Genomic DNA, 72,089 nt, shown 5'->3' with positions numbered 1-72,089 from the left:
CGGGTGCTCAGAGAAGGGTGCTAGATGCCAGTGATGCTACTTAGGGAGCTCCGGCTTATCAACCACAGTGTCAGTTTTCAAAAGCCAGGATGCCTCAGTGTTTGCTGACAGGCTCACAAGTAACCGCCGAGTCATCCCCCTTGTGCACCTGAGGCCCTTTCCACCAAGAGATCTACACGTTCCTAACTCTCCTCTCTACTGTCCCCTACCTCACCCTCACAAAGCCTTGGCCACATCACTGATGTTACCAAAAACATCAAATCTGAAAGGAAATGCAAAAGAGGATAATCTCTCAAACTGCCCTACCTCCCTTTGGGCCTTCTGCCTGATATAAGTCCAGCTCTGGCCTTGTGGACCCAGCCTACTTTTTATGACTAGTTTTTACCTAAAATGGACTCTCTTGAGTGTCTACTCTGAAGTATTCAGTGTTGCTGCTCTTTCCATGAGTCTTCCAGGAATAGAAGAATCGAGCACTCACCTCCTTCTTCCCCTCCTTCTTCCCCTCCTTCTCCTGCACAAGTTTTCCATCATGTTTCATAATCATCATCATAGCCACACTGGTCACAGTCAACAAAGCCCTTTCACAGCCCTTATGTCATTTCACCCTGCATCTTCTCTCTGCTGTCAGTGGAGAACCAAGATTCCCAGTGGTCCTGCTCCCCGACTGCAACATCCATTCCCAGACTGCCACCTGATTTCTATGGACAGAGTGGCTCATTGATGTGGTAAAGGAAAGTGTCCCAGACAGATGAAGAGTGGCAGGAGCCAGGAAAGGTGATAGAGAAGGGCCATGACAGGAGGATGGGCGGAAAGCTAAAATCCAAAGATCAGAGTGAATGGTTGGTGTAGATAATAGGACCCACCTAGAAACCTGTATCTACCTCTTTGGGTATCATTTCCAGCTGGGGCTTTTCTTGGTGTCATGATAAGGCCAAGTCTTAGAATAAATGTTGAGAGCAGCACTTCCGTTCCCCCCAGACACCAGATGGTGCCAGATACAGATTTCTGTTGGCCACAAGTCAGTCTAGTGACTTAGAGAAGCACTCCAGCAAAACTCCAGCAGGTAGGCAGCCCCCACCTACAAAGGGAGAGTGCCCCATTTGTGTCTAAGTCAGTTTTTGTGAACTGAAAAGGCATTTCCCCATAGAATTCTTTTTATAAAAGATGGCTAGGTTCCAAAACCACCTACAAAAACTTATTTCCACCCCCTCAAAGTAGCTGAAATGGTACGCATCTGCAAAAAAGAAAAATCACTTGTGGGGAAGTGGTGAGTGTGATATAGGAAATGAATACCCAAAAATGATTTTAAATAATGAGTAAAATTAGACTGAGAGTTCCTTAAGGGCATAAACTTTTCTTATTTAGTTATCTTTCAGCTTTCCAGGTCTTAGCTCACAGCCCACCATTGAACGTTTTTGCTCATTGAATTCCTGTGCTTGAGAATAAAGCAGGTGGGTAAGGAGGAATCTGAAGAGTTTTGTGGATTTTCAAAACTGACTTCCAGGACTTTACATCCTGGCTGTCCCAGTTGTCTAATATCACTTCAGATCTAGAACTTTTCTTTCCTCTACACAGATTCATTGGTGGCAATATTTGTGCATTTATTAACGATTCCTCTTTTTTTTTTTTTTTTTTGTCCAGAAATCAACTAAGCAAATTAAAAGTGAACATGGAGGAGACAAAAAAAAGAAAGTTAGTGAATGAGGGTAATTTTCCTAAAGTATCTGGGCAAAAGTAGGGAAAGAAAAGGAATATTCTTAAGCTAGAAAAAGAAGACAAGAAAAAGAAAAAAAGAGACAGGAAGGGAAGAGGAGGGGAGAGGAGAGGAGAGGAGAGAAAAATTGAGACAAGATAGAAAAAGGGAGCAGGCACCACGCTGCATGTTCTTCCTGAGATGGGGAAAGAAAGGCCGTGGCCAGGAAGAGACATAAGAGGGGACACTCCCAGCCTCCAGCTCTCATGTAGCACCCTCACCAGGGCAGCTTATCCATGTCTGCTGTGACTTGAGTGCACCTGTGTGGCTGGGCCAAGGCCAAGATTATGTTGGTTTCACTGTTTAGAAGTTCCTTTACTTTAAAAGTGCACATTTTTGTCTAATGAAGTAAGTCAGAGAAGACCAAGCACCAGGCTAAGGATCTTCTCTTGGCATTTTGCAAAGGTAAATATGGAAGATCCCTTCACCTTTGGTTTTCTACCTACATGATGGGAGAAGAGAGTAAAGACTCAGTGTCCAACAAAGGCTTATAAATCCCAGCTCCAAACCACCTCACTCAATGACCTTAGGAAAGTTACTTAATATTCACCAGCCTCAGTTTCCCCACTTATAAACTGGAGAAACAATAACTTCCTCAAGGATGTGAGGATTAAAAAATATCACATGTAAATGGCCAGGCCCAGTGCTTGGTATCCGGTGCATTCTCAGACACAGTAGCAATCATTTTTGTTAAGATTATAGGATGACCACTGTCAGTGTTACAAGACCATTAAGGTTACAGGGAGAACCAAGTCACCTCACGCCAGCTCTCAACTGTGGTCCATGAAGAGACACACTGCACATCACCCAGCAGGATGGCTGGCAGAAGAAGAAATCGCAAAAGGAGAGGCTGCTGGCTGGGGACTGAGCACAAATTCGCATCGTGACCCAGGTCTGCAGGGCAAGCCTGTCTTCCCAGCACAGAGCTCATTAGGAAGATGCACATTCAGCAGGTGGGGACAGGAGACATTTGCCACACTGCCCAGCAACCAACCCACTCCCTGCTTGGGAGAATTTCCTCTTCCGTGAGTCTTCATAAGAGGCAGCCCACCCCATTCACACTACAGAGGTCACTGAACCATATCACCCAAGATTATGACGAAAGCACCTTCTGCTGCCTGCCTCATAACCTGCCAGGGCCAACCTGGTCCCCACGTGTTTGTCAAGCCTGCTTCTCCCACTTGCCCATGAGCTGCAAGCCCCAGAGTCTGTTTCTGTTATTTACACACAAAGGATCCCTGCCTGGCACCAGAGTCAGCGATGATCTTTGTTCTTTTATCAGGTCACTTCCCCACTCAGAAGCTACAGACCCACCATCCCACCCTAAGCAGAGATACTTCGTACCCCACCCCCAAACCAAGAACCACCAGCCCCTCCCTCAGCATTTTGGGTGCCTGATCCATTACCTCCCAGACAGCTTTTGCCATCTTGAAGCGCTTTGATTTTCGATAAGTTCCCACTTAACAACAAAATACCATCTGGCTGCTTGAAACGTCGACCCATTAAACCTATTGGCTCATCAAATTTTTAGAGAGCACCTACTTTGTCATAAGATTGAAACAAAATGGAGTTCCTGATTTTATGGAGGTTTGCGTTTTAATGTGGTATTAATAAAAAAACAAAAACAGAGAACAGTTATGGAGTATGTAGGCAGGTATGCTTCTACGCTCACTGCAGGAAAACGTTCACTTAATGCTTACAACTACCCTTGAAACAGGTACAGTCATTATCCCCATTTTATAGATGAGGTGATGGAGTTCAGAAAGGATGTTTCAGAAACATCCCTAAAGTTAGATGCTCAGAAAGAAACAGGATTGGGAGTCAGACTCTACCGCCCAGCATCATACACCTAGGCATACCGCCTCTCCAGAACGGCCAGAAACAAGTACACACGCTAATCCGTTGCTAACATGTGCTCTGAAGAAAAACAAAGTAGCGAGAGGAGTAAGAAAAAAAGATGATGGGCTGATATTTGCCAGGTGCTAAGGGAAGGCTTGTTAGAGTGGACTTGCTGGGAACCAAGAGGGTGAAGAAGGGATTGGAGCAGGTTTAGAGAACTCGTTCTGGCATGTGATACCACCTAAAACTAGTCAGTCACACTTCTATATAAAATCTCTTTCAAGATTTAAAAGTGACTCTCATGTTCCCCTTTATGCTTCACTCTTTCTTAAAACACTGCTGTTTTTGTGTTTTGTCTTGTTTTGTTTTGTTGCTCTCCAGTCTCCTAACCCTCCTGGGCGCCTGCTCTGACCACACTGCTAACTCTGAGTCTCTCCCTCAGATGGCAAGTCCGCAGGGGACCCCAGGCCAGGCATCCACAGACCACATCCAAAGGTCTCCACGTTTATCTAGATCCTGCGTCTCTGAATCCCCATGATCTCTTCAGCTGCCACATCTCGTTACTCCCAGATCTTTCCCAGGAACAGTTCTCGTTCTATATTTGAAAAATTGCTCTTTAAAAATATATGGAGTTTTCAACTTCATCTTGTTAGTTTCAGTTTCAGCCTAACTCCAGGCCACTAAAATTATTTTCAAATCTCCGTCCCACCATCATCGTTACTAGGCTCCTCTGAGCTTTGTCACGTCTGCTGGATTATAAATGCTTCTTTCCTCAATCCAGTCATGTACTTGAACAGGACAAAGCCAAGGTCCAGGACAGAGCCCTCTGCCTCAACCAGAAACAGTCTCACAGGCTGAAAAGGGGTACTATTTGTTCCAACGGGTCTGGGTACATCTGACAACAATAGCATCCAGTCAAATAGTGTATCCTCTTCTCCACCTAGACAGCACAGAGCACACTTTCCTAAATGCCAGCAGAAATGGCCATACACTGTATCCACAGCTTTTCCTGAGCTTGCAAATTAATTGCCCTGTTTTGAAAAGTAGAATGATGTTCATTTCTTATATTTTCTTCCTGTAGGAAGTGATCACTGCATTCATTTCAAAATACAGACAAAGCTCACAAATATTAAAGGTTTGGTTCTAGACCACTGCAATAAAGTGAATATTGCAATAAAGCTAGTCACGTAATTTTTTTTGGTTTCCCAGTGCATATAAAAAATTGTATTTACATTATACTGAAGTCTATTAAGTGTGCAATAGCACTATGTATTAAAAAAACAATGTACATACCTTAGCTCCTACAGAGCACAGGAAACTATACTCAATATCTTGTAATAACCTATAATGGAAAAGAAGCTGAAAAAGAATATGTACATATGTATAATTGAATCACTTTGCTGTACACTTGAAACTAACACAGCATTGTAAATTAACTACACTTCAGTTTAAAAAATAAAAATTTTAAAAAGAACTAAAAAATGTATATACCTTAATTTTAAAATAGTTTATTGCTAAAAAAAAAAATGCTAACCATCATCTGGCAATGCAGAGATGGTTACCTTCAATTTGTAAAAACTGCAATATTTGCAAAGCACAATAAAGTCAAGCACAACACAGTGAGGTATGCTTGTGTTCAGAATCTCTTCAAGAAATGGGTTTTTTAATATGATCTGTGTCAATAGCTTGCTTATCTGCCTGCAGCTCTCTGTGATTTTTCATTGTTATCTGTAGTGGCTCTGAATTCATCTCCCTGTATCTCTTCAGCAGAGCTCCCCACTGCCTTGCCTGGGTTGAGAGTAGCCTGACTCTTTTTTAATTTTCCATTCTCCCTCTGGAGAAATGGAAACGTGCATCAGACCCTTTTTGAAACACACTGGGGATAAATATGCATGAATAAATGCAATAAGAGGATCACAAGATCCTCTTTTTTAATTTTGAATCAACTGCTCTACAGAGTGAGGATTTCTGGATCCAAACTAGATTTCAAAAGCCTTTTCTATTAAGCTCAGCAATTTTCAGAAGGTCACCCTGCCTATCATGCTTTTTTCTAGCTATTGAATATAATATTCTTTCCATGTCTTTCAAATTTCTTACTGCAGGCAGCACCCTGAGTGGGAGGACCAGTGGGGGAAGCCCCCACACCAGGTGCCAGACCTGGCCTCTCCCTGAGTTGGTGCTGGTCTGTTTTGAGTCACTGGGCAAGTTCATGTCACCACCCCCAGCTCACCCCTCCCTTCATATGGTCTGTCTTCAAGGAACTTGCTGGACGTGTTAAAGCACAAGGCTGATACAAATCTGAGTCAATGCTGAACACTTCCCCTCAACTGAAAATACTGCAGTGAAAGAAATAAAAAATAGCATAGTTACTGATTAAGACCTCACTGACATCATGTAAGCATGACCGGAAAAGAGACAACTTCAGGAGAGTAAACTCTGCTTTCTCCTGATCATTTTAGAGTTTTCTAGAAAATGATGCCTTTAGAAAAACAGTAAAAAATGATATTACTTAATGCTAGTGGGCATAGGGCATAATTAGTGTACTCGTGTACTGCTTGTCACAAGACATACTGGTTCAATCAGTTTGGATTGTTAATGCAAAGCACTGGTCAGAAAAAATTCACAGCTTTCAGCCCAGTCATCCCATCCCACTGTAAAGAAACAAAAAGAAGGAAAAAACATATAAGCACAAAGCTGTTCATTACAACATAAAAATGTCGGCCTTGCACCCTCCCAGGTATATATTATGCACAGAAAATATTTGTGGAAAAGTTTAATACATTCAACAGTCTGATAATGATTTAATAAATTTTGATACATAAACAAGATGAATATTACACAGAAATTATCATTATAATAGAAGGTGTATAAAAATATGGGGAATTGTGACTTTCTAGGTGGCACAGTGGTTAAGAATCCACCTGCCAATGCAGGGTAAAATGGGTTCGATGCCTGGTCCAGGAAGATTCCACATGCCAAGGAGCAATGAAGCCCATCCACCACAACTATTAAGCCCGTGTGCCACAACTACTGACACCCACATGCCTAGAGCCCATGCTCCGCAACAAGAGAAGCTATGGCAATGAGGAGCCCATACACCACAATAAAGATTAGCCCCTGCTCACTGCAACTAAATAAAGCCTGTGTGCAGCAATGAAGACCCAACACAGCCAATAAATAAATAAATTTATTTTTAAAAATATGGGGAATGTTGCACAGCATAAAATTAAATTAATATATACTACATTTCAAAATAATATTCAAACCAATTGCAATTAAATAGATACGTGTATGCATAAGGAGGATAATATGGAAAAACAAAAATAGCTGAGCAAAGTGAGAGGATTGAAAGCAATTTTTATAATTTTACTAAATTTTCTCTAATATTGTATTTTCTTTGCCCCTTCAGAAGTGCTTCTTACAGAAGGAAACCTACACCACCTATAAAGACAAGAGATGGCAAAGCTCTTTGGGATTAAATTTAAACAATCATTTTTAAAGTCATTTTGTATGACTCTTGGAGGGTTAACCCACCTGTGCAGGGGTGGGGGCTGCCCTGGTGGGAGACATCATAGCATCACTTAGACCTGCCCAAATTAGATTCCTCCTTCTTGAAACGTAGACTTACTTGACTTAATCTCTCAGTAAAAATGGAGGTTGAATAGCTCCTTTGCCCCTGGATTCTCACACTGTTTCTGAAAATAAAATTACCCTCTTTTTTTCTTCTGTTTTGTTTTTTAAAGTTTTTTTTTTTAATTTAATTTTTATTGGGGTATAATTGATTTACAAAGTTGTGTCCGTTTCAGATGTACAGAAAAGTGAATCTCTTATACAAATACATATGTCTACATATATCTACTCTTTTTTAGATTCTTTCCCCTATAGGCCATGACAGAGTATTGAGTAGCGTTCCCGGTGCTATACAGTAGGTCCTTGTTTTTCTAATGCTGTCACCTCACCTTCCTGGGCTAGTTTTGCAAGTGTTTAACAAGACTCTTCTTCCCTTCCAGAAGGTCACAAAAAAGAGTAGCCCCTGTTTAACACATCACAACAGAGCAATGTGTAGGGCAGGGGGCATTGAGATCAGGTATCTCTTGGGCTTAGGGAGCTGGGAGAATCTACTGTGGCTCAGATGCCTTCTCCCAAAGACACATGCAAAAACCACGTTTTTAAACAGGCAATAACCAAGGTTAGGTAAACATGGAGGATACCATGTCCAAAGGGAAAAATAGCTACAAATCTTGGAGCCCAGGAGGAGAGTGTGGAAGGGAGAAGGGAACTCTTCCCAGCTCAGCCTCAGCATTGCTGGCAGGACAGGTAATGAAGTGATTGCATATATGTGAGCCTCACGTAGAGGAGGAGACAGAACTCTCCTGACCAAGCACCAAGGAGTTCTGATTGAAGGAGGGCAGTGATTCTCCGGAAGGTTCTCAGGGCCAAATGACTGTATAATATCCTAGCGCCTACTTCAATATTAGGCAGGAGATTGGGTCCACTTGCTTCTGTTTTAGAGCCACTACCTGCAAAGTGCCAGGCATTTGACAAGTATCATCTCCCTTTAATCTCACAATAGCCCTGCAATTTAAGTATTATTATCCTCTACTCTATAAATGAGGAGGCAAAGGTTCAGCAAGCTTTAAAAAGTATGCCAAGTTGCTCACCATAGCAACAGTTTCAAACTAGGTCTGCCCTGCTCCCAGTATGGCAGTGCCTTTTGCACTCCCCCACACTGTTTTACAAGATCCAGCAAAGGAAGAACTGGGCGTAGAAGAAGGGTTTGGTCCTTAGCAGCACTCAGCAGTTTGCTCAGAGCTCCCAAAATACAAAACACGCTGCACTGGCTTGTGCCCAATCTCCTCTTTTTCCAGTCTTCCTGGTCACTTTCACTGAATCTTTTGAATTTGGAAAGCATTTATATGCCTTTTCATAAATAAGATTCTCTTTTTTTTCTATAATAAGCATACTAAGATTGATATTCAGGGAAAAAATTAATAAAACTATGTTTAAAAGTCAGGAAAGAGAGGAGACAGTGAGGGAAAACATGGCAAATTAATCAACAGACAGCTCCATTTTCAATCTGGTTTTTACCTACCTTACCATAGCTCACAACATCTCCATCCATTATAGTCATGAATGTGTATCCAGGACCTAATGGTGGTAAACTTGGAGCAGTTTAAGCCACCCAGTCAAGGCTTGGACTTCAGTGACCAAGGAATTGTAATTAGGTAGATGCTTTATTCACGCAAGAGTCCACCCCTAAAACATGGCTCTTCCCCACCCTTACCCTCTTCCGCATCCCTGGCTCCCCTGACCTGAGCTGTAGGCACATGTCCAGTACACATCCCTTCTGAAGACCTCGGCCAGCCTGGTTCTTCCAGGTCCCTGCGCGAAAACCTGCCTATCTCCCAGAGTAGAAGGAGCCCAGCACCAGCAAATTGCTCTGAGGCAGCAGCTACAAAGTGGCAACAGTCGGACCGCATTTGTAGTTGACGCATGATGTGACCCGAGGCTGCTCCGCAACCAGGGCACCCAGGAGAGTCTTATGAGAGGATGCCCGGGCCATCCCGCCAGTCCCACCTGAGCAAGGCAGTCAAGTCTCTTTAGCTCTACTTTTAAGGCAAATTTGCACCATTGGGTAGGTCACAGCTTGGTATTAGGCAGATGCCCTGTTCTCCTAAGAACCCACACCTTTGACCTGCTGTCTCCGAACCCCTGCCCTGTGCCGGACCCCTGTTACTCCAAACTTGGCTGAATGCGCATGTGCAGTACGCACGGCTTCGCAAGCCTTCGGCAGCGGTGGCTCTCCAGGTCTGTCTGTGGCGCTATCGCCCCGCCCCGACATTTCCACAGCCTCCAGGATGGAGGGAGCAAACTCCCTGCAAATCACTCCCAGGGGGGAGCTGGATATGGACAACACATAGGCCCTATTCGGATTTGCTGCCTGATGGGACCCGGGTCTCTCCAACAACCCAACAGGGCTCCCAGGGGGCTATTATGGGAGGTTAACCTGGCTAGCTGGCCAGGCAGTCAATTTCCCTCCAGCTCTGCCTTAACGGGGAATATTCCTCAATGAGTAAGTTAGGGCTTGGAATAAGGCAGAAACCTGGTTGCTCTAAGGACCAGATACCACTCCCAAGATTCTCTGTACCATTGGCCGGTCCCAGACCTCTGGCTCCCCCGAACCAAGCTGCACGCACATGCACAGTACAAACCCTTTCAGTGAGCCTTGGGCTACTAAGTTCCTCAGGTGTGTGGATCTAGGACGCAGCCCCAAGAACCTGCATAGCCTACATTGTGGAGGAAGTCCAACCGCCCAACCCCCCAAAACATATGGAAGCGATGGCTTAAAATGCGCAACAGTCAGTCCCCAACTGGACAGGCTGCCTGATGGGATGCAGGGGTTCTCCAGCACCCAGGCCTTCCATATGGCTCTTACTGAGGGATACGCATGCCAGCCTGCCCAGATCTGCCCTGGCAAGACTGCAGTTTCCTACAGCTCTGCCTTCGGGGGAACGTTTACATGAGTATTAGGATTCGGGATTAAGCAGATGCCTTGTGCCCCAATAGCTCCTTCTGTAACAAGTCCTCTCCAGACCCCTGCCCTGTGCCAGACCCCTGGGTCCCCTGAGCTGTGCTTGCTCAGGCCTGCACAGTACCACCCCCCCATCAGGCACTAGGCAGCTGGGGCCCTCTGGGTCTTAGAACGACAGCTGACCCTAAGCTCTTGCCTAGCCTCCGGAGGAAGGGAGCCTATCCCTGGACAACACTCTAAGGAGGCAGCAGCAAAAGTCCCCATTTGGACTTGTTGTCTGATGGGGTCCCAGGCTTCTCTAGCAACCAGGACTTCTAGGTGTCTCTTACAGAGGGATATCCTGGCCATTGCCCCTGGTTCCACCCCAGTAGGGGAACCAGTTTTCTCCTGCTCTGCCTTCAGTGGGCATATGCCCATTTGGATAAGTTAGGGCTTGGATTTAGGTAGATACCTTGTTCCCCCAAGAGCCTACTCCTGTGACTTGGCCCCTCCTGTGACCTGACCACTCCCACCCAACCCTTGCCTTGTTCCAGCTCTCTGGCTCCCTCGAACTGTGCTATGCACACCTGCAAAACACACACCCCTTAGGCAGGCCTTGGGCAGCTGGGGCTGTCAAGGTCTGTGGAGCTCGGGCCCACTCCAGTCACTTGCATAGCATCCAGGGGAGGAGGGAGCCCCCCACACATCAGTCTGGGTGGCAGCTGCCAACGGACGAGTGTCAGTTCCCACTAGGGCTAGCTGCCAGTTGGAGCCCTGGGCTTCTGTGCCAACCAGGGGGCCCAAGTGTCTCTTAGTGATGGCTACCTTCTTAGCTTGCCAGTCCCTGCCCCAGCAAGGCAGTGCAGGGTCCTACAGCTCTGCCTTCAGGGGGAATATGGGCACGAATAGGTTGGGGATGGAATTGAGTAGATGACTTCCTGTGGCCTGGCTTCTGCAGATCCTTGTCCTGTTTCCTGCTCTCGGCTCCCCTGAACTGCTGCACTCCAGAAACAGTACGCACCTCTCAGGAGGCCTTGGGCAAAGTCGAGTTTCTTACCCTCTGTAAACTTACAGCTCTCAACTGCATTGAAATTCAAGGACACAGATGATGGTGAAAGAGAAAAAGGAAAGGTATTTGAGAGCTATCCCCCTTGTTCTGATTCTGGCTTCTTCTCCCTGGCCTTTTGGCATCTGCATGCCATCTCTAGAGCCCCATGAATAGCTTTCAAATAAGCTGAAAACCTCATCTTCAGCAAGAAGGTTGCTTCTGCGGATGTAAGCCTCAGCTGAAACAGGCTGGCTTCTTAAAGGACTTTGACGGTACTCTTTAAAAAAAAAAGATGCTGTTTAAGTAGTGGCATATGCGGGTGGGAGTGGGGAGAAGGGATGATGCTGTGGGTTCACTAAATTCTAAGGATCATTTGGTCTTTGGGAGACAGGACTCAGGTGTTCTGGACCCTAGCAGAGTTCTCTTGTCTTCACTGTCTGCTCTCTCACCATTTGTCCTTTTTCCTTCCTCTGGGATGCAGCTTGCAACAAGGTTGTGTCGTGATGGGCTGAATCGCGGACTCTCTGAAGGCTCTGCCCTAAAAGCAGATGGGATTCTTCCTCCTGAGCTAATCCTTGTCAGTTAGAAAGCCCCATCCTGACATCTGCCTGGGGTCCATATATTACCTACAAGACGCTCACTAATACTGCAGACTGTGCAGAGATGTGTCAGAAGCTGGGGGTCCCTAAATCATGCAGAACTACTTCCTCTACAGCCAGCAACCTTTCAGAAAACCTTCCGTTTTAACTGTCAAGCGGCCCAGAGAAAGAGCCTCAGAAAACCACAAGCTGTTTCCTTGCACACCTGCAGTATCGAATTGTCAAGCCCTAAGCATCTGGAACAAAACTGCACTGTATCCTCAGCGATGCTTCATCCGTGATGGCTTGGTTTAGGGGTTTTAGTTTGATTTTTTTGTTTTGATTGTTTGCCTATCCTATTCAGAAGGCAGCTTTCATCCTGATGACGTTTCAGTGATCGCCATGGCTCCCTTTAAAACTGATAGTTTTACATGGGTAGCTCTTTCTCTAAAAGGAAAACCTGCAGTATCACTTCTTTTTTTAAGTTCTGCGTCAGAAAACAGCCGGCACGCAGTGAGGGGCCGTTGGTGAATCGGCGCTTTGCTGCCACCTAGTGTCGGCAGGCGAGATTGACGCGGTAAAGAAGCAGGGACAGCTAATGGACGCGGGTGGATCTTCAGATTTCCACAGTCGGTGGTGCATAGATGAAGATTTGTGGGCTCTTGGCCTAATCCCGCATGGCGGTGGGGGTGGGAGGTTGCGCAGAGTGTTGGGTCACACGGTTGTTCTGAACCATTCAGCTGCTAGGCCCTGGTTTAAGAAGGCTGACCACACACCCACATACAGAAAAGGCTGGCACTTGACCTCCCATCCCATCACCGGGGCAAAGTTGGTGTGACCAGCACATTCTCCCTCTAACAATAGAACTTTTCAGTTTCTGGTGATTTTTCCCTCCCACCTGAATTTCATGTCCCTCCGCCCATGTCTTTCCCTGGTGAATAAGTGGAGAGAGGGAAGAGGAAGAGGCAGAGAAACATAAGCAGTGTGATTTTTTCTGGGTTCCTCAACTCCCTACAGAGATCCCTGAGCGCTAAAACCAAGACAGTTGAGGGAGAGAAAGTGATCTTGAATCCATGCACTGAAACCTCCCGGAGATACAAACCATCATGGTGATAGGCAGGGCTTCCCACCAGGACTGGCTGGACAGGACCCTGCAAATCAACTAGAAGCACTCAGGGGAGATAGCTTCAAGCTAATTCAATGTCTGATGGTTGGTTGTGGTTCATCTGTAAGTTCAAAGCCCCAGGAGCAGCACCTGGTGTGTATTACATGTGCCCCAATCTGGGAACAGTCACACAAGACTTCTTTAAACCTTTTACAATAATGCTGTGAATTTCAACTAACTAAAAGGGTCAGGTACTAGAAGGTTTAATTCAATTTTCTTGTTAACTGAGAATTAGTGAAGAAATTGCCTCTCTTATCCAGGAAAGTGGTTGCTGGTATGTAGTTGCAACTGTCACACATCTGTGCTCTAGTCAATATTTCTGTTAACACAGAAAATTTTGAGACATGATCAAATTTTATACAGCGCAGGGTGAGGAGGGTTGATGATGCATTACATGGCAGGATTCCATCCAAAAATGATTCAACAGGTTAGAATTCTACAGACTCCTTTTATAGGAGATAAGACTAAAGTCCTGCAAATAGATTTTTTTTTAACTTGACCACACAGATACAGGATGGACAAATTTGACTTCGTAGCAGTTGATGTAGGGAAACCCAGGTGTTTTACTGGGTCCAGCTGCCCAAAATGCCAAAACAGTCTCAGGCAGCACTGGTAGAGAGAGGTGTCAAAGATAAACAAAACCAGACACTAGTTCAAAGAGAGATTTTAATCAGCAATATATTATTGCAATAAGGAAAAGAGTCCAGTGTGAATTTAACTCAACTTTGACATGCACAGAGGTGCCTGGGTGTTTTAAAGGGAGAATGAAGGAATGGGGAGGAAGGGGATGCGCAGGGTCTCAGTAGAGGCTCGGAAGTGGACAATTACAAAAAATGGGAAGGGAGTTGATCCATGTGAAACCCACCTGGGTTTGCTAACTGGCGCTTACTGAAGTTAAGGGCTGGGAAAGAGAGACTATGTTCAGCTGTTGGCTGGAACAATCAGTTCTTTGGCAGCCTTAAGTTTTCTTAGGCAGGTATTTTCGGTGGAGCTGAAGTCATGCTAGGGATATGCCCCTGAGCTGTAAGAAATCATATTAGTGTTTTGTTTAAACCTTTATAGGCCAAAGTTAAGGCCTCGTTGAGAAAGGGCTCAGAGGAGCCTAGCTACAGTTTGGTCAAGGAGAGAATCTTTGTCAGAGGTGGAGTGTTTGGAGCAGGGAAGATAGTTGTTCTGCTGAATACTGCAGTGGTAAGATCACGCCTGCAATGCTGCATTCCATTCTGCCTGCCACAGCACAAAATGGAAAGGGGACCGCTGTGATGAAAGTTCTGGAAATCATGTCACGTGCAGAAAATCTAAAGCTGCTGAGGATGTTTAGAATAGAAGACCCAGGGGAAACTGAAGCGCTGTGGGGAAGGGGGAATAGAATTAAGAGCTTTCTAACAGAATTGTTTAAAACAATCAAGTAAACCGCATTGTGAGAAAATGGGCGTCCCACTGAAACCATGGGTAATCACTGATTAAATCCATTACACCTGTAACCTGCCTTCACCGACCAAGGTCATTTTAATTGTTGCTACAAAAAAACTTGCATGTCCTCCAAGCGGCACGTAACCTAAACATAGGATGTTTGTCCCAGTTGTTTCCCAGAAGCTTGGAGTCAGCTCTGTCTAGTTCAAGCTGAGTGGGGTAAACTGGTTAGACCCACTGACCCTAAAACTGGACCCGCACAAGTGTCTGATGAATGACCTCTTGACATCAGAGGGCCAAAAGCTCTACCCTCAGATCAGGCTAAATGCTGCCATTTTTTAATGTGCATCCCGTGGAGAAGTACATAAGTCATATACATCTGCACAGAACACCACCTACTTCACCTTTTCCCTACCTCCCATCACCTTACACCAGGCCTAAGACCACCCTGCTTCTTTATCCTGTAAATATCCCAAGCCCCTCACCTTTGTGACTTGTCCTGAGACTTGTTCTCCCATAGCCTCACTGGCTGCTTTGTGCACAAACTCTTTCTCAGCTGCAAATCTCATTGTCTCAGTATGTGGCTTGCTGTGCATTGGGCAAATGGACCTAGTTCAGCAAAACCTCCATATAGTCCACAGAGTCTAACCACTGTGAGAGATGTCACAGAAATAATTCCTGTCCTGGACAGGACTTGGTTACACACTCACACACACACATACACACACTCACTCTAAAGTCTCTTCCTGGATCAACTGCTTAACCAGCTTTGTGAACTTAAGAAAACTTCTTAACTTCTCTGAGCCTCAGTTTCCTTTCCCATAAGAAAATAATGGAGCCCGTGTCATAGAATGGTTTTAAGGACTAAAAGAGATAATGAGTGTACAGCATCTGATGCTTGGTTCGTTAGCAAGTGTTCGACAGATGTTAGCTCTTACATCAACTCAGAGTTAATGATCTGAAATTCCCCATTCACTATGGAGAGGAAAATATAACTCAGTGGGGCAGGTCATAGCCTCATGAGCCAGATTCCCTGGATATCATGCCCAATTCTACCACTTAAATAATTTAACTTCTGTTTCTCCATTTCCTCCTTTGTAAAATAAGTATCATAACAGTCCTTACTTCATGGGTTTCTGGTGAGGATAAAGGAGTTAATATATGTAAAGTGCTTAGAAGAATACCACTGGATTAGTTAGGAATCTTTGGTGACAAGTACAGTCATTCCTCAGTATCCTGGGGAGTTTGTTCCAGGACTACACCCCGCCCCTGCAGATACCAAAATCCATGGATGCTCAAGTCACTCATATAAAATGATATTGTATTTACACATAACCTACGCACATCCTCCCGTATACTTTTAAAGCATCTCTAGATTGTTTACAAAACCTGATACAATGTAAATGCTGTATAAATAGTTGCTAGAACATGGCACATTCAAGTTTTGCTTTTTGGAGACTTCTGGAATTGTTTTCCTAAATATTTTCAATCCACAGTTGGTTGAATCTGAGGATACAGACCCCACAGATACAGAGAGCTGACTGCAAAAGAAACCAAATCAAGCTGTATTAAGCTAAAAAGAGGATTTACGGCAAGGATGCAGGGAACTCTCCCGATGGTGGCTGAACTTCAGCAAGTGACTGGAACCAGCACCTGGAAAGGGCATCCACCCTCACAGAGCTTAAATCTAGGGGGGAGACAGATATTAATCTTATACTCACACATGTTTAGTGTAAAATCTGGTAAGTGGGTGTGAGATAGTATAACAGGGGACTGGGAAAGATTTCATGAGGAACTTAGTGAGGTGAAATGGTTCTCAACTGGCACAACACCACACACCCACAGCCACTGTGAAATCCGAGGGTGTGTTTTTGGTTGCCTCAGTGCCTGGGGCCACTGCTAAGCAGGGATGCTCTACACACTGCAAGGTGCAAAGAGTCCCATGCAAAGAAGCGCTGTGCTACCCAAAATGCCAGTGTTGCCCCATTGAGAAACAATGTGTCATAGTAGACTAGAGCAGGGCTGGCTTCCTTCCTTCCGCCAAGGGCTTTCTCCGTGAGACCTACGGCACATGTGTTTCTGCCTATCTGCTGTGTTTATTCTTTTACATCTGGTGTATTTACTGAGCAGCTACTAACACTTGATTCTTTCCCCAGATGAACTTACAAAGTGTGAGAATTTGAGGGTGTCAGTCCCTCCCCACCCATGCCTCTGGGTACTCATCCAGAGGAGTATAAATACGAAGAACAGATAAGCAGATAGAGGCTGAAGAATTAGTAAAGTTGGGCGCAGCAAGCAGGTTTAGAAATAGAAGCAGGTCGGGACGTCCCTGGTGGCGCAGTGGTTAAGAATCCGCCTGCCAAAGCAGGAGACATGGGTTCGAGCCCTGGTCCAGGAAGATTCCCCATGTCACGGAGCAACTAAACCCATGCGCCACAACTACTGAGCCTGTGCTATAGGACCCACGAGCCACAACTACTGAGCCCATGTGCCACAACTACTGAAACCCATGCGCCTAGAGCCTGTGCTCCACAAGAGAAGCCACCACAATGAGAAGCCCACGCATCAGGGTGAAGAGTAGCCTCCACTCGCAGCAACTAGAGAAAGTTGCGCACAGCAACGAAGACCCAATGCAGCCATAAATAAGTAAATTAATAAATAAATAAATTTTAAAAAGATAGAAGCAGGTACACTATGACAAAGATAGGTAGATAAGAGTGAAAGAGAAAGATGTGTATTGAAAAGCAAGGAGATTATGTCAAAAAATGATGTATTTGTCTTTTCTAAAAGTTAATTAAAATAAATTCTACAGTCAGAGTGCGGATAATTTTTGACTCACCCTCATATAAAATACTGAGATTCAGGATTTTAACTGTTGCAGCATCTAAGATCCTCAACAAAGACACATACCTATATAATGTAATAAAGAAAATTAGATACATTTAAAATTAACCAGTTTTTTTAAATAAGAAATAGAGGTCACACAAACAATGTAGGCTAAAGAGAGAAAGAGCTATTTGGTCATCAGAGGAAGCTCAATGGAGAAGATGGATTGTGTGCTGGACATTAAAAATTAGCGTTTTAATAGGAAAAGATGAAAGGAGATATTTCCACATAAAAAGAATAGTAAGAGTGGAAACTAAGATGTGAAAAGAATAATAGTGGACTGGTTGGAACATATATTTTGTGTAAGAGAATAGTGAGAGATTCGACTGAAATAGCATGTTGACTCACTTTTGGAATGTTTTCAATGACAGTCTACGGAATTTGACCCTTATATTTACATTGCCAAAGTGAGTCATTGAAGGTTTTTGAGCAGAGGGGTGACATATCCAGATAGAACTTTAGGAAGATGGTGCTGACAGCAATTGCTGTCAGGATGGCCTGGAAGGCAGAGAGAACTCGTAGCCACAATCCAAGAACACGGTAACCAGTGTCTGATTGAGAGCCGTGTTCAGGACAATTCTCTCCGTGGGCCTCTCTCATCTCAGTTTTTGAGACAATGTGAAAATGTGCTATAAACTCCTAAGCACAATACAAATACCAGGTATTAGTCTTATTTTTACTAACATTATCAAATGAAAAAGATGGTGTGAAATTCAAATAAGCCAATGTTTGCTGCATAACCAAGCAACCCACACAGAGATTTGGATGGGTGGGGAGGCGGCAAAAGGTTAAAGTAATGACTAAAGTGAGGTTTGGGAATTAATTTTTAAAACTCTCCCATTCTCCCCATTAGCAGAACCAATGGGAAACATCTTATGAGGAGCTGAAGAACTACACCGAAAGAAACATACTGGGAATGATTGAAAAGAAGACTCTACCATAAATAATGGTGAGTGTATCTTTGGTGATCCTAAAATTTTATTTTAAATACACTTTCTATGTTGCCTTCTCCTCCTAACTTCATTTATCCACCACTCTTCACTTTTTAGATCCACAAGTTGCATCATAAAATATACTATGACCAGCAGCTTTGCTGAAATTATAACTGGTAGCACTTAGCCAGGATTGAAGGGAACAGCTCTAGACCCCTAAACCTAGCACATTATTGAAGGCCACAGCCTTTTTAAAGGACTTTCAATGTCCATACAGGATGAGTTGGAGGGAGGGTGGATGAAATTTGTATTTTCTTGTGTATTTAGATAAATACAAGAGGGAAGAATCACCCCAAGGGGCCACAGAAGCAGGGAAATATTTTTCTACTCTGCTACCTTTTAAGTTCATTGCACTGAAATATTTATGCTTTCTGCATTGCAGGTATACAGAATCATATAAATGCTAAACTCATAACATTATTAATTTATCAGGTATGTCTCCAAGAATTACAGAGTCTTTAAACAACAAATAACTTTTTTAAAAATACCAAGATAAAATAATGAAGTCAGCAGGAATGAGTGGATACTTAATAAAGGACAGAAAGACGAGGTCAGAATACAGAGAGTTCAGTTCAGAAACACTCACTGAGCCTCAAGTGTATAACAGGTATCTGTGTTGGTTTCTAGAAATATAAAAATGAAGGAGACTTGGCTGCTAATCCTGGGGAGCTTCATCCAGTGAGCTTAAAAAAATAACTGAGACGATGATAGAAACTATGACCTTCCAAGGCTACATTATCGACAAAAGAGACACTGGGAATGTTCACTAACTGGCACAGGAAAAAATTACATGGAGGATGATCCATCCTTGTCTGGGCTCTGGTAGAGAGAAAAATTCTCCCTTGATAGTTTAAACATTTGAACTGTGACACTGGATTTACCATTGGTTCAAAAATTGGAAACAAGGAAACCTCAAGTTTAAAAATTAACATTAAAATTGGTCCTGAACTGGCGTGGCAGAGGGTCTTTTTCCAAAGTGGCCGCAAGAACACTTCCCAGGCCACGTGCTCTTCTTCCAATGTGACTTTGGTACACCTACTACCAACAGGTAGAGTCCACCTTCCCTCCCCGTTGAATCTGGGTGGGTTGAGACTATGACAGAAGTGATGCTATGTGACTTCCAAGGCTACGTCAGAAAAGGCAAGACAGCTTTTTTTTAATAGCCTTTATTTATCAGAGCAGTTTTATGTTCACAGGATAATTGAGAGGATGGTACAGAGATTTCCCATATACCTCCTGCTTTTACACATGCAAGCCCCCCCCCCCCCATTACGGTACATTTGTTACAACTGATGAAGCTACATACACATCATTATCGCCCAGAGTCCATAGTTTACATTAGGGCTCACGCTTCATGTTGTACATTCTGTGGGTCTGAACAAATGTATGAGATGTATTCTACATTATAATATCATACAGAGTATTTTCACTGCCCTAAAAATCCTCTGTGCTCTGCCTATTCATCCCCCTCCCCACCAGGGACCTGGCAACCACTACTCTTTTTTACTGAAAGATGGCTTTTTTTCTGGTTCTCTTCAGGATGTTGACTCTTAGAACTCAGCCGCCATGCTAAGAGCTCAAGCAGTCACTTGAAGAAGCCACATGTAGGCATTCCAGCCAACAGTTCCAGCTGAGACCCCAGCCAATAGCCAGAGTCGGTCACCAGACATGAGCTTAAGAAGGCTTCGGATGATTCAGCTCCCAGCCTTTGGCTCCTCTCAGCTGAGGTTCCAGGTACCACGGAACGGAGACCAGCCATCCCTACTCGGCCCTTTTTGAATTTCTGTCCAACAGAAGCCATAAGCATTATAAATGGTTGTTTTTTGTACCAGTATTGAATATATGCCTGACCGCAGACAATTTCCATTTTGACTAGGTATCAGTGATCACTGAGTTCTCCACTTAGAGGTCTACTCCTCTGATGACTGGATAAAATTTCCACACAGCAGCTTCCTGGTCTGTCCATTTCAATCATGTTTGTCTTCCACTACAGACTCTTCTAGTGCCGAGTGCCATAGGATATGTTTGTATCACGATGCAATATCTGGCACCACATTTTCGTGTCCTGACCAGTAGGAGTCTCCCTGGATGCCATTTTGCAGGATTGGTCGGGGGGGAACAACAATAGCATGGAAATGACAGAGAACCCATAAATATATTTCACTAAATCCTAACGAAATGTATTTCCACTTCCTTTTAGTCAGATTCCAAAAGTGCCCAACGCCACCCAATACAAGAAGTGTTACAGAAGGGGATGGAAGGAAAAATTGGCCTTAACGAAATGACATAAAAATATCTTAGATTTGCAAATTTTATAAAAACGTATGGTCATATGAACATACTGCTGCATCCCTTCCCATGACATTCATTGCAAGAGGCTTATACAAGTCAGGGGCCCTAAAGCTAAGTTTCATTGGCTTTTCACTAGATCCACCTCTGCCAACAAAGAAATATCATTCAAAACCTGTAAAGAGAAACAAACACTTATAAGAATTACAGACACAATAAATGAAGAGGCTTTTCATAGAGGAGAAGCTCAAATGGCCATAACACTATGAAAAGATATCCAAAGATACTCAGCAAAGATGGAAATTAAAACAACCGGATAAAATTTTGGACCATGCAAATCAAAAAATATTAATAGCTCAGTAAAACCGGGTGTTAGCAAAGTTGGAAACTTATACATTATTACTGAGATTGTAAATTGATACAACCAATTTAGAGAACAATTTAACAATACCCACCAAAGATGAGCTGAACATATCCTAAAACCAGGAGTCTACTTTTGGGTGTCTATCCTACAGACATTCTCACAAGAGACATGTACAAGGATATTCACTGCATAGCTGTTGATAACAGAAAACAAGTGGAAATTAACTGTCATAAGTAGGGGAATGACAGACGAAGATTTGTGCGTAAAGTGGAAAACCAATGATGACAGAACAATTAAAATGAATTAACTGTAACTAGGTTTATAAATGTGGATATATTTTTAAATCATTCATTGAATTGTTTTAAAAATGTGTCAGAATGACTTGTAGAGGTTGATGTCACTTACCTATAATTTAAGATATATAAAATAATTATGTATATTAGGTATGGATTCATATATGTTAGGACATTTACAAGAGCACACATGGGAATGATATATGTCAACTTCAAGATTGTCAAGTACTGTGAAGGATCTAAGAACTTGCCCTCCTTCTAAACTAACAAGTCAGCTTGCCAGTTTTATGGATGCTGGCAAAGGACGCGAGATTCCTGGCTCAGAGACAGAGAACGTCAACACTCACAGCAGAGCAGGCAGTGTGCACTTGATGTTTGCATCCGTTCTGCTTGCCTCCCAAGTTTCTCACAAGGGTGATGCTGAGTTGCCCAGGTAGAGATTGTACACACAATGCGTTTCTATCATAGCTGAGGAACCCCCAAGCTTTTATGATGAACTGTAAGAAAACTTGAACCCTGGAGGGAGACTCTCTTTATTGTACCAGATAGGAAACAAAATTGCCCTCTGCTCACAGGGGGATAGCATCTCCATCTCCTAAGATTGTTCACTCTACAAATAACCTTGAAAAGATGGTCTGGAACAAAATCTGTCAGTGCTTCTGCTCACAAGATACATAGAAACATAAGCAATGTCTCCAAACAGTTATCTCAGGGAAAGAAAGGCTGGAAAATGTATCGGAGTGCGAAGCTTTAGAGTCTATGATATCGTTTTTTTTAATAAAAGGGGAAATAATGTTCTAATTTAACAAAAGAAAAATTTTTAAATTTTAAAGAATGATTTGAAGTAGATATGGCAAATGTGAACATCTATTTAATATTGTTGGGGATATATATTTCTGCTACCTTATTATCTGCAATTTTCTGAATGTTTAACATATTTAAAATTTTTAAATATGCCTTTTTAAAGATGAAACCAATTGGAGCCAGGTGCTTCATAGCCACTCTTGACTCTAAATCCCATCTCTACTCACACAGGCCATTTTATGGGGCTGTTCCCAGAATCTTCTCTCCTTTGGCCAAGGAAGCCTCCATTCCTGGTTTCCTATCTTTGACACCAAAACTCAGAAAGGAGGCTATAGTTGGTCTTTGCCTATATTTCAAAAAGAAGTTCTGATTCAGCCTTCCTTGGAAAAGCAAACAGCTAACTGAGGTGTTTTCCTCAGTGAGGATGAGACGGCAGAGGGTCTATTACTGTGGTTTCCATTTCTGGCTAAATGAGGCTATGGCAGTGCGATCAAGAAAAGGAGGTGGTACAGTTGAACCAAAAAGTATTCCTGGGGTAGCATAGACCAGGTTTATCGGCTCATCAGATGCAGCAGATGAAAGAGAGCAATTCTCTGATAACTCACAGGTCTCCAGTACCTGAGGCAGAGGTGACGTCATTCATCTAAACAGGGAATACACTGAAAGAGAAGTTATTAACTTCAGGTTTACATGTGTTGACATTGAGGCACCCATAGGACAGAGGTGGAGATGTCCTGTAGGTCATAGTTCATATGGGTCTGGAACCAAAAGAAGAGGTTTAATCTCAAGAATTTGTGAGTCGTTGGCACATGCATTGAAAGCTGAAGCCATGGGCTGACCATATCACTCAACAAGCGGCAGAGCTCAACTTTAGAGAGTGATGGATCCTGTTGGAAATCTAATAAAAGCTATGGATCCCTTACTTTTACACCATCCCCCCAAAATTACCCTATATACCTACACATACACTGCTGCCTACACCAAAGCCCTTGCTAATGGAGTTGCTGGTACCCCAGGTTTCTGTATGTTCATTAAATGAATTAAGGACATTTAAGAAAGTGCCCTTATCTTATCTATGGTGTAACTCTTCAGGACTCATAGGGCACTAGCCCTACACAGCAGGAGACCAGGGCATTGGAAGAAGGTTATGCTTTCTCTACTTTCCTTTCCCTCTTTATGTAAACCCACTGATGGGTTTCCTGTCTCTTAAACAACAATCTAATGATCAATCCTGGGAAGTTTCATTATCACAATCCCAGGGCCTCTGTTAGAACGCCTGAGGTCTGAACTGGTAAATAAATCTTATGTCTGTGCTTTTGAGTGCTGTGAGCCTGCAGCACTCACCAGCTCTGGTGCCTGATGCATTATGTGAAATCTCACCAACTCTGGGCCATGCTACAAGTCTGGAGTTTTGCAGCAACTTTGAGAGAAGAAAATCTTAAGATCGTACGCCGTGTTTCTAGGTCTCAGACCATATCAAGCACTTGGCAGGGAGACGCTCAATAGAGCTGGGACAGGTGAAAGAGTTGTCTGTAATAAAACAAGCAGCTGCTTTTCCTGCCTCCAACACTTCCGGCTGCTCTAAGCGGCAGCTTCATTTCCTTCTGTAAATACTGTGCTAAGCAACAGACCCACCTACAGGATGCTGAGGAAAGTGCAGCAGTAGGAATTTAAGGCCACAAAGGAGTGCTCATCTGTTAGCTTCTCTACTTCCTGCTCATCTCTGCCCTATTCCTTTTGGGAAAAACATTCATTCCTTATGTGCTCAAAACAGCAGGATCCTTGACTCTGATTGGTCAACCCACAATCACATGTTCCATGTTGCAGGTTGGCCAACTCATCCTGGGAAAACCTGTGCTGTCTGGTTTCAAAATGAAGATCCCACAATCCAGGGAGGCCCTCCATCCCAAGCAAGCTAGGGTGGTCACCTTCCACGTTTGCCACTTCTATTTCACAAGGACTCACTGACTTCCCTCTGGGACAACAAGGTACGATTGATGCCCTGTAACTCATCCTTCTTGTTGGGAAAGAAATTTATGGCCTCATCCTGCTCGTGGCCCTCCTAGCAGCAGGCTTACCAAACAGTGGCTCAGCTTATACATATGGGCCCCCAATTTGAAGTCTAGTCATTATAAAGGATTATAAAATCCTCTTCATCCATTGCATCACATTAGTGAATTTTAAAATTGCAAACTATTCTCCCTCTAGAGTTGCCCTGCTCAGGGTCAGGGCCCAGCTGCAGGTTGGTCTTCAATCCAAGAATTGTAATAACTGTTTAAAAAGTCAAACCTTGGCAAGAACTAAAATAATTTTGGGTTCTCTACCCTTGACTCTTTCACGGACATCTCCTTCTAAGGGGATGCGGAAGGCAAGGAGGGTCTAAGTGAGGCTCTGGCCTACTTACAGATAATGGCTGGGAAACAGGCTGAAGGTGAGCCACGGTCCACTCTTCCTTCAGAGAGGCAGCTCACATTGTGACATTACTGTTTCCTTTCTGGCCTTTCCTCCTGGTTAGAGGAGGAAGAAGTGGAAATAGTTTTGAGTAATGTTTGGTCCATGTTACCTCCCTCTTGGTTTGTGTTTTTACTCCCCCCCCCCCCCCGCCCCTCCCTCATTATTAGGGCAGGAGCCCTCTCTCCTGGTTGGGTATGAGGTGGGCTATGTCCGACAGGTGCCCTGAGGGGACACACTAACTCCTTTCTTTTGGGGGGAGAGAGTGCTCCCTGCCGTACAGTTGACAGCGGTTAGGAACTCTCCCTTTCCCTATCCCATCTTTCCTCTTAACGGCAATTCCTGTCCTAAACTCCTCAATTAAGTGTATTGATCACCCTGTAATTCTATTATGTATCTGAGTGTGTGTGTGTGTGTGTGTGTACAGGGGGAAAGGGTTCCTTACAAATTTCTGTGGTTTGTGGCTTTTTCTTCCATACCTTAGTTCCCACCACCGCATGCCCAGGGGCCATTGCCTGGCATCATCGCATGCTGGGATCATTGGGGAAGTGGAGTGGAGCTCACCACTGTCCTTTGTTTCAGAGAGTCTTCTTTTTGTATAACTAGTCCATCCTATACAGGTTGCTAACTAACTGTGTATTCTCCTTGTCCCTATGGCCGCTGGTGTAAATAGACTGCATCTCCCCATTGGTAAACAATGACAATAAACAAAACTTTTAAAAATGAAAAAAAATACTAAGAATGCAAACTAAATTTTTGGATTTCTGAACTACTTTTGTCAATGCTTTGACTACAGCACATTTTTGTTTAGGTGTCAATAAGTGTCCTTTTTTTTAAATCTATCCTAAAATCAACCACCTCTTTTTAATGACAATTAAAATTTTTGAAACTTCATTAGATTTTGAGGTCACATTTCTGCTAATAATCCAAACTATAATAGACTCACACCTATATTTTACTTACTCCAGGAAATTCAGGCTTTTGCCAAAATCTGTTAAAAAGTTTCTGACAGCTCCCTAGAGATGCTTCCCTGTCACCCAATCCTTCCTGGAGGACAACAATCGGCCAGCCGTCCCCTGGCCGTCGCTTGCCCCTACAGCCCTGCTGCTCATATCACGGTGACTGTGTCTCCTGCTTCCCTGCTCCCTACCTACCCCCAACCCTGAGCACAAATCCCTCCCTCCCGTAATTGACACAGCAGTCCTAAAGACCTCGCAGGCATTTGACAAGAAACCACGAGGAAGCGCAGGCAGAGTAAATAACTGCTCCTACTCAGATCTGCTCTCAGTACAGTGTGGATATTGCATTGTGGGTGGGAGCGCGGTAGGGAGACCTACCATCACACGATCTGAATTCCACCCTTTAGTAGCTGTGTGACACTGGAAAACCCATCTGAGCTCTCCAAGCCTGTCACCTCATCTATAAAGAGGGGTAATGATAACGTTTATCCAACATGAAAACTTGTATGCGAATGTTCATGGCATCATTATTCATTATAGTCAAACAATAGAAACAACTCAACCATCCATCTATAAGTGAATGGGTGGACAAAAGGTGGTATATTAATATGGTGGAAACATTTGGAACAAAAAGGTATGAAGTACTAATTCATGATACAACATTGGTTAACCTCAAAAACAATATGCTAAGTGAAAGAAGCCTGTCACTAGGGACCACATCTTGCGTGATTCCCCTTAAATGAAATGTCGAGAATGGGAAATCTATACAGAAAGAACGTAGATTAGTGGTTGCCTAGGGCTGGAGGGAGCAAGAAGAAAACGGAAGTGACTACTAAGGGGTACAAGCTTTCTCTCTGGAATAATGAAAATATTCTAAAATTAGGTTATGATGATGGTTACACAACTCTATAAATATGCTTAGAAAAACAATGAATCCTATGCTTTAAACAGGTGAATTGTATGATATGTAATTTGTATGTCAATAAAACTATTTAAAAAATAGTAGAGCCTACCTTGTAAGCTTATTGTAAGAGTTAAAGTAGATAATGCATGTAAAGTGCTTAGCACAGTGCCTGGCACAGATTAAGTGCTCAGTAAATGTTAGCAGTTATGATTAGCACAGCAGTCTGACTCAAGACATTTCAGAGAGTCTTAAACAGGGCTGAGTGCAAGCTAACGTGGACACCTGTGGGTAGGTTGGCTGCAACAAGCCTGCTCAGTTTCTCTTTGCTTTTTTCGTTTGTTTGTTTTTAGCATCCACCTCTCCCCCCAGGTAAGATGAAGATCATGGCTTTATGAGGTGCTCTCCTCATCCGTCAGGGGGTGCTCTCATCAGCATCTATTAGCAACACTTTAAAAAAAAAAAGAGGGAAAGGAAAGAATGAAAGAGAGGGAAGAAGGAAGGAGGGAAAGTGAAAGAATCCAAGGAGAGAAGGGAGGTAGGAAGGAAAGAGGGATGAACAGAGGAATCTCCAAGGAAGCATGCTAAAACTCCAGGTGAGTAGAGGTTAACAATATGCAGGCCAAAAACAAACCAAAAAAGTTCTGCCAAAGAGATATGATCCTGCAAAGACAAAAACTTAAAAATATGCACAGAATGTTTTACCAAACCAGACATGTGGCTTCCCCATTAAATTTTTCGGGCACTACTAAGGATTATTTCTATCAATTCTGGGTTAATACCTATGGAGGGCCCACCACGTTCCAGGCACACATGTGCAAGATATTAGAGATACATTGATGGAAAACAGTCTTTGTCTTCAAGCATAACCAAGACAATCACCCAGCCTGGAACAGCAAAATAAATCTTTCTTTAATCAAATCTGTAACTAGAATGACTGTCAACAGCTGCCAGAGCCAGTTAATAGAATTCTGGAGGGTATCCTCACTTCCCTCATGACTGTCTGCACTACGGCCTTGGACACTCCCTCCCCAAGTATCCCACTCAGCAATTTTAGCCCAGGCCCCAACCGCGGAAGCTCTTGAGGATCAACTCTTTCAACTCACACACCAGCCATTTTTCTCAACACATACTTGTGTCCAGGTGGCTGCAGGAGTCCACCTTGGGTCCAGAAGCATCCTTTACCTTTGATGGCTCTTGTATGGAAACCAATCATCCACTCAAACCACCCCTCCCCTTTTGGTGAAATTTGTCTTAGAGGTCATATTATACTTTTCCTGCTGCCCAATCTTGGTCTGGGCTATCCCAAGCCATCCAATATATTTCACTAAATTTGAACCAGAAAAAGTCAAGATCTGAATTCCTTTCCTTCTAAGAGATGACTACATTCCTAACCACATGTGTCCAATCTCTGCTCAACCACCTCCAAGCTCCACGTCATCTAATGGGTATGTGGGAGGGATACCATAGCTCTCCCCTCCGGAACCAGCCCTGGTTCACCCCAAACTCCCTGTTATGCTCTGCTCCCCAAAAGTGCTCTTCTAGAACAGAGTGAGCTTTCCCCAAAGGTTTATTGATTCTCCAGTAGGAACAGGGAACTCCCCACTAAATAAATACACAGGTGCGTACACATGTGGTAAACACACACCCAGCACTCCCACGAGGCATTGCAAGTCAGAGTGGTCACAAAGAGAAAAAGCAAATTTCAGATTTTTCCATGTTGAAAACAAAAATGTGACCAACATCTCCCTCCAGCCTCAGGTTAATTCTATCCAAGCCCTAACACGGGCCTGACAAGTTGTGCTGACCTCCAGGTTTCCCAGTTTCCAGTTTTCTCTCGGTTACCTGGGGTCTCCACCTCGGCGCTTCCTGGACCCTCGTGCCTGTGAGAACAGCGGAAGAGGGTGGGGCCTCCGTGCCTTCAGTTCTGGGACCACAGCAGTTCCCTTGTTAACGATTCCTAGATTGACTCTCCAAGGACCAGAGGCAGATTTTTCCCCCAGAGGGCTGGCGTCTCTACAATATTTTGTTTGTCCCACATAAATAGTGCCTCAGGGATGTTCCCCCAGCTCTCAGCGGCTGCAGCAAGGGCAAGGAAAAATAAGCTTGGGTACTGCGTTGGTTAGCTTGATGTGTAACTTGACTAGGCTGAAAGTACTTTGTAGACGTGATTAACTTCATCTACAATCAATTGACTTTAGATAAAGGTGATTATCCTCAATAACGTGGATGAGCCTCATCCAATCAGTTGAAAGTCCCTAAGAAAAAACTGGTTTCCTTGAGGAAGAAGAGATTCCGCCTGTGCACCATAGTGTCCACACCTGCTTGAGCTCACCCTACAGACTTCAATCTTGCCTCGCCCCCGACAATCACATACGCCAGTTCCTTGCAGCAAGTTAGTCCGTGCATACACATATACATATACGGCTTACTGGTTCTGTTTCTCCAGTAGAACCCTGAGCATTGCAGATGCCTCGTACACTCTGTAAAATCTGCTGCTGTAGAACATTGTTTTACAGATGTGGAAACTGAAGTCCAGCAAGGTGAAGTAACTTGCTCAATGCCAGTGGCAGAGCTGTCCTATAAATTTCAGGTGTCTTCCTCTGTGCCCGCTGCTGTCAATGTTCTTTCCTCTGTAGCTTTTTTTTTTTTAATTTTATCAATTGATTGATTGATTGGCTGCGTTAGGTCTTTGTTGCTGCACATCAGCTTTCTCTAGTTGCAGCAAGCAGGGTGCTACTCTTCGTTGCATGCGCGGGCTTCTCATTGCGGTGGCTTCTCTTGTTGGAGAGCACCAGATCTAGGTGCACAGGCTTCAGCAGTTGTGGTGCATGGGCTTAGTAGGTTTGAGGCATGTGGGATCTTCCTGGACCAGGGATTGAACCCGTGTACCCTGCACTGGCAGGCAGATTCTTAACCGCTGTGCCACCAGGGAAGTCCTCTCTGCAGTTTTTAGACTGTCATCCATCAGAAGTGACACTGATTGGACTGCAAGGTCTTCACTACAGAGAAACCTTACTTTTTATAGCATTAAACTTAAAAATCTTCTGCACATGTGCAAACACCTACCTGTCAATGTCAAAACCCTACTGAGCTGCAGTGACAAAGGCAGCCTATTGCCCCCAATCCAATTCTGGGTACTTGGTGGGTCTTGACACAGTAATTTAGAAATTAGGAGTTGGCTACCTGCACATTTACCACTTCTGTCCCTGCTCCTCTCTGCCATCACCACCACTGCAGAGGAGTGGGAAGCAGTGGGTCTTTGTGAAAAAAAAAGATTGCTATAAAATGTCTTCCATATCTGCTGATTTCCTCCTCACTCTGCCCTGCCACATATATTCTATACTTTCTTACTGTCTCTTGGTTGACAAACATCAGAAAATTTTTATGCAGTAATCAATAATCTCTTCACCTCAGTTAGAAAGAGGACAAATACCAATGATATCATTTACATGTGGCATCTAAAATATGACACAAATGAACTTCCCTACAAAACAGAAACATACAGATATACAGAACAGACTTGGGGAGGTGGGCGGGGGAGAGAAAGGTTGGGAGTTTGGGATTAACAGATACAAACTATTATATACAGGGTGGATAAACAACCAGGTCTGACTGTATAGCACAGGGAACTGTATTCAATATCCTGTGATAAACCAAAATGGAAAAGAATATGAAAAAGAATATATATATATAGTATGTATGTATGTATAACTGAATTACTTTGCTGTACAGCAGAAATTAACACATTATAAATAAACTATACTTCAATAAAATACATTTTTTAAAATAATAATAATCTCTTCACCCCAATAAAATTTACCTCTGATGTCCTCTCAGGAACTCACTTAATTACTAGCTAAATAATTTGATAATTTATATTGCCTGTGGTAATATAGGCAACAAACAAATCGACTAGTTATTCTTCACAGAAAATATTTACACAGTAAAAGGAGTTTTCTTGTCTCAACCCAAAAGAAACACAAATTGGAAAAATAAATTGGGGTAGGTCAGGCATCAGGAGATAAAGATTTCGGGGATCCTAAGTCAGTGCCTTTCAAATCCTGTCCCATACGCTGTGACCTACTCCATTCATGGGTAGCGTTAAACCAGTGTTTTCTCATCCCTAAACTGAATGGACAGCAATAAACACTTTCTGAAGCCCTTGTAACAAAACAATCTTTTAACTGCTAGAAGTGTGCAGAGGTTGAATTTATTATGCTGCATTCTGGTGTGGTTGTTTTGCATAGGTGGGGAAAAAGAGAGAAATTATTACAGGAAGGTAGACATTGTTTCTGCTAGTCATCCAGAGAAAAGATAGGAAACCTCAGAAAAGAAACTCCTACATTTTTCTGGGCTCGGTCTCTTGGTTTGAACATCAAAGAATTAAATTAATATATTGAAGGTATTTCTACTAAAAACTGAAAAGATTGTCTGAATGGAGGGCTAGATGAAAAGTAGACAGGGTGCCACAGACAGAGTTCCTACTATTTGATTTCATTTATATGAAGGTCAAGAACAAGTTAAACTAACATGTGGTGATAGTGGTAAGAGTAGTATTTATCTTGAGGGTGAGTATTGCCTGGGAAGGGGCACATGGAGCCCTCTGGGGTGCTGGAAATAGTCTATGTTTTGATCTCATTAGGAGTTTTACAAGCATGTACATATGTAAACTTCATCAGGCTTTAAGCTTTCAACATTAAGTTTTGTGGGCTTACTATATGTTACATCTCAATACAAATAAAATTGTTAAAATCAATGCCAGTAATTTAAAGATGATTAAATACCTTGAAAACCAAGCACATAGCTGTATATAGCCCTTTCTGTTATAGATTTTCTCTATAAGCACTAAGCCTCCAGAAAACAGACATTACAGCTTAGCTCGTGCATCACAGTGCGGTGATCGTGAGTCCATACCTGAGGCAGTGATAGAGCCCACTGCTGTGGAGACTGTAGTGATTTTGAGAGATTCCCCAGGAATCTAGAAGCTGCAAAGTCTAACTGCCCCTCCTCACAGAACATTCTCCCTCCAGGGCCAGCTGAGGAGGATCCGGGTTTGCTTTGGTCACAGTGGTTTTGCTTGCTGCCCCTTCTGTACTTCTGTTATCATGATCCAAGGTCCTGGTTGCAGTCTGAGAACCAAGATGTCTGCGGTGTTGCCAGGCACACACGCTGAACTGCGGATGGAGATGATCAGCCCACACACACCAGGACCCAGTCACATAGATGGTCTCCACTACTCAACCAGCGAGAAAACGATGCTTACCCAACTAGCAGTGTGACTAGTGCTTAGCACAGAATCCAGCCAGTACAGACCTGCTGGATGCTCCAGTGGGAGAAACTTCAGCTAAAGGCAGCGTCTCAGTCCCTCTTCTAGGCAAGACTAGTCACATGTGCTACTTGCCACAATTTTTAACCACTGGCCTCAATAGGCATTTCCAATTCCATTTTGTTTACAATAAATATCAGCTCCATTTTTCTCCATTTTTAAAGCATTTTTACAGGCCTACCATAGCCTGTGACATAGTGAAATCTGGAATTAATGAGCCTGTGTGTGTTTGCCCATGTTGGGTGCCTTGCTCATCCTGTAGCAGATGGGACTCTGGCAGCGAGTCCCTCCAAACCAACCAGACCAGCAAGACGGAGGACGGGCATGGCAGCCCCCACTTCAGAGCTGGTGGAGAGGAGGCAATTCCACCGAGCGTGTGGGAGGTGTGGGATTCTCTCCCCAGGAGGTTGGGGTGCTGGGCAGACATCATATCTGTCTCTGCAATGACAGTGATGGGAAGGTTTTGGACACTGCAGCCTCCAGAGGCTCCCCCTCATGCCTTTTTCCTCACTGCATGTGCCACCCCTGACCTCTGCCCCCGGATGTGCATATTCTCTCTGTTTACCAGCCTGGCCAGGAGCCAAGGAGTGGCTCCACAAGGTGCGAATGGGTGGAAAAAGTAAAAGGGAGGGAGTTGAAACAATGCCACCAGAATGTCCCAGTTGCCTTTCCCCAACTTTGACTAGTCTATAGTTCCATAAAGAAGCATTAATAGTCTTCACAAATGTGCCCTGCTGACTTGCTGATATTTACCCAGATTTATTCCAGTCTTGGGGAAACATGGCAAACATCTACCAGGCTTCAGGTATCTTTCATTGATATTTTTTTTTCTTAATAACTTAGTATTCTCACTCTCTTCATATCACACCTCCCCGCTCCCACCTCCCAGGTCTAGGAGGTGCCCACTGAGCGACAGCAAGGGAAAGAGCAGTGCCTGCAAACTCCTGGCCTAAGTCTGGTGGGCAGAGGTGTTTAGTGATAAGGGTGGCTCAGCAGGACAGGGGAGGGCCATGCAGACTCCCTTAGGTTCCACAAGGGGAGACACTTTCAAATAGACCAGGCCTTCAGGAGCGTTAAAATCTCTACCATCTGGCTAAGGGAATTATATTAACTCTTTCTTATTCAGGTGGGATTTAAGATTCTCTTAAATTTCATGGGACGGGCCTAACACCCTGAAGTGCCACCACTTTTGTTTTATAATGAATCAGATAAAGAAGATGCATGAATGAGGAAATGATGTAAAAGGCTCTGAAGTTTGTCTAACACATCAGAAACTCTGTCATGTATTAAAGTGACTTAAGCAAGTAAGTGTTATTCCTCTCAATCAGAAATCAGCCCTGGACTATTTGGAGAAACCACCAGAAAGTATATGACTCTGGCTGCACAGCTAACACCAAATGAGATCCTCTTTTGGAACCAGCTATCACATTGTGTTTAAAAATCATCGCAGGTTCCAAGCTGAGCATCTGGTAAGACTGATGAGGTATAATCACCCTCCACAGAGGCCCCAATTCACCTGAGAACAAAAATGAAGAAAGGAGGGAGGTTATTGGCTTCTTTCTGCTCTGTGCCTCTGGGCCACATCTTCTGACTCCTCCAGGCTGGGGGGAGGTACAGGAGGGCAAGATGAAAGATAGGTTTTCTTTTTTTCTTTCTTTTTTTTTTAATTAATTTATTTATTTATTGGCTGCCTTGGGTCTTTGTTGCTGCGCTTGGGTTTTCTCTAGTTGCAGAGAGCGGGGGCTACTCTTCATTGCGCTGCACAGGCTTCTCATTGTGGTGGCTTCTCTTGTTGCGGAGCACGGGCTCTAGGCTTCAGTAGTTGTGGCTTGAGGGCTCAATAGTTGCAGCTCGAGGGTTCTAGAGCGCAGGCTCAGTAGTTGTGGCGCACGGGCTTAGTTGCTCCGCGGCATGTGGGATCTTCCCGGACCAGGGATCGAACACATGCCCCCTGATTGGCAGGTGGCTTCTAAACCACTGCGCCACCAGGGAAGTCTGAAAGTTAGGTGTTCATAGACCTAATTGCACTTGCTAAGGACTTTGGTGTATGACCAATCACTACAGTGATTGGTAAAGAGGCTAAATTTCTAACAGAATGAGAAATGGCCACATTTTACAACTTACCAAAATACTGTCTTACAGAGATGCTAGTATATTGATATTTTAATGGCTTCCAATGGTATTGCCAAGGCACCAGGGAACCAAAAACAGTCCTGCCTCAGGAGTGTGCTGAGCAGGGCGCTTTTTCAAAGAACAGTCACGTGGGTGCCTTGTGCCTCTGTCACTCACACACCAGTTAGGAATCCAGAGCTCTGGCCAGGCAGCCCTAAATGTGGTCAAGTGGCTTCCCAGGACACCACGTGGTTGGAGTGGCATTGTCCCCAGAGATCCAGGTCCAAATATGGAATGGCACCAAAATACCAGGCTGACTACAACTTGTCAAAAGACCCTTCTCTGCAGAAAGAGCCATGGACTCAACAGTGCTGTGTTTGGAGGCCCCACCTAAGGCTCAGCCTGGGTGGGTTTGCATGGGTTCCACTGATGGAATAGTGGTGAGAGCAGCTGAGCCATTGCCAGGCTCCAAGTGGACCCTCAGACTCCCCCAAGGATGACCTGAGTAGACCGTCCAGTCCATGCAGCGTGATGCTGATGCTGGGAGAACCACCCATCACCCAGGTCTGGAAACCTCCCTCCCTTCGGGATCAGCACATCCAGTAGTGAGTAGAAAAGGGAAAGGAAAACCAGTGAAGCTGTGATTCTGCTCATTGGCTACAGCAATGGCCTAGGCTGGAGCAGAGATTAAAACTCTTATCTGATGAGGTTCCTGGAATATCTGTCATTCTCTTTTTCTATTCCAGGCAAGTCGTTTCCAACTTTGGCTCTGAGACCACTGTCTGGAGCCCTTGTATGAAACGCAGATTCCTGGACTCCAGCCCCAAAGATTCTGATCCAAGAGGTGTGGAGTGTGCCCAGGAATGTGTTTCTAGCTACGTGTTTCAGGGGATCCCAGCTCAGGGGATCCAAGCACCAGTGTTTGGGTATAACCGCCCTCGTCCACAGCATCTCCTTATGTCATCAATCACTGAGAATGGGCTGCACCTCAGATGCAACATCCGGCATGTCCCTAGGCTCCCACTCGGACTCACTGCCCTGTCCCGGGATGTGTTTCTGAGCTCTGCCCCCCAGCGAGCTCCACGACTGTCCATTCAGCACATGCACTTCATACCCACTCAAATCAGCCAGTGTTTATTGGGCACCTACGAGAAGCAAGGCACAGAACCAGGCGCTGCTGGAGGGAACAGAGACGGGAAGGCTGGGCCTCACCCTCGAGGGGCTCACAGTCTAGTGGGAGAGACACGTACACCACGGGAATAAAAACACAAGGCAGAGTGAGGCGAGTTCTGTAACAGAGGCGAAACCAGCAGGAAGGCAGGGAGCCCAGCCGATCAGACGCTTGACGCAGCAGGTGGTGCTCTGGCCAGTCCCTGGGAGATGGGCAGGGTTCGCACAGGTGGGACTGAACAGAGAACAGTATTTCAGGCACAGGAGTAGGTACAGAGCTGGGAAAGTACACTGAATGTTCGAAAGGCAGAGGCAGAATGTATGCCTTGACTGAAATATAGGGTGCTAAAGGGGTAACGGGGAGCTAAAGCTGGAAAAGTGGTTTGAGGGCAGATGGCAGAGGAGATCAACTTCAATTCGCAGGCAACGGTGAGCCGTGGAAGGTTTCTGAGCCAGGGAGTGACGTGATCTCATTTCCTCAGTTCTCAATGCTGTAATATGTGACTAGCTCTATTTTTGTTAACTTCACTCCATGGACTTACACCGTCTTTTGGGCTCAAAGCAGAAGCTCTGTGGCCACACATACTCTCCAAGGCTGCACAAAGCTACAAAGCAGTGCACTTAGACTAGGTAAATTGTGAGCTCGCTTAACAGCCTTGCACCCCCTCCACAGAACAGGAAGCGCAGGCTTCTAGAATCACTTGAGAGTAAGGGACAGGCCACGAGGGAAGTACTCAATGAACTTTTGTTGCCTAAGCGTGGCGCAGATAAGCCGCAGAGAAAAAAGGGAGCACAGAAAGGACACGGTGGAGACGCAGGTGACAAAATTAGCACCCTCCAAACAAGACCGTCTCCCCATAGGCTTCTGGTATACCCCAGCTCACTGGGCGGGGAGACCCTGCAGTCTGACTCACTGGGATCAGCAGGTGGGACTTCTAAGAGCTCTACACCTAGCAGGTTTTCTGCTGACACTTGCCCTAGCATCCTGCTTAACTCTCCAGTGAGGAGGGAGAATGGCGCCCACCCCGACCCGGGCTACCCCAGCCCGAGAAGGGATGCGAGGTCACTGCCGTCCAGGTAGACACAGCGATACTGGTCAGTGAGGGCTCCCCCAGAACCTCCACGCCAGCCGAAGCGGGTGCCTGGGTGGAGAGGGGCGAAGTCACAGCTGGGTTACTCAGGAGAAACGCGCCCGGGGAGCCGGCGTGCACCTCTGCGCCCGACCCGGCAGGGCCCCCGCCACTGCTGCTGATGGTCCACAGGCACGGGTAGGGGCTGCAGAGACACAGAGACAGAGAGAAAGAGAGAGAATGCTTGACGACACTCCCAGACAGGACTGCAACCTGCCAGGCACGCACACAGTGCTGAGAGAGGCATGGGTCTAGGAAGAGGGCATCTGGCCACGGCTTTATTTCTAGCTCTGACCCACGTTTCTGCGGAGAAGCAGCAAGATGTGGTAGGATACACATATGATTAGGTGTCCTGAGACCTGCATTTTGATGCCCGCCCTGCCTCTAGCAAGTTGTTCAGTTTTGAACACAGCCTTTTATTTCTCCAGGCCTCCCTCCCCACTGGGGTAAACGGGCAGGGGAGTGAAAGGAGGATATTTGGGCAGCATGATCTGTGAGTTAGATCTCTCAGCGACCAAGAGAGGCCATGTGGCCTAAGAGCCAGGACACATGAGTGTCAGAAAACCTAGGTTTGAATACTAGCACTACCACTTATTAGCTCTGTGACGTTGATCAAGTTATTTAATGTAGGAGCCTCAGTTTCCTCATGTTCAAGATTTGGAGTGATAATTAGACACACCTTACAGATATTTTTATGAGGATTAAATAGGAAAATGAGTATGTGATGTCTAACACATAGCACTCAGTAAATGATGGTTGTTATACGTAATTTTTCCATTCCAGGTTTCTACCTGTCAGCTCTGGTCCCTGGTAGAAAGGCTGGGAAGCCGGAACACTTTCTTGGATTCCTCTTATCCTATGTCACTGGTTCACAAACTTGACTGTGCATTGGAATCACTTAGCAAATAAAAAAAAAAAAAAAATACTGATGCCTGGGTTCTATCCCCAGAGATTCTGATCTAATTAGTCTGGCCTGCAGTATCAGAACTTTTTAAAGCTTTCCTATAATGTGCAGCCAATTTTGTACCTTAACATAGAACCTAGATGAAAATGACTGCAGTTGACACAGGCAGAAAAACCTCCAGTGCTTTAGTCATCACTATGTTCTGACTTTTCAGAGTCCCCACTTTGCCTGATACTGTCTTGCTTGACAATAGGCTCGTTACCCAATGATAGCACTGAACACATTTGTTTTTCTCTAGCAAAATCTTTATAGTGTCAGCAGTGGGTTACACATGCCATGGATGAAACCGGAGGTAGCAATGCCACCCTGCCTTCTGTGCCGTACCGCAGGTACCACAGACCTCACTGGGCCCTATGGCACCTGCACAAACCCACGCCTGCGGTTTTGGGGGTTTTGTTTTTGTTTTTGTTTTTAGCCAGTTCAGCTTGCTGGGATTCTGACCCCAATTCCCCAGTTTCCAGAAGATACTCTTCTACAGTCTCAGTCAGATCCCCTTTCTGATGGCTCCTGGGCTGGTGGGAAAACCATGGGCTCTGAGTTACGTTATTTACTGTAAGACCTTCAGGCAGTTTTTAAAGCCTCCAAGCTTTAGTTTCTCCATCAGGAAAATAGGAATTTTAATAGCAGCCTTATGGATGTCTTTGAAACCTATAAATGACTTACATGAAGGATCTAGTATAGAAGTTGGCACATGGTTGCTTAGTATCTTCAAAGGCCCTTTTTCCCTCACTTCCTACACAGCCCCAATCAGTACATTTCCCGGAGGTCCTCCAGTCAAGCACTGTCCAATAGAAATAAAATGTGGGCCAAAAATACAAGGCTAAATTTTTGAGTAGCCACATTTTAAAAAGGAAAAGAATAAAAAGAAAACAATGAACTTATTGTTAATAATATTTCATGTAACTGAAAATATTCAAAATATGATCCTCTCCACATGCATTTGGTATTAAAAAATTATTGAGATTTTTATTCTCTGTTTTGTACTAAGTCTTCAAAATTCTGTGTGTTACACTTACAGCGCATCTCGGTTTGGACTGAGTGGCACTGCAAGGGTCCAGAGCTAGAAGTGGCTGAGGGCTGCTGCATTGAACAGCACAACACTAGACCCTCGCGGGCCACAGCAACCTCAACCTCAAAATCAAGATCACGGTTCACAGCAACATCAGCAACACCTGGAAGCTGGTTAAAAATGCAGACTCTCGGGCCCCGACCCAGACCTATTAATCAGATTGTGCGGCTGGACAACATCCCAGGTGATTCTAATGCACATCAAAGTGTGAGAAGCACGGCTGTGGGTCAACGTTCTACATTCCCCACACTTTTCCTAGACCTGCACGTCGTAAGTCATCTAACATCTCCCCGCCAAAAAGATGGGACATCTTTTAATTTTGAATTCCTCCTTGAACTGTCTCAAAATTCCGCATACCTATGTTGAACGTACCAGCTGACGTATACATAGACTATTACTGCTTACAATGCATGTTTGTGCTTTTTCTAATGTCGGTACTCACCATAACTCTACAGAGCAGCTCCTGTTACTGCCATGTTACAGATAAGAAAGCGGACGCTCAGTGAGGCTCGGAAAACTGCCGAAAGTCACAAAGTCAATAAGCAGTATAACTGGGACTCAAGCCCACGTTTGTCAGAGTCTAGGCCCCTTCCCTTTCCACTCAGTCCACCAGGCTGATTTCCGGAAGTCAGAACTGAATGCAGGTCTCCGGTGTGAGAGTCATGCCACGGGTCCTACAACCTGCACTCGGCCCTTCTGCCTGGGTTGAGGCCCAGGCACCCAAAACCTGTCCCCCTGTTAGAATGAGCAGCTTACGAGGATATGGACAATCAAAGGTCTTGAATTCTCAGTGTGTATTTATGCTTTTCCCCTTCAGTTCCCCTGTGTTCAGTATCTATCTGCTACCACCACAGTTCACAGTATTTCTTCCTGGCTTGAGACAAACGATTGCAGGCCATATCTTTTCCATTTTAAAAATAAAATACCAAAGCTACAAAGGAAAAAGTATATAACTGAGCAGGTGCTTTCCCACCACTCTTTCTCCAGGGATGAAAAGTTGATCCTGTCATTATTTTCACTTCCTAGTGGCTTAGAAGTCAGGACAATAGCTCAGACCAAGCCACCCCAGGAAAAAGAATGAACGTGAGTCCCCAGTGCTAAAGTAAATCCCCAAGACCAATGAGCAAGTTGTGGTGTTGGTCTTACCTAGGCCCTGGATTGATTGGTCCGCTGGTGTGGGGTACAGACAGGATGCTGGCGTGGGGTGTGGAGGATAAGGAAGTCCAGCTGTCCGCTCCAGAGAAAACTTGCAGATTATTGCTGGAGCTATCTATCAAATTCACTTTGGGGAAATAACAACAGTTCAATTGATGGAGCATGGAAAACGTAAAGATGGTGACCAATGACATTATCCTAGGTCAAAGCATAACCCTGGCCTGTGCCACATGTGCCAACAGTTGTTAGTACTTTCTGAAGGAAACAGAAATGAGGGAGGAGCTTAGGTTAATTGAATGTCAACCATATGTCACATACCATTCATCTTTTAATCTTCACAACAATGACTTCTCATCCCCATTTTATAGATGAGGCTCAGATAGGTGGGATGATTTGCCCTTTATGAAATACGTTTGTCTAACTCATGTTACCACATTCACTTCCTCTTTAAAATGGGTCTTGTCATCATCCCCTCAAGACAAGCCTAAGGGCCACCGGTGTCCCAGGTGAGATTTCAGAGGACCAGGACCTATTTTTCTCAGCAACCCCAAAGAGATTTAAACATCTCAAGAATAGTGTCTTCTCTGTCTCTGAATCTCCACTTGCACAAATAGTGTATGTATGATAGAGTGAAAGAAGGAAGGGAAAGAAGAAAGACAGGAAGAGGATTCCACATATATCCCTAGCCAAATCACTTCTTTTTTTAATTTAATTTTTATTTTATATTGGGGTATAGTTGATTTACAATGCCATGTTAGTTTCAGGTGTACAGCAAAGTGGTTCAGTTATACATATACATATATCCATTCTTTTTTGGATTCTTTTCCCATGTAGGTTATTATAGAATATTGAGTAGAGTTCCCTGTGCTATACAATAGGTCCTTGTTGATAATCTATTTTATGTATAGAAGAGTGTATGTGTTAATCCCAAACTCCTAATTTATCCCTTCCCCCCCAACTTTCCCCTTTGGTCACCATAAGTTTGTTTCTGAAGTCTGTGAGTCTGCTTCTGTTTCGTAAATAAGTTCATTTGTATCACCTTTTTTATAAGTGATGTCATGTGATATTTGTCTTTGTCTGACTTACTTCACTTAGTATGATAATCTCTAGATCCATCCCTGTTGCTGCAAATGGCATTATTTCATGGTTGAGTAATATTCTATTCTTTCTTATGGTTGAGTAATATTCTATTCTCTCTTACGGTTGAGTAATATTCTAACTTCTTTTCATGATCTGCCACTTGCAACTTCCTCAGCCTCAGCTCTTGCATCTACCACCTCTTCCCCCTCCCTCCACACTCTTTTCCCAAGCCATTCCCCGAAAAACCCAGGTTCTCTCTTCCTTCTGTGTCTTTGCTCATACCACTCTCATACCTGGAATACCCTTCACCTCTGCCTGTGTCCCTCGTCATCCATCTTTCACCCTGCCCACTCCTACCTCTGTCCTTTTCTAATAATTCTTCAAATCACAACTTAAATGTTAAGCCCTCCAGGTAGATCCAGCTGCTCTTTTTCTTTCATTCCCATAGCACCTCGGTGTGTGTGTTTTATAGAATGTTTCTCAAACTTTAATGTGCATAAGAATCACCTGGGGATCTTGTTAAACTGCAGACGCTTTCAGAAGGAGAACCTGAGAGTCTACACTTCTAACAAGTTCCCAGGGGATGCTGCAGGTCCGAGGACCACATTAGAGCTCTCACCACATTGTATTAGGATTAATTACTTATGTATTTGTGTAGCTGTGATCTCCTCCAGGGAAGAAACTAGACCTTAATCACCTTCCTAGCCCCACTGCCTAGAAGAGTTCCTGGTTCATAGCAGACACTCCAAAGACGTGTTTTGTGTGCTGACCATGGGAAAGAACCAGAAAGTAGATGAGAACACTGCTCAGTTTCTGCTATCATTAAGCTACATTCTCTCTGTTCCTAGCAGCAGCTGTCAAGGCTGCTGGGAGTAGCAGGCTATGGGGCACAGGGACAGGTAGCTGGTGACCAGCAAAGTCCTCCGCAGTACAGAGCTTAGGGTATCCTTGAGGCTGGAATCTTAATACTCTCCTCCATCTCCCATGCCATGAACTTTACTTATTTGTTTCATTTAGTTTTAGTCTCCCCATATGACAATTGAATCTCTATGAGAGGAGGGTATTAATCTATTTTCTTCATGCACAAAACCTGGCACATAGTCAACCCTCAATAAATACTTGCTACATGAATAACTGAATGAGAAATCAACCCTTGGTTTCATGTCTCCCTTCCTTCATACAAATCTAATAACCAGGCAAGGTCTGGGCTTACACAAGGCCAAGGCAGACAAGGCATCAATCAATGAGGAAGAAAGTACACAAACAACAGCATCAACTTAAAAAATAATCAGACTGCAAAAATTATCAAGGTTGAGTTTGCATGCCTCCAACTGAATCAGACTAAAGCCTGGATGTAGAGTTATCCAGTTCTCCAGAGACCTTCCTAATAGCTCTCCAATACTGGGCCCAGTACTCCCTGGACTGAGCCATGCACTGCAACTGTAGAATAGAACCATGTGAGGGCAACGAGCTGAGGGTCTCAGTCAGACCCCCACGACTTAACTTGGCTTTTAGAGATGCAGCCTGAAACTGCTTAGTACAGGAACTATTAGTATATAAATTAAAACATTAAAATATTAATATAAAATATTACATATGTTCGATGAAAGAGATTATATTTTCAGATATTTCTTTTTACTAGCTGTTTATTCATTTCACACCACCATCCACATTCCCGAGAGTTTAATTAGCAGAATCACACACCTGAGGGAGAATGGTTTCTATGCACGTACGCAGAAGGGTAGGGAGCCTGCCGGTGGTGTCCTCGGAGGCCAGGATAGTGCTCACAGCCATGGTGGGTGTGGGGAGCAGACAGAGGCAAAGGAGTTGCATACTGGTAATTGGTGTTTCCTCCTGTGCGCACTCCATCCGGATTGGAAAAGATCCAGCCTCCCACTAGAAGAGATAAGAGGAAGACACAGAGACTGACTCTATGAGCTTCCACACCAAAATCAGGTTACCAGCCACTTTGCATAGCTATGTTTCTGTGTGAATGGCACAATGTCTGCCTGTGTAGAGTTAGATACCACCGCCTCCACTGCCACTCCCCTTCCATGTTAGCAACAAAGTTGGCTTCTTTGGAGATGGATGAATGGTCCTATCAAAGTTTGGAAAACCTCTTAAGAAATACTGGAATCACAACTATATAAAATATTACTTGAATGTATAAGTTAATAGAAGTGCAAAAGTTAAGTTGCTTCTGACTTAATTGGACTAAATTAAAAGTCAACCTAAGAAAGAGGTGTTAGATGTATATGTTACTCACTGATCTACAGCTACTAGCGAATGTTTAATTTGGTTACCCAGAAAGAGTGAAGGCCTCTCTGTTTCTGCCCAGTGGGAAAGTATCTTTAGTTCTCTCTCCAAGCAAGAGGAGACATGATTCCTCCCATCATCACCCCATTAAGAGGATTCTGAAAGCAAAAAGAGAGGGAGCTGACTAGCACAACTAGACAAGAATCTTGCAAAACATTTTGGAAAACTGCAAAATATTTCACAGAAACGTGTTTGTGAATGACTATCTCAGCTGATGCATGAAAAGCATATGACAAAATTTAACACCCTATTGTAATAAAAACACTAAACAAAGAATCAAAGGAAATTGCCTCAACATAATAAAGGCCATATATGACAAGCCCACAGCTAACACCATACTCAATGGTAAAAAAAAATTTTTTAAAAAAAGCTTTTCCTCTAAAATCATGAACAGAACAAGAATATCTATTTTCACCACTTCCATTCAACATAGTACTGCAAGTCCTAACCAGAGAATTAGGAAAAAAGAAAAAAGAAAGGAAAGGCATCCAAATGGGAAAGGAAGAAACAAAATTATCTCTGTTCACAGATGACACAATCTTATACGTATAAAACCCCAATCAGTCCACAAAAACTTTTAAACAGATTCAGCAAACCTGCAGGACACAAAATCAACACACAAAATCAGTTGCATTTCTATACACTAACAGTGAACCATTGGAAAAGTAAACAATTCCATTTAGAATAGCATCAAAAAGAATAAAGTACTTTGGAATAAACTATTCCAAAAAGGCAAAAGACATGTACACTGAAAACTATAAAATATTGATGAAAGAAATTAAAGATACAGATAAATGGAATGATATCCTATGTTCATGGATTGAAAGACTTAATATTATTAAAATGTTCACACTACCCAAAGCAATTTCTACCAAAATCCCAATGGCATGTTTGTCAGAAATGTAAAGCAATACTAAAATTCAAAAAACCCCAAATAGCCAAAACAATCCTGAGAATTAAGAACAAAGCTGGAAGCCTCACACCTCCTGATTTCAAAACATATTGCAAAGCTACAATACTCTAAATAATATGGTACTGGCATAAAGACATATAGACCAATGGAAGAATAGACAGACTAGAAATAAACCCCACTTATATGGTCATATAATATTCAACAAGGGTGCCAAGACTACACGATGGGGAAAGGATAGTCTCTTCAGCAAACAGTGTTGGGAAAATTGGATATCCACATGCAAAAGAAAGAAGTTAGGCTCATACTACACCATATAAAAAAATTCAACTTTAAATAAATAAATAAATGTAAGACCTATAAAACTCCTAGAAGAAAACACAGGGGAAAACTTCATGAAACTGGATTTGGCAATGATTTCTTGGATATGACACCAAAAGCATAAACAACAAAAGCAAAAATAGACAAACTACATCAAAATTTAAAACTTCTGCACAGCAAAAGAAACAATCAACAGAGTGAAAAGGAAATCTATAGGATGGAAGAAAATATTGACTAACTGTATATCTGATAAGGGATTAATATCTCAAATACATAAAGAACTACTATAAATCAACAATAAAAACAACAACAAAAACCCCAATTAAAGATGAGCGAAGAGAGACTTTCCTGGTGGTCTGAGGGTAAGACTCCACACTCCCAATGCAGGGGGCCTGGGTTCGATCCCTGATTGGGGAACTAGATCCCACATGCATGCTGCAACTAAAGATCACACATGCCGCAACTAAGACCTGGTGCAACCAAAATAAATAAATAAATAATAAACAAATATTTTAAAAATAAAAATGAGCAAAGGACTTGAATAGACATTTCCCCAAAGATATACAAGTGACCAATAAATATATGAAAAGATGCTCAGCATCACTCTTCATCAGTAAAATGCAAATCAAAACAGCAAGATATCACCTCAAACTATTAGGATGGTCATTATCCAAAAACTGAAAAACCAAAGTAGGAAATAACAAATGTTAGCGAGAATGTGGAGAAACTGCAATCCCTGTGAACTATTGGTGGGAATGTAAAATAGTGCAGCTGTCATGGAAAGAACTATGGAGTTTCCTCAAAAAATTAAAAATAGAAGTACTGCATGATATACCAATCCCACTTCTGGTATATATCCAAGAGAATTAAAGACAGTTGCACACCCATGTTCATTGCAACATTATTCACAGTAGCCAAGAGATAGAAGTAAACTAAATGACCACAAACAGATTATTGGATAAGCAAATTTGGTATACACATGCAAGTGAATATAATTCAGTGTTAAAAAAGAAGGAAATCCTTTCATATGGTACAACACAAAGGTGCCTTGAGGAACATCAGGCTAAGCAAAAGAAGCCAGTCACAATAAATAAATAAATAAATAAATAAATAAATATTTTTTAAATTGCATGATTCCTCTTATACTAGATATCTAAAGGACACAGAAATAGAAATGGAAAGTAGAATGGTGGTAATCAGAGGCTTTGTAGGGAGGGAGATGTGAAGAGGTAGTTTCATGAATATATATAGTTTCAGTCATGTAGGAAGGGGGCAGGGAGTGGGCAGGTGGTTCTGGGAATCTGAAATCTAAAATGTGCATGTAGTTAACAATATTATACTGTAGGTGTAAAAATCGTTGTAAGGGTGCATTTTATGTTGTGGTTTTTGCTACAATAAAAAAAATTTAGTGAATATTCTGAATAGAAGGCTCTCCTTCAAGTGAATTCATGGGAAAAGACAGAATTAGCAATACAGGTCCTGAAACAAGAAGCACATCCTTTCTCCAACCAGCTCTCACCTGAGGGGTGCACAGATGAGGATTCAGACAGGACCAGAGATGTTCCTTAAGAATATTAATTAGGGATTGTCACCAGGGCTTCAGTAACACAGAAATGGAACTTTTATTAAAAACCATTTGCTTGTATTATAAAAAATAAAAACTAAAAATAAAGTAAATACCATTTGCTTAATACTTTTTAAATATAAGTAGACAAATTGTACAGAATTCATAAGACAAAATGTAGGTCAGTCATTCTCAACAAATCCATTTTTTATCTTCATTTTCTCATTGTTGTATACACATGTGGCCCAAGGGATCCCTATCTGAATAATAGAATCAAGACTCAGGTGTCCAGTGAGCAAAGCCAGGCAAGTGGCCCCCAGAACCAGACTTTTGTCCACATAGTTTGTCACATATAAGGTACACACCTTAAGAAGTTTACTGAGAAGACTGCAATGCATGAACTTTGAAAAGGTGTGGTTCTACATGTGATCTTATCCTATACAAAAAGTCTTTTTATTTCAGGTCACAAAGTGCTCTTCTATGGACAAATTCCTAGAAATGTACAATCTCCCAAGAATGAATCAGGAAGAAATAGAAAACACGAACAAATTGATTACCAGTAATGAAACTGGATCAGTAAATCTAGAAAAATGGTTCAGATGATCTTATTTGTAAAGCAGAAGTAGGGACACAGATGTAGAGAACAAACATATGGATACCAAGGGGGAAAGGGGAAAGGTGGGATGAATTGGAAGAATGGGATTGACATAATTACACTATTGATACTGTGTGTAAAATAGATAACTAATGAGAACCTACTGTACAGCACAGGGAACTCTACTCAATGCTCCGTGGTGACCTAAATGGGAAGGAAATCCAAAAAAAGAGGGGATATATATATACATATAGCTGATTCACTTTGCCATACAGTAGAAACTAACACAACATTGTACAGCAACTATATTCCAATAAAAATTTTTAAAGTAAAAATTAAAAAACAAACAAAATAAAAAACTCCCAACAAACAAGAGTCCAAGACCAGACCACTTTACAGTTGAATTCTACCAAATATTTTAAAAAGTTAACACCTAACCTTCTCAAACTATCCCCAAAATTAAAGAGAATGGAATGCTGCTGAACTCATTCTATAAGACCAGCATCACCCTGATACCAAAACCGGACAAAGGCACCACAAAAAAAGAAAATTACAAAACAAAACAAAAAGAAAACAAAACAACAACAAAAAAGAAAATTACCGGCCAATATCACTGATAAACATAGATGCAAAAATGTTCAAAAAAATTAGCAGAGGAACCAGAGAAAGATGGTGGAGGAGTAGGACATGGCGATCACCCTCCTCCACACAAATACTTGAAAAACACAGCCACTTGGGGAGTGGCTCCTGGAGAACACCTCCCGAAGGCCGGCAGGAGACCTCAGACTGCCAAAAAGGCAAGAGAATTTCCACGTAATCAGGTAATGCAAAGGAAAGAAGGGGGGAAAAAAGAGACAAAGAATTCTGAGGAGACCAACCCTTCTGGGAGGGAGCTGTGAGGGGGGAAGGCTCCCACACATGGGGGAGCCCCGTCACTGGCGGGGAAGGACAGGGGGAGCCGTGGAGCACCCAGAAGAGAGAGCAATGGCAGGTCTGCCGAGGGCAGAGCGGAGAGATCCCGGCACAGAGGAGTCAGGCAGCTCTCCCCAGCCAGAGAAGCCAAGCTGCTCACTGGCGGGGGAGGTGGGGGCTGGACACCGAGACGAGGGCTTCAGAGAACAGTCCTCAGGGAGAGAGCGTGGACTGGCTGCATGAAAAAAGCCTGGAGGGCTGGTGTGCCAGCAAGATAGGTAGTTTGGGGAAAAACCTGGGACAGATGGTGAGTCAGGGGACTTTTGTCTCAGAGTGCTTGGGAGGAAAATCCCTCTCCACAAACCCACAGGCGGTGGCGAAGCGGTGGAACTTGAGGCTGCTGGCTCCAAAAGTTCGCAGCTCTGAGCCAGCACCTGCATGCCGCTAGGTCCTGCTGAACAACCGCCCACCTGCCCTCCGGCCCTGTTCCCCCACCCCTGCTGCCGCGCCGCTGCCCGGGAACTGCTGAATCGAAACACTGGCCAATCCTGTGCCCTGCCCGCTTCGGGTGCAGCTGGGTCCCCCCTAACGCCCGCTCACCTGCCTTCCATCCCACTCCCTCATCCCCCACCCCCACCCCCGCTGCCACCACGCTGCCAGCCCATGGCCCACACAGCCACAGCCACCAAGGGTCCTGTGTGTAAGGCAAATTATAGGCCACACGCTCCCAGCAGCAGGGGAAGTCCACCAACATCTCAGGCTCACTGAACTGTGCTGCTGCAAGCAATCCTAGAGATTTTGCCCACAAGAGGCTTGAAAGAACCTGCACCTGTGGATCACCTGATTAGACGAGTGTTTCTACAATAGAGACTGCAGATATAGGGGACAACGGGGGTCTGTGGGGACAAATACACAAAAGGCTAATACCAGATCACAGTCTGAGCTCTCCACAGTCCTCTCCACAGCAGGGGCAGAGCCATACCAAGAAATATTGGAGGACTTCTTGGTATGTTTATCTTGTTTCTGGTTTTAGGTATGTGTCAGTTAAACTTTTAATATATAGATATGTGTATGTAAATATGCTTGTAATTGGTATGTGTACTTTCTTCTCTCTTTTCTTTGCTCTCTCATTTACTCTTCTCATTGGTTTCTTTTCCACTTCTCTTTCTGCAAGTGAAAGTGTGCACATCTCCTTGTGTGATTTTGACTGATTAGAGTTGCTTTCACCACCAGTCTTCAGGATCTGTCTGCCCTTTCCCTTTCTTCCCTTTTTTCTTCTATTTTTTTCTTTGCTCTTCTTCTACCTCCTTTTTCTCCATATCACACAACTTCCAGGGTCTTGGGGTCCCAGCCAGGGCCAAACCTGGACCTTTGAGACAGCAGAGTGGAGTCTAGGACATTGGAGCATCAGAGAACTCCTGACCCCCGTGGAATATTAATCAGCAAGTGCTCCCACAGAGTTCTCATTCTCAATGACAAGTTCCAAACCTAATCAAAGGCCAGCAAGTTCCAGTGCTTGACACCTCAAGCCAAACAGAGCAGAGATAAGAGGAATTTCTACCAAGCAGAATAGGGAAAGGAGACAGCAAACACAATAAATTAGACAAAATGAGAAAACAAAGAAACACCTTGCAGGCAAAGGAGGAAGATAAAAATCCACAAGACCAAAAAAATGAAGAAGAAAGTGAAAAATTGCCTGAAAAAGAATTCAGAGTAATGATAGTAAAGATGATCCAAAATCTCAATAACAAAATATAGAAAATACAAGAAACAGTTAAGGACCTACAAGGACTAAAGAGCAAACAAACAGGAATGTATAATACAATAAGTGAAATTAAAAATACTCTAGATGGTATAAACAGCAGATTAACTGAGGTAGAAGAATGAGTAAGTGAGTCGGAAGATAGAATGGGGGAAATAACTTGCACAGAGCAGGAAAAAGAAAAAAGAATAAAAAGAATGGAAGACTGTCTCAGAGACCTTGAGGATAATATTAAACATACCAACATTCGAATCATAGGCATCCCAGCAGAAGAAGAATTAAAAAAGAAAGGGTCTGAGAAAATATTTGAGGAGATTATGGTGGAAAACTTCCCCCACATGGGAAAGGAAATAGCAAACCAAGTTCAAGAAGTGCAGAGAGTCCCATAAAGAATAAACCCAAGGAGACCTACAAAAACACAGCCAAAACAATTAAGAAAATGGTGATAGGAACACACTTGTCAATAATTACATTAAATGTTAATGGATTAAATGCTCCAACCAAAAGACACAGACTGGCTGAATGGATACAAAAACAAGACCCTTATATATGCTGTCTACAAGAAACCCACTTCAGACCGAGGGACACATATAGACTGAAAGTAAGGGGATGGAAAAAGATATTCCATGCAAATGGAAGTGAAAAGAAAGCTGGAGTAGCAATACTTGTATCAGACATATTAGACCTTAAAGTAAAGACTATTACAAGAGACAAGGAAGGACACTACATAATGATCAAGGGATCCATCTAATAAGAATATAAAACAATTGTAAATATCTATGCACCCAACATAGGAGCACCTCAATACATAAGGCAAATACTAAAAGCCATAAAAGGGGAAATCAATAGTAACACAATAATAGTAGGAGACTTTAACACCCCATTTTCACCAATGGACAGATCATCCAAACAGAAAAGAAAGAAAGAAACACAAGCTCTAAATAAGACATTAGACCATCTTGACTTAATTGATATTTATAGGACATTCCATCCAAAAATGACAGAATATACTTTCTTCTCAAGTGCACATGGAACATTCTCCAGGATAGATCACATCTTGGGGCATAAATCAAGCCTCAGTAAATTCAAGAAAATTGAAATCGTATCAAGCATCTTCACTGACCACAATGCCATGAGACTAGATATCAATTACAGGAAAAAAAAAAAACTGTAAAAATCACAAACACATGGGAGCTAAACAATACGCTATTAAATAACCAAGAAATCACTGCAGAAATCAAAGAGGAAATCAAAAAATACCTAGAAACAAATGACAATGAAAACACGACAACTCAAAACCTATGGGAAGCAGCAAAAGCAGTTGTAAGAGGGAAGTTTATAGCAATACAATCCTACCTCGAGAAACAAGAAAAACTTTGAATAAACAACTTAAACTTACACCTAAAGCAATTAGAGAAAGAAGAACAAAGAAACCCCAAAGTGAGCAGAAGGAAAGAAATCATAAAGATCAGATCATAAATAAATGAAAAAGAAATGAAGGAAACAATAGCAAAGATCAATAAAACTAAAAGCTGGTTCTTTGAGAAGATAAATAAAATTGATAAACCATTAGCCAGACTCATCAGGAAAAGAAGGGAGAAGACGCAAATCAACAGAATTAAAAAAGAAAAAGGAGAAGTAACAACCGACACTGCAGAAATACAAAAGATCATGAGAGACTACTACAAGCAACTATATGTCAATAAATTGGATAGCCTGGAAGAAATGGATACATTCTTAGAAAAGTACAATCTTCCAAGACTAAACCAGGAAGAAATAGAAATTACGAACAGACCAATCACAAGCAGTGAAATTGAGACTGATTAAAAATCTCCCAACAAACAAAAACCCAGGGCCAGATGGCTTCACAGGTGAATTCCATCAAACATTTAGAGAAGAGATAACACCTATCCTTCTCAAATTCTTCCAAAATATAGCAGAAGGAGGAACACTCCCAAACTCATTCTATGAGGCCACCATCACTCTGATACCAAAGCCAGAAAAAAATGTCACAAAAAAAGAAAATTACAGGCCAATATCACTGATGAATATAGACGTAAATATCCTCAACAAAATACTAGCAAACAGAATCTAACAGTACATTAAAAAGATCATACACCATGATCAAGTGGCGTTTATCCCTAGAATGCAAGGATTCTTCAATATACACAAATCAATCAATGTGATACATCATATCAACAAATTGAAGGATAAAAACCATATGATCATCTCAATAGATGCAGAGAAAGCTTTTGACAAAGTTCAACATCCATTTATGATAAAAACTCTCCAGAAAGTGGGCATAGAAGGAAGTTACCTCAACATGGTAAAAGCCATATATGAGAAACCAAAAGCCAACATCATTCTAAATGGTGAAAAACTGAATGCATTCCCTCTAAAGACAGGAACAAGACAAGGGTGCCCACTCTCACCACTATTATTCAACATAGTTTTGGAAGTGTTAGCCACAGCAATCAGAGAAGAAAAAGAAATCAAAGGAATCCAAATTGGAAAAGAAGAAGTAAAATTGTCACTCTTTGCAGATTACATGATATTATACACAGAAAACCCTAAAGACTCTACCAGAAAACTGCTAGCACTAATCAATGAATTTAGTAAAGTAGCAGGATACACAATTAATGCACAGATATCTCTTGCATTCCTATACACTAACAATGAAAGAGCAGAAAGAGAAATTAAGGAAACACTCCTATTCACCACTGCAACAAAAAGTATAAAATGCCTAGGAATAAACCTGCCTAAGGAGGCAAAAAACCTGTATGCAGAAAACTATAAGACACTGATGAAAGAAATCAAAGATAATACAAACAAATGGAGGGACATACCATGTTCTTGGATTGGAAGAATCAACATTGTGAAAATGACTATACTACCCAAAGCAATTTACAGATTCAATGCAATTCCTATCAAATTACCAATGGCATTTTTCACAGAACTAGAACAAGAAATTTTAAGATTTATATGGAAATGCAAAAGACCCTGAATAGCCAAAGTAATCTTGAGAAGGAAAGATGATGCTGGAGGAATCAGGCTCCCTGACCTCAAACTATACTACAAGGCTACAGTGATCAAGACAGTATGGTACTGGTACAAAAACAGAAATATAGATAAATGGAGCACAATAGAGAGCCCAAAGATAAATCCACACACATATGGGCACCTTATCTTTGACAAAGAAGGCAAGAATATACAATGAAAAAAAGACAGCCTCTTCAATAAGTGGTGCTGGGAAATTGGACTGCTACATGTAAAAGAATTAAATTAGAACACTTCCTAACACCACACACAAAAATAAACTCAAAATGGATTAAAGACCTAAATGTAAGGCCAGACACTATAAAACTCTTAGAGGAAAACACAGGTAGAACACTCTATGACATAAATCAAAGCAGGATCCTTTTTGACCCACCTCCTAGAATAAAGGAAATAAAATCAAGAATAAACAAATGGGACCTAATGAAACTTAAAAGCTTTTGCACAGCAAAAGAAACCATACACAAGATGAGAAGACAACCCTCAGAATGGGAGAAAATACCTGCCAATGAAGCAACAGACAAAGGATTAATCTCCAAAATATACAAGCAGCTCATGCAGCTTAATACCAAAAAAGCAAATAACTCAATCCACAAATGGACAGAAGACCTAAATAGACATTTCACCAAAGAAGACATTCAGATGGCTAACAAACACATGAAAAGATGCTCAACATCACTACTCATTAGAGAAATGAAAGTCAAAGCTGCAATGAGGTATCACCTCACACCAGTCAGAATAGCGATCATCAAAACAACTAAAAACAATAAATTCTGGAGGGAGTGTGGAGAAAAGGGAACTCTTCTGCACTGTTGGTGGGAATGTAAGTTAGTACAGCCACTATGGAAAACAGTTTGGAGGTTCCTTTAAAAACTAAAAATAGAGTTACCATATGACCCAGCAATCTCACTACCGGGCATATACCCAGAGAACACCATGATTCAAAAAGACATGCACTCCAATGTTCACTGCAGCACTGTTTACAATGGCCAGGACATGGAAGCAACCTAAATGTCCATCAGCAGATGAATGGATAAAAAAAGATGTGGTACATATATACAATGGAATATTACTCAGTCGTAAAAAGCAATGAAACTGGGACATTTGTAGAGACATGGATGGACCTAGAGACTTTCATACAAAGTGAAGTGAGTCAGAAAGAGAAAAACAAATATCGTATATTAACACATATATGCAGACTATAGAAAAATGGTACAAATCAACCAGTTTGCAAGGCAGAAATAGAGACACAGATGTAGAGAACAAACATATGGACACCAAGTGGGGAAAGTGGGGAAAGTTGGGAAGGAATGAATTGGGAGATTGGGATACCAAATTGTACACTCTAAATATATGCAGTTTATTGTATGTTAATTGTATCTCAATAAATGTTCTTAAAAGAAAAATAACTAAAAATGGAACTACCATATTACCCAGCAATCCCACTACTGGGCATATACCCAAAGCAAACCATAATCCAAAAAAAAAAAAAAACATGTACCATAATGTTCATTGCAGTACTGCTTACAATAGGCAGGATGTGGAAGCAACCTAAATGCCCATCAACAGATGAATGGATAAAGAAGATGTGGCACATATATACAATGGAATATTACTCAGCCATAAAAAAGAATGAAATTGAGTTATTTGTAATAAGAGTCTGTCAAACAGAGCAAAGTAAGTCAGAAAGAGAAAAACAAATACTGTATACTAACTCATATATATGGAATCTTAAAAAAAAAAAAGGTACTGCTGAACCCAGTGACAGGGCAAGAATAAAGATACAGATGTAGAGAACAGACTTGAGGACACAGGGTTGGGGCAGGGGGGCAATGGGGAAGCTGAAACGAAGTGTGAGAGTAGCTTTGACATATAGACACCACCAAATGTAAAATAGATAGCTCGTGAGAAGTTCCTGCATAACTTAAGGAGACAAACTCGATGATGGGTGATGACTTAGTGGAACAGGATAGGGAGGGTGGGACAGAGTCACAGGAGGTTGGGGATATGTGTATAAATACAGCTGATTCATTTTGGTGTACCTCAAAAATTGGCACAGCAGTGTAAAGCAATTATATTCCAATAAAGAGATTAAATTTAAAAAAATTAGCAAACCAAATTCAAAAATATATGAAATGATTATATACAGTGATCAAGTGGGATTTATCCCAGAGATGCAAGGATGATTCATTATCTGCAAATCACTCAATGTAATACATAACATTAATAAATTGAAAAATGAAAGTCATATGATCATTTCCATAGATGCAAAAAAAAAAAAAGCTTTTGACAAAATTTAACATCCATTTATGATAAAAACTCTTAACAAAGTGGGTAGAGAGGGAACATACCTCAACATGTTAAGACCATATACGACAAGTGCACAGCTAACATCATACTCAATGGTGAAAAACTGAAAGCATTTCCTCTAAGATCAGGAAGAAGATGAGGATGCCCACTCTTGCCATTTTTATTCAACATATTATTGGAAGTCCTAGCCACAGCAATCAGACCAGAAAAAAAGAAATAAAAGGAACCCAAATTGGAAAGGAAGAAGTAAAACTGTCACTGTTTGCAGATGATACTGTATAACTGTATTTAGAAAATTCTAAAGACACCACCAAAAATAGACTATAACTAATAAATGAATTCAGTACAGTTGCAGGATACAAAAATAATATACTGAAGTTTGTTGTTTCTATACACTAACAATGAACTATCAGAAAGAGAAATTAAGAAAACAATCCCATTTATAATTGTGTCAAAAAGAATAAAATATCTAGAAATAAATCTAACCAAGGAGGTAAAAGACCTGTATTTGGAAAATTGTAAGACATTGATGAAAGATATTAAAGATAATACAAACAAATGGAAAGACATACCATGTCCATAGATTAGAATAATTAATATTGTTAAAATGACCACGCAGGGACTTCCCTGGTGGTGCAGTGGTTAAGAATCCACCTGCCAATGTAGGGGTCATGGGTTCAATCCCAGGTCCAGGAAAATCCACATGCCGTGGAGCAACTAAGCCTGTGTGCCACAACTACTGAGCCTGCACTCTAGAGACTGCAAGCCACAACTACCTAGCCCATGTCACAACTCCTGAAACCTGCACAGGCCTAGAGCCTGTGGTCCACAACAAGAGAAGCCATTGCAATGAGAAGCCTGCGCACCATAATGAAGAGTAGCTCCCACTCGCTGCAACTAGAGAAAGCCTGCACGCAGCAATGAAGACCCAATGCAGCCAATAAATAAATGAATGAATTTATTTTTTTAAAAGTATCAATGTTTAAAAAAAAATGACCATGCAATCCAAGGCAATCTACATATTCAATGTGATACCTGTCAAAATACCAAAGATATTTTTCACAGAACTAAAACAAATAATTCTAAAATTTGTACAGAAACACAAAAGACCTCGAATAGCCAAAGAAGTTTGAGAAAGAACAAAGCTGCAGGTGTCATGCTGCCTGATTTCAAACTAAACTGCAAAACTACAATAATCAAAACAGTATGGTACTGGCACAAAAACAGACACATAGATCAATGAAACAAGGTAGAGAGGCCAGAAATAAACCTACACTTTATGTGGTCAATTAATCTATGACAAAGGAGGCATGAATATACAACAGGAGAAGGATGGCCTTTTCAAAAAGTGGTGATGGGAAAACTAGACAGCTACAAGAAAAAGAATCAAACTGGGCTACTTTCTTACATTATATACAAAAATAAACTCAAAATGGATTAAATACTTAAATGCAAGGCCTGAAAGCAAAAATCCCCTAGGAAAAAATATAGGCAGTACACTCTTTGACATCAGTCTTAGCAATATTTGGTGGGGGACGGGTCTGTACGATCCAGCAATTCCATTTCTCAGTATTTTTCCAAGGAAAACAAAAACACTAATTGGAAAAGATACATGTACCCCATGTTCATTGCAGCATTATTTACAATAGTCAAGATATAGAAGCAACCTAAGTGACCATCGAGAGGTGAATAGATAAGGAAGATGTGATATATTCCATTGTGTATACACTCACATGGAATATTACTCAGCCATAAAAAAGCATGAAATCTTGCCATTTGGAACAAAATAGATGGACCTAGAGGGTATTATGCTAAGTGAAATAAGTCCGATAAAGAAAGATAAATACTGTATGATTTCACTTATACATGGAACCTAAAAACAAAATACATGAACAAACATAACAAAGCAGAACAGACTCACAGATACAGAGAATACACAGGTGGTTACCAGAGAAGAAGGGGTTGGGGAGGAAATGAATAGGTGAGGGAGATTAAGAGGTACAAAACTTCCAGTCACAACTGAGTCATGAGGATGAAGTGTACAGCATGGGAATATAGTCAATAATATAGTTATAACTGTATGGTGACAGATGGTAACTAGACAAAAAAAAAAGAGAGAGAGAGAGAGACTCCTGAGAAAAGTTTTTTTATAAGTGCTTTTCTGAGAGCTGCCTTTCTTTATGTGGCTACTGCCACCTCTGCAATGAAAGATGCATCTAGATTTAGGGGAAGGAGAGAGTAAAGAATTCCATAGCTGGGATCTTTGCAAACCACTATAATCTAAATTAAAGAGTATCTCAGACACCGATGCCACTGACCTTGGGTTGCTGTTGCAGCCTTAGAGGATTTGCTCAACCATGGGGCCTCCTCTCTGACCTGAGACATAGAGAGGGTGTCACCCTATCAGGAACATCCAACCTACCTGCAGAATTCCAGGTATATTACTCCAGTAATACTGCAACTTTCCAGTCAACAAATGCAGAAACTTCCTCATATGCAAAGCTATAGCCTTCCTGAAGCATTGCAATGGTGACCAACTTGAAAACTAGCAAGTACTAAGAACAAGGGAAATTCAAAACAGAGAGCTGAGAGTGGAGTGTAAGAGTAGGAGATACACCCAGAATGCACTTTTATGAGCTCTTCAGCCTCACTGACACAAGAATGAGAGTCTAAGAAATTCACTATTTCCATTCTTGTCTCCTGCCTAGGATTTGTGTAAGCACCTCAGGCACACTGGCTCTCTCTGGGAATTCTGGCGGGGCCATATACTTGTCTTGAGTGGAAGAAATAACCTGTTGAGTCTTGATAGAAGATTTGGAACAAGCCTGAAGCAGTCATGACAGGTAAAAGTTTTGAGTGTGGTGGACTCACTTCTAGTGTAGCCCCAGGCGCCTCCCACCCAGTGTTCAGCCGACTCACAGTGAGAATAGGCCACATGCTGGCTCTCAGAGATAGCTTCCGGAACGTCTTTGAGGTGGTTCCTGAAACAGCAACAAAAGTGCACCATGGCTGTCCAGCTTATCGTACAAGTCCAGTATCAAGTACACTCAAGATTCTCTTTGGAGAGCAATACATTTCTTGGAATAAAAAAATCAAACGTCTCTTTTTTCCCCTCAAAGGTATTATCTTTCCTGCATTATGCTTCTCCTACGTTATCTACTTGTACAGTTGCTCTTTGAATTGCAATTTTATAGTCACTCCAATGTACCTTATTTACACCTATCCCTATTTAACTTGATCTTACTGATTTGTGGTCAGTGCTCCTGCTTGATAAAATTCAAGCAGCAATACAAAAGCTAAGATTTACCTAGGACTTCAGAGCACAAACACATCTGTGACATGCTAGATCCACCAATGATCCTGTGAGAGACTATTACTCCGTCCATTTCACAGATTTAAAAAGTGGGTCCCAGAAAAGTAAACTGACATATGCAAGCCAGGAAAAAGCGAAGCCAGGACTCAAAGCCAGGATCTCTCACTCAAAGTCCTAAATTTTTTTGTAATACTATGAGGGTGAGTCTAAAATTATCAGCACTCTGGCTGTAGAATTTACAGAAGTTTTAATATAACTGGAGTGCGGATAATTTTTGACTCACTGTTGTACTTTTCTTATCTGGAAAAGTTATTTCTTCTACATCATCAACATTAAATCAAATATTGACAGGACAGACCCCTGTGACATCATTGTAAATATCTGTCCATTAATCTAGAGCCTTTAAGATGAAAGGAAAGATTAGACTGTTATAGAAGTTAGTGTAAAGATTTAAAACAGACAATAAAACCTTAACACTTCAAAGGGAATCATTCACACTCCCAGAAGTCTCTGACTTCTCTTCTCTCAGACCTGAAAGACATGAGCCTCTCACCTTTATGAATTACTCTTAGGCACTACTCACCTTTCCTAGGCAAAATCTAGTTTCTTTAAAAAAAAAAAAAAAAAAAGGAACTTATTGAAATTATACTACTCAGATAATTGTGGGAAGGGCAGAGTGAATTATTAAAAATTTAAATCACATTTTTTTAATATGATTGTCCTACTTTTAAGAATCTATAGTAAAACAAAGCTCATAAAATTCTCCTGGACCCCTGTTATAAGGGACAGGTAATTATGAGTTTATCCTATTTTGCTGATTTTGTTGGACATTGAATTGAATATTAAAAACATGTTTTTTATCAAAAGTAATGCAAGTGCTACTAGTTAGTTCCTTTCAAGGTGATTATAAACTTCACATTTGCAGAAATCATAAGATTTCACTGAAATTTCTCTACTCACCTTTCCTTAGCATCCAAGAAGGCTTTGGCAAAAGGGTTGTACTTGATTTTGAGAGCTGTTATCTTGGGTTTACAAAGACAAGAAGTGTTAGTGAAAGTAGAATGTGCGTGGGCAGACAGAACCTTTTATCTTCACCTGTGAATTTCTATAAAGTCAGAATAATTCTCCTCTCTCTTTTTTCTCCCTCTCCATGTTTCTTCGCTTACTTCTGCATGAAATCACTCTTGCACTTTCCAGAAAGAAACAGTTTATTGTCACATTGTGGTGAAAATGGCAAATGCGTAAAAAGTGAGCAAAGAAAGGACAAAGCATTAGAAATGCACAAGCCTGATGTGCCAAACCCAGCATTCATTCTATTACTCATTCATTCATTTTTTCAACAACAACTGAACACCTACCATCTCTCAGTTACTCTTCTAGTCACTGAGACACAGAGGAGAGTATGCAGGAGAGAACCTGCCTTTAAACTCTCAAGTACAGACTAATATCAACTCCCTAACTCTTTTTTTTTAATTAATTTATTTATTTATTGGCTGTGTTGGGTCTTTGTTGCTGCACACAGGCTTTTCTAGTTGTGGAGAATGGGGACTACTCTTCATTGTGGTGTGTGGGCTCCTCATTGCAATGGCTTCTCTTGTCGCGGAGCACAGGCTCTAAGCACGTGGGGTTCAGTAGTTGCAGCACACAGTCTCAATAGTTGTGGCACACAGGCTTAGTTGCTCTGCGGCACGTGGGAATCTTCCCAGACCAGGGCTCAAACCCATGTCCCCCACATTGGCAGGCAGATTCTTTAACCACTGCACCGCCTAGGAAGTCCCATCCCTAACTCTTAAATAATCACTTACCCTTTGAGCCATGTTAACACAAAAAACAAACTATTACTTCCACCCACTGTCCCTCTTTACCCACCCACCCCCCCCACCCCCCCTCGGCCTTAGCCTGCTTCAATCTTCGTCAGTGCCATCTCACCAAATATATATGTTTGGTTTTCATCTCTCCCCACTGGGATGTAAGTGCCTTGAGGACAGTGCCGTATTATCAGCATGTGCTGACTAAAGGAAGATTTTGGCTCCCTCATCCACTAATGTGGCCACTCTCCTCTCAGGATGCATCTACATGAAATTGGCTGGGATACATCATCAGGAGACGGAGCTTCTGAGGTTAGATTTTCCTGAGCTTGATTTTCCTGGGGCATGTCCAAGACCAGAATTGTAGCATCAGGCTGGTAACCAGCTGGAGGCGTGGCCTTAGCCCTGCTGCTAGTTCAGAGGGAAATGTCCAGCCCATGTCCAAGAAGAGCTTCTGAGCACTTACCCAGAGGGCAACCAGATGACAAGTTCCACCAGCCACGGACTAAGGGAGCAGGCAGCATGTAAGTGGACAAGGGGCATTGCCCGGAGACCAGAGGAGGCCAGGATGCGGTCCCCAACTCCTCCCCACTTTCCAAACTCGCAAAAGCCCACCCTCCGCTCATAGACCCAGACTCCATCTTACAGAGAGTAACAGGGGAGGGAGGGCAAGCTGAAAAACAAGTGTTTCCGCCTATAAAAACTGAGCAGTACTTGAGGGTCTGTTTAAATTATCGGATATTTAGTCTCTTCCCACTGGCCTGCTAGACAGGCTCAGCCAAGAGGCCAGATTACCTATAGGAGAGAAATTACATTTCCCTGCACATCTGTGGTGTGAGTTAAATCTGCAACTCATTTCACCTGTAGGCACTAAGGCAGTCGTTTCCAAACCTGAATGATCATCAGAATCCTTTAAGGCAGCCGTCCTCAACCTTTTTGGCACCAGGGACCAGTTTCATGCGAGACAATATTTCCACAGATGGGGGGCAGGGGATGGTTCAGGAGGTAATGCGAGAGATGGGGAGCGACGGGAAGTGGCTGATGAAGCTTCGTGCCTTCCACCGGGCCGCTGCTCACCTCCTGCTGTGCGGCCCGGTTCCTAACAGGCTGAGGACCAGTACTAGTCCTCGGCCGGAGGGCTGGGGACCCCTGCTTTAAAGAGACATTCTGGGCACCATCCCTGGAGATTATGACTCAGTTGGCTGAGTGGGATCCCAGCAATCTTTTAAAGCTTTCAAATAAAGAAATGCAAATGAAAGCAACAAGAAGATACCATGTTTTCTGCCCTGTCGAATTATCAGAGCTGAAAAAGTAGGTAATCACAAATGTCGAGAATGGCGTGGGGATTGTAAATGGATGTGCCCTTTGGAGGGAGGCAATGGGGCTTTGCCTATCACAAACATACACTCTCCTCGACAGAGCAGTTGCATTTCTGGGTGCTTAATATTCTTTGCAGTATTATTGGTCATAGAAAACAAAACAACTGGAAATTACCTAAAGGTCCATTGGTGGGGAACTGATTGTCTGAAATATAGTACATCCTCTGCAGGCATTTCAGAAAAGGAGATAAGCCTGTGTCTAATTACATAGAAAGATATTCACAATACACTGTTAAGTACGGGGAGAAAAGAAATTGCAAAGTAATATGAACATGAGCCAATTTGTGTGAGGAAATCTATACACTCATAAATATTTATAAATGCACAGAATATGTGTGGGGGAAAAAACACACTCTAAGCTACTATTTGTAGTGTCCCTGGGGAGTAGGATTTATAAAGTACAAGGGAAAGAGTACATTTTTAGCTTTTATTTTTCATTTCATTGTACCTACTTCTGTACTATTTATCATGTGGGGTTTTTTTTTGTTTGTTTGTTTAAAAAAAAAAACATGTATTACCATTAAAAAAATATTTTTAGGCTCGGGGAGGAATGGCCTGGGAGTTTGGGGTTAGATGCAGACTATTATATATAGAATGGATAAACAACAAGGTCCTACTGTAGAGCACAGGGAACTATATTTAATATCCTGAGATAAACCATAATGGGAAAGAATATAGAAAGAATGTACATATATACATGTATAACTGAGTCACTTTGCTGTACAGCAGAAATTAACAACATTGTAAATCAACTATACTTCAATTTAAAAAAAAAAATTTAAGTTTAATCAAAGAGAATCCAGCCTATCATGTGTCCTGGTGACCAGCAGGCCTGGAAACTCCTAAGGTATGTGGATGGACCAAAAACTCCTGCTCCCACAGAATTCACGGAGGCCAGATTCTGACTACTCAGCTCTAACCACCAGGGTGGCTCAAATTAGGCAGGAAAAGACCTACATGTGCCTCAGAAAAGCTAACAAGTGAGACAGATAGCATAACACAAACTTGAAGGGGCACAATTGGATCCATTCCCACAGATTCACTTTAGAGCAGGAGAGACACGCAGCTCTGTGTAGACCAAGAGCCTGGAAACAAAGACTCCTGCATTTCTGCTGGTTGTATTACAATGCACAGCCGTGCCTCCTTGGCACCAGGGGAGGACGCACTGGTGGGCCTCTGGCAAGCAGGGAGGAGGGTGTGGAAAGTAACTACCACACTGTTTAACTTCATCTCTGCCAAGTGTATCTGAGTGTATCTGACTCTTGGAGAACCTGCCTTTCATCCAAGCTTGGTCATGCCAATAAAAGCACCACTGCCCAGTCCTACCACACTCTCCCAGGTGACATTTCCACACACACACACACATACACTCACCTCCTCATTCTGATAGGCAGTCACAGCTATGAACTGGGTTTCAGGAAAGGAGCAGTTCATCACCATTCGATGGGCACCTCCAACGCGCACTATGTGAACCTGGGGTTCATATTTGTGCAGAGAATTCAACATGATCTGTTGAGGTAGAAGAAGAGACAGAGAACATGCAAAGCCTGGGGCATCACAGGTGACCGATGACACCGCACCTTTGCTTACTCCCAAGCTCAGCACCCACCTCAGTTATGACCACACACATCGAATCCCCAGTCATCTGAGCTGCCTCCACCTCTCTGAGGAATTATTGAGGGGATATTTTTTAGAAGCTCTTAGGGAGCATAACTTTGGAGCTGCTTACATGAGGGTGGGGGGTGAGTTGGCAGGGAAGAGCTGGTCTAAAGAGTGCTCAGTTTTCTACCAAAATTGGCTGCCTTTTTTCTTCCTCTCCTATTTTCAGCATAACGATGTGGATTTTGCTCTGTTAAAACATATTGTTTTTCTTCCTTTAAGGAATCTTAATATCTCAAAATCCTGATGAGGGTTGCATGACCTAAAGAGTAATGACAGCTGGCATCTGCGGGTTAAAATCCACTCTTTGTGATTCGAACCACAGGTTTATTGAAAATCTCATGTTGTGAAATCTGGGAGAGAATAATAGTTTACTTCTCAATTTCCTGCTTTAATAAAGAACTGGAACATTCTGAATATTGCAAAAACTTAGGTGGATGACTTCCCAGTCTTAAAACAAGAGCCCCTATGTCCCAGCTAGGTAAGCACAGAGATCAGAGAAGGCGCAGAAGTCTGAGGGCCATGAGGCTGACCAAAGCGAAATCTGGGGGAACAAGACCTCTTCCTCCCAGCTATGTCTCTAATCTCCCCCAAAACAGTCTACATTTTATAAAGCAAATAACAACCTTACACAGCACACTGGTATTTGCCATCCTATCAGAGAAAACAAAAGAGTAAAAAGCCTTAAAATCTTGTTTACTCTAATTGGAGACCTTAAATAAAACCTTCCTTATTTAATGTTTGTTTGGATTTTTTTTTTCTGAAAACCCAAAGCTGATTCAATATTCTATTGATAATTATCATAATGCCCAAGTGGAGGCAGCAATTATTTCATTTAGGAGCAGCTTTTATTAAGGTAGTTGTCTATTGCCAACATGCCACTTACACCAAAAAAGGGGAGAGGGAATAACAAAACCCTGGTACCCACAAACATCTCCCTCCTCCCGGGCTGGGTAAAAAGCGCCACACACAAGACAAAATTCTGAAAGGCCCCCGATGATTAAGTAAACTACTGCACTCTCTCACTCTCTCTTAACATCAGGAAGTCCATTAAAAACTGAAAGCACCAATTAAGAGCTGTTTATTCCTGTTCACATTTGGACTCCGGGGAATAATTGGCTTCCGTGAGAGAAGAGGTCGGTGAGGACCCCCTAATTGCCTAAATGCACCCTTGATATTTCTTGATTGGTGCTGCGGGGCAGCCGGGTGGCCGGGCGACCAGTCGTACCTGCCCGCCTCCGTTGAGCTTGTTGGTCAGCTTCACTTTGCTGAAGGAGATGGGCGCCTTCATCCAGTGGGCCCCGAAGTTGGGGGAGTCTGGGTGGATGTAGACACAACTGTGGCTGGAGACCTCTGGCTTGCCTGCAGGCACCCATTCCCCGTTGACGTACTTCCACCGGTGACTGTCCGTTGGGACAAAGTCCAGCAGGAGCGAGTACATGGCATTGGGGTCCAGCCCTGTGACACTAATTTTCAGGACTGGGAACATCCGTCTAAAAGAAAAGGCAGAAACTGAGCCACAGGAAGGATGTTAGAGTGTTAGGGACACTTCTCCACTTGTCCAGCCGTCTCTCCACTCGGAGACCTTCCATGGAGGGCGCCAGCAGTGCAAAAAATGCCGCAGGGGAGACGAAATAAAGAGGGGCCAGGCCAGCGGCCCCAAGTCCAGCAGAGCCTCTTTTTACCAATGTGTTTCATATTGCGGTTTTACTTTGCAATGCTGTGCTCCCTGTTAAAGTCTGAAAACCACTGATCTAGTCATTTGGCTACAATGAAGTCCCTCCTAAAGCTTAAGGTATGTAGTCAGATGCCAGGTTCTCAACAGAGTGCTTTCTCCAAAGGTTTCCTCCAAGCATACATCAGATTCTCACACTAATGCCACAAAGCAGCCCTTCTCCGTCTCACAAAGAACACCCGTTCTGAATAGTAGTAATAACGTTAACAGAAAACACGGTTTCGTGGTAGTCAGTGAAGGGAACTCTTGACTATACAAATCTAGACCAGTTCTTTTCCTGCAGGACTGGTCAGAGGCTTTAATACACCAGTGTGCACCGTGAGCCTGTGAGAAGGACGTGAGGGACTGTGCACCCTCTGCACTTATATACCAGTGCAACCCTCTTCTCACTGAGCATCTTGTGGGAATCTGCGCTCAAGAAATACACTTTGAGGGCTTCTCTGGTGGTGCGGTGGTTAAGAATCCACCTGCCAGTGCAGGGGACATGGGTTCGAGCCCTGATCCAGGAGGATCCCACATGCCACGGAGCAACTAAGCCCGTGAGCCACAACTACTGAAGCCATGTGCCTAGAGCCAGTGCTCCCCAACAAGACAAGCCACCGCAATGAGAAGCCTGCCCACTGCCACAAAGAGTAGTCCCTGCTCACCACAACTAGAGAAAGCCCGTGCACAGCAGCAAAGACCCAACGCAGCCAAAAATAAATAAATAAATAAATAATAAATCTTTAAAAAAATATAAAAATAAAAAGAGTATTTAAAGAAAGAAAAACACACTTTGAGACACGCTGATCTGGATTTGCTGGTCCTTCTCCCACCCTTTATCACAACACCAAATACTTTCACCAATATTTGGAGAAGCTCTCTCACCTGACTTCTGATTCTCTATAGTGTATTTTTCCTCCACCAAACTTTCTCAGTTGCTCCAATCTCCTCAAAAGACTTAGTTTGCAGACAGACCCCCACCACCACCCGATTGTCTCAGATGCTGTCTTATTTGTCAATACATATTTTAAAATTTGAATCCCCAAGTTGAGAAGCAAACAGTTTAGGGTCTAGGCATGTGCTACTCAGAGTGGTCCATGAATCAGCAGCACCAGTGTCAGTTGGAAATTTACCCGAAATGCAGGACCTCAGGACTCACCCCTGGCCTGCTCAGTCAGAATCTGTGCTTTTATAAAATCCCCAGGTGAGTCATTGGAACATTAGAGCTTAAAATGTACTGGCCTAGGGTATCTTTAGCTTTTAAGACAGTAACTAAAGAGATATCCAAGGGAGTAAGGGGGAGTCACTCTGAGGATTTGTGCTTCTGGTGAGGCTGGGAGGAGAACGAAAAGGGGCAAGCTGAAATGTGTTCACTACTAAGAGAAGGAGTTGCCAGGAACGGAAGTGTCAAAAGCAGAACGGGTACAGATGAGGAACTGGAGGGTCACCAAGAGCATCCTCCTGTGTCCCGAGGTGCCTGGCTTTGAGGTGAGGTACAATGGGAATTGATACATATGTCAAGGGAAGAAACTGACCAAGAGATGACCAGGCATGGATCTAGAGATGGCCTCAAGCCATCCAGGCTCCTCAGTCTCCTGAGTTTAAATTACATGGGCTCCCTGAGCTCTCTGGACAGAAAGGATTTTTTCCCCTTGGCTCGCCCACCTCATCAATACTTCCTTTTAGATTCCTTTGCTGGCTCCTCTTCCGTCTTAGTCCTCCAGCTGTGGATGCACAATGGGGATCTGTTTTCAGCACCCCCTCTTTTCTAAATGCCCTACTCTAGAGACCACTGCTAATCTCATGGCAAAATACAAAGAGCCTGGGGGATTTTACACCAACCAATTTTTTTTTTTTTTTTTTTTTTTTGGCACACGGGCTTAGTTGCTCCGTGGCATGTGGGATCTTCCTGGAGCTGGGATCGAACCGATGACCTCTGCATTGGCAGGCGGATTCTTAACCACTGCGCTACCTAGGAAGCCCCTACACCAGCCAATTTTTATACCCCCAGTATGGTGCTTAGCAAGCATTTAACAGTACCTTTGAGTTCTAGAGGCTGGGTGAGTGAGATAATGAAATTGACGCTCAGTGAGCTTAAGTAAACCAGCTTAAGTCCATATATCCAGGAAGGGTGGGAGTAGACACTAAACAAACTGAACCAGAACCTACACTGTGAAATCACTCTTCACACTCACTAGGAAGGCTATAATAAAAAAGGTGAAAAGGTGAACAACAGCAAGCATAGGTAAGGATGTGGAGAAATTGGAACCCTCATACATTGCTGATGGGAATATAAAATGGTCCAGCCGCTTTGGAAAAAATCTTGCAGTCTCCTCTGTTAAAATACAGAGTTACCATATGACCCATCAATTCCATTCCTAGGTATATATGCAAGAGAAATGAAAACGTACACCCATAAAAACTTGTATACAGATATTCATAGTGGCATTGGTCATTATGGGCAAAAAGTGGAAACAATCCACATGTCCATTGATGAGTGAATAAATAAAACGAGGTATGTTTATACAGGAAATGTCATTTGTCAATAAAAATGCTACAACATGGATGAACCTTGATGACATTATACTATACTTTAAATGGGTGAATTGTATGGTATGTAAATTATCACAATAAAGCTGTTAAAAAAAAGTAAAGAAGTAAAGAAGCCATGGTGTCCTGGCTCTGTCCTTAGAAGGACACATATAAAATGTGGTAGAACCTTTCGTTGCTTTATTCTCTAGTACTTCATTTTATCACTGAGGACTTTATCACTATTTTTATTTTTTACCACCACGCAAACTAAGAGATGCTGTGTTTTATCTCCATTATGCCAATGAGGAGTAAATAAAAGTCAACGTGCCAAAAGTCTTGTAACTGGCACTGGAATTCACCCTGCCTCAAAGCCAAGTTCAACTCCTCCTGCCTCCCCTCTGCCTCTTTCTCCAACCTCACGAGGACTGGGGTGTGTTTTCTATTTACTTATGGGCAGCACCCATGACCAGGGTGTGTTTTCAGAGATAAACTGCACTTCTCATCAATTTGATCTTTTCTCCCTTTTCTTCCCAAGGTGTGGCTGACCACAGAGATGGTCAAGAGTCTTTTGAGAAGCTGAGAAATATGTACATGAGTCCCTCTATCAGCGAGAGAAAAAGAAACAAATGAGGCAGGGTATAAGCACTCCCCAGACCCAGGCTTGAGGAACCACACATGCTTAGGCTTGGCCCGTGATCTCTATGTTGCTTTGATATGAGGCTAGTTTTTCAGTGTTTATTTCCCTAACAGGGGATCTTGAGAGCCAGCACTGCTGAAGGAGGCTGTGAGGAGTGAGGTCTGTTGGAAGAAAGAGGGCAAAGATAAAGCAGATTTTCCAGGTGGGGAAACAGCAGAGATGGTGAAAGGCAAAATTCAGGAAGTTTCACTTGTAAATTCCTTCCTCCATCTGCCCACAGAACTATAATAATCATGAAACACTCGTCAGAGCTTTTGGAATGTGTATGCTTACGTGCACGTAGAGCATGGAATGTTGAGGCTTATATGAAGGAAAAAAGAACAGCAAGAAACCAAAGTAGCCTGGTTAGAGGCAGCTCACACAAATACATATATGACCCTCATAAATTGCAATTGTAAACTTCAGAGAAAAATATCCTTGGACTACAGGGACATGGAAAATTATTTCCTGATGTGCAGCCTCAGTTTTCTCTCCTCCTGCACCACCATCCCTGGAAACTATGAACATTAGCTCACTGCACCAACATCCCTTAATCACTGGCAAGCTGAACTTAGTGATCCCAACACTTATTTTATGATAACAAGTGAATACACCAATCACATCAGAAATCCTTCTAATTTCTTAAAATCTCCTCAAGGCAAATCCAATCTGAATGAAATCAAATTATTTAACGGCATGGAAATACACATGAAATACAGCATTTTCCCATAAGGTGAAGATGTTACAGTAGAGAAAACAAAAGGTGCCAGAGATTTCACTTATTTTCCACTGAAACCTGAAATAAGTTTTTTTCTGCAACCTAAAATATAAGTTCCTGGCTTAAAGGATGGAGAAGAAAGGAAGTATTTACAAGCTGGATGCACTAGAAATTATTCAACTGAGCTCTAGGGAGGTGTTATAATAGTTATTGTGTCTGAAAGACTATTGAATATGAATAACTAAGCATTTTAAGTAAAAAAAAAGAGGGGAAGAAAAAAAGAAAGAGGAAAGGGAAGAGAAGAGAAATAGTAAAAAAGGGGCGGGAGGGTGGGGAGTGATAGGAGAGGGAGGAATGAAGAACCATCATAATCCTGGTTTCTGGGGATAATTCAGTGTTGTTTAGGGAAAACCTCTCTTTACTCTTCTGATCAATGTCGGAAGGAAGCCTCCTATTTATACACATAAATAAGTCTCCATTTGAAAATGAGTCTTTCAATTCATCAGCCCATTCTATGCTATTTTAAAACTTACTATTACGGAGCACAATTACGCTGAGTGTGCAGGAGCTATCTGATTACCCCAATGACGCTTCAGAAAAGTCAGAAAGTCAACTGCCTACAGGGGCAGGCGGGTAACATGAATGAAAAGGACAAGGGCTGGGTAACACCAGGAATGTTCTTCTCCCTAGAGAAGGGCCACAAATCCCTCTGCCTAAGGCTCAAGAGTTGGTATGAAAGGCAGGGATGGGACATCTGAAGGAGACATCGTGGGTCTAAGGCCAGAGGAGAATGGGTAAAAAGGAGAGATACAGGAATAGATTGTTAGGAGGAAAAAGGGGGAAAAAGAGATGAGGAGGGTAAAGAAGACAGCAAAACAAGAAAGATGTATCTGTATCAAGAGCAGGAAAGTATTGCTAATTTATTCTGAGAAACTAAGAGATTGAGAGCAATTCCAGACCAAGCCCATTCATTATCAAACACATCAGTTTCTTAGAGATTTGTCCTCCCTTTTTTATCTGAAGTACAAAAGGAACTTTCTGTCTTTTGGCAAAATCTTGACCCTAAGGGGTTCAGAGACCCTAAGAAAAAATTCAATTCACTAAGGAGGTGAAATGTCAGCAGGACCTCTACAGAAAATAAGAATAACCACGTTGACCATAATTAGACTTTTTCTACAAAAAATAATTTTCACATAGTTAATGACTTTAAACATGTGAAGACTTTTCAATTTTAAATGTGGAGAAAAAATTATACAGGTGCAAAAAGGCAAGAGAAAGCTCTTCTTAAACCATAAAAGTGCATACCAATATGACATATTATTAAATTGAATTTTATAATGGTTTTAGAAACTTTTGTTTATTCCTCATTGAAATAGATGAACTGTATTTTTACTTGATGGTTGTATTTATTTTACTTTCATATGTGACAACTTTGACAGCCAAACAGATAGTGTGAGGCTAAGTATTAGTGTAACTACAAAGAATAATAAACAGAAAGTTCTACCTGTCATCAGACATCATGAAATTTTTATAATTGTATCATCATTCATCTTTGAGGGGGAAGAAAGTAAATTCAATTAGGAATTGGGGATGATTCTTTGAAATTAAAACAAGTTTTCTATTTCTTTCTACCCAAAGTAATGTGTCAAAACAGATCAAAAGTAGGAACAGATATAACAATTACAAATATTAAAAATAATAAATCCCATTTATGAAATAAATATGCCCACTTAGAGAAAATACAAGCATCAAGCAAGGTTGATATTCCTGCTACTATTAATAATCACAATTTATTGAAACGCCCTTATTTCTGGAAGAAATTTGACTTAAGAAGCACTTTAATGTCACACAATAACATTCAAGTTTACAATTTTCCCAGATAGATGGGAATGATTCATTCTCTATACCATGTATTTTATTCAGAAATGGAAAAGCAAGATATCAGGAATGGAAGCATTTTCACAAGGACAAAAGCCTGCCAGAAGTTCAGCAAGCTTGGACTTTTCTCTCATGGAGAGCAGAATTTCTCTCAAGGGTCACAATCAAAGTTCTGCTGAAACTAAGCATATTGAAAATGCCTTTTGACATTGTGTACTTTTGTGACCATGTCAACAGAAAAGTCAGTATCAACTGAATGTTGGGAACTATTTGGCCAAAGTGGGGGCAGTGGGATTTTCTGTCTAAATATCTTTATCTCCTCTGCTAAATAGAAGTTCCTAATATTACCTAGAGAGACACTTGGCAGGGCTAGATTTAATAGAATCCAAGAGATGCCAACAGAGATCCATTTCAGCTCATCCCTGATTTGTTGCAATGAAAAAAAAGAAGGCATCTTCTCTTCTCTCAGGCAGTATATGATGGTTTCATTAAGTATTAGTGCAGCAGCTCTCACATCGTCACAAACACACACAATCTCAAATGAACACTGACCACAAACACACAGGGAGAAGCAGATGCAGTGATAGGCAGTGAGATCAAATTTGCCTTTTTGCTTCTGAATCTTCAACTAGTCAGAAACATCTGGCAAGTTGGCTATACTTCAAAGGAAACCATCCAGCTTCCGAATAAAGTTGCCTTTTACCTTATCTGAACAGAGCTGGGGCTCAGAGAATAATAATCTGCTCCAAGGTATACAGTCAGTCAAAAATTAACTTTATTTTCTGACATTTGAGTGCATTTCTCAAACCCATAGGACATGCTCCCCTTTATATTAATTCCCCAGAATTTCTTCATTTAAAATGCATGCAGGACAGGTGGCTTCTGAGAAATATCTCAGAGAAATTAATTAAGTTGGCTGGGGGAAAATCATGGGAGACTGTCCTTCTCAGGAACATGTTTAATCAGCCCCCGCTGCCTCTGAGTGAAGAGCGGCAGCCTCTTCAATATTCAGGTGGCCTTTCATCCCTTGCCAAGCCCCTCCAGCCCAAGCAGGGCTGCAGATAAACTCACCTGCCGTTCTTGGTCACGATCATTTCATTAGTGACTTCCTTGAACCTCTGCCAGAGAGGGGCATCCTCCAGAATGATCTGAAGTTGCTTCTCCGTAGGGTCGCCTTTTTCCCTCCCTGCCTGAAGCTCACTTTCCACCACATTGAGCAGGCGAGAAACGGTGCAATCAGTGGTCTTCTGAGTGCCCAGCTCACTCATGACCACAGGCCTCTCTCAAACTTTGCTGAGAAATGTTACCTACTTTGCCTGCTTCCACCTCTTTCCTCCTGTCACTTGCCTGCTTTTCAAATCCAGCTGGACAGTGCCTGGGGAGCTGAGGAAGAGATGCCCTGCCCTGTCTCTTGCCTAAGCTCCTAGTATGACACCCCTGAAAGTCTCCAAATTATACCACCAACCTGTTAAGCTTTAGCTGGGGCGGGGGGGAGGGAGAGGGGAGATGGGAAAGAAAAAGCCCTCTCTTAATTACTCATTGGATCAGGTGGGAGAGAGCCTGGCTTTCCCATTGGCTGCTGTGTATAGAGTAGATATTTAAGAAGAGTACTCCATCCAAATTATCAGGCTTTTATCTTGCTGTACCTGAAGAGGTCTAATCGGTGTATTGAGGACCATTTTCCCATTAATTAAAATTGTTCTGGGCCCAGACTGAAACAATCAGGCAAATCACGTTTGTGTATAAATCATGGCATGTGGCACCTATAGGGAAAGAGGTCCTGGGGAAGATCGACAAGCTTGATGCCAATACAGGCTTTCCTGACACAGCCAAGAACCTAAATCCCTCAGCTAACTGCTAGCCCTGAATAGAATAGCATATATGGAAGGCCAAGGGCACTGTGCCAAGGCATTACAACTGTACCGCAGAATGAAGGAAGATGCTTCTGTGTTCCACCCTCTCAAGGGTCAGAGATGGGAGAAGAGAGTTAAAGGACCTCTTTCTCCCAGGGTATCCTCCACTGGTCATCTCTCTCCTGAGGACCCCTGCACATTCACACCCTGCTCATCTCAAGGGTCCTCATTGCCTCCCACAAGCAGATGAGTTCTGGACCTTTTCCTCCTCCCTGGAATCCACAGGCTAAGTATTTCTTATCTCCAACCCTAGCCAGAGGGAGGAAAAAAAATCATTTAGCATCATATTAATCTAAGGAAGTACTCTGCCTCCAGTGAGTAGAAATAAACTTTTACTATATTATGCAGAGCAATTTTAATCCTAAGTCAAAAGGGGCATTCTGGCTTTCCCCTCTGATGGTCTATGGACTACCTGACATTCTGGGGTGAATCCCCACTTGCCCTGGGGAGATACTACTAGCAGAAAACATTTCTTTTACACATGACACAGTACGAAT

General features: G+C 42.6%; 1 protein-coding gene across 1 annotated transcript; it reads right to left on the bottom strand.

Annotated features, from left to right (window-relative positions):
• Nucleotides 1-35,756: 35,756 nt before the first annotated feature.
• TBX19 (T-box transcription factor 19) lies at nucleotides 35,757-70,947 on the bottom strand. Its single transcript, XM_057726127.1, has 8 exons — nucleotides 70,751-70,947; nucleotides 63,387-63,651; nucleotides 61,874-62,008; nucleotides 58,273-58,334; nucleotides 56,919-56,980; nucleotides 41,960-42,151; nucleotides 39,167-39,302; nucleotides 35,757-36,132 (listed from the first exon to the last, which is right to left on the bottom strand). The coding sequence occupies exons 1-8, from the start codon at nucleotides 70,945-70,947 to the stop codon at nucleotides 35,847-35,849; spliced, it is 1,335 nt and encodes a 444-aa protein (XP_057582110.1). The 3' UTR covers nucleotides 35,757-35,846.
• Between the last annotated feature and the right edge of the window lie 1,142 nt (nucleotides 70,948-72,089).

The sequence above is a fragment of the Hippopotamus amphibius genome, chromosome 3, assembly GCF_030028045.1.
Source record: "Hippopotamus amphibius kiboko isolate mHipAmp2 chromosome 3, mHipAmp2.hap2, whole genome shotgun sequence".
NCBI classification, from domain to species: Eukaryota; Metazoa; Chordata; class Mammalia; order Artiodactyla; family Hippopotamidae; genus Hippopotamus; species Hippopotamus amphibius.
The sequence above is the reverse complement of the archived record's forward strand: the minus strand, read 5'-3'. Positions and strand labels throughout refer to the sequence as shown.

Coding starts and splice junctions, on each gene's coding strand:
- TBX19 (XM_057726127.1), bottom strand. CDS start 70,947: ATGAGTGAGCTGGGCACTCAGAAGACCACTGATTGCACCGTTTCTCGC. Junction 58,335..61,873: donor CTGCCTATCAGAATGAGGAG/GTGAGTGTATGT, acceptor TGTAAACCCAAG/ATAACAGCTCTCAAAATCAA. Junction 42,152..56,918: donor GCATGTGGCCTATTCTCACT/GTGAGTCGGCTG, acceptor TATCTCTTCTAG/TGGGAGGCTGGATCTTTTCC.